This window comes from Vicia villosa, linkage group LG4, assembly GCF_029867415.1.
Source record: "Vicia villosa cultivar HV-30 ecotype Madison, WI linkage group LG4, Vvil1.0, whole genome shotgun sequence".
NCBI lineage: Eukaryota > Viridiplantae > Streptophyta > Magnoliopsida > Fabales > Fabaceae > Vicia > Vicia villosa.
Genome location: NC_081183.1, coordinates 6,030,069 through 6,091,016, shown reverse-complemented (window position 1 = coordinate 6,091,016; position 60,948 = coordinate 6,030,069). Strand labels below are relative to the sequence as shown.

The following is a 60,948-nucleotide window of genomic DNA, read 5'->3' as shown; positions in this document are numbered from 1 at the left end:
TTTAAACAGAAGACTAACCTCAGGGACTAAATGGAACATAAACCCGAGATATAAGGACTAAGATGGGAGAATGTTAGAAATATTTTTGTGGGCTACAATCAACGATAAGATTTGATTTTATAAAACAAATTCATGTTTTAAATGTGATTGATTCGAAAATGCTTAATTTTGACAATAATAATGAACTTTGAACACTAATTCTGATTTAAAATAAAGTGTAGCCCCAACATCTATGATATATAATGGGTGGTACTAAGGTTATTATCTTATAAATACATAAATTAAATCTTTTTTGTCGTCACTCTGAAATAAGTTAAAGGAAGATTCAGTCTAATATTTCAATCATTCTGAAAAAAATTAATTATCATAGCTTCAATAAATAAGTGTGTTCTAATATCATATAATATCAATTCTAGCTTTATCATGAATTGAAAAATAGTAGTCTTCAAATTTATAAGTTATTTAGATTTGATTTATATAATCAAATGTTTCATCTAATAGTTGGTTTTGATTAAACTTGTGAGATATTTGATCGAACTCTAGTATGGTTGAAGGGTAGTTTCTTGGTTCGACAAGATTAAGCATGAAGTCGAAGGTTGTTCACATGCTTGTGTCGAAGATGCTAGGGTTGTTAGCATGTTAAATTAGGTTTAGTGTTTAAACCCTAATTTGTTAAGTTAGCTTGTTTATTAAGTTGGCTTGTGTAATGGGCCTTGTGGAAAAAGCCCATTAGTTAGTATGTTAGGTTTTATTATAAATAGCATACTAGTCTCTCATCATTGCCAAACTGCAAATCCTAATTTAGGGTGAGAGAGGTTATTTGTTATTCTTGCAAACTTGTAATCTTGTTTTAAAGAGAAAGTAAAAGAATAGCAGTTATAACCAATCTTGTGTTCCTCTTCTTCCTTGTCCTTTATTCATCCCTTATTTTATACTTTGTTTGTGGCATTGAATTCACAACAAAACTAATATCCTACAAAGAATCTATTAAATAAAGTTGAATAAGCTATCAACTAACTTGTCAATGAATCACTATTTTTACTAAATATAACTATAATATACGTTGAGAACAAAGCGAAAAATTAGCAAACTTGTTTTTTTAGGGTCCAAGTGTCGAAAAAGAAAATTTCAATTGGATTAGGCGGGGATATTGCTTCCCCGCTAAATCATTATCAAATAAAACCTTCGTAAAGGGGTGGCCATCATTAAATCTACACAATTTATCATGTTGGTGAATTTCATTTTTCGGAAGAGTGTCAGCACATGTATTCGCTTCGCGGTAAATATGCCTGGTCGAGATATCAATGCCTTGTTGGAAAAAGGCTCTAATTTTGTTTAAAAGATACCTTGTTCCTTTTTTAATGGTTGGTGAAAGTAGACTTGTTCCTTTATCTCTTAACTAAGTATTTAGTTGACGCGTAAGTAATTAGTTTGGACAGCAATTGTCTATGTATCGCCAATTGACTCGTTCAAAACTATGACTAGTATATTTTTCCACTTTTCCCATTCTATTTTATGACTTTAAGATATACTTAATTGAGGAGAATTGTAAAAGCAATTAGACCCACTCCATTTTGTGTACGAGTACCTCTTAAAAGTCAACACAAATTTTATAAAAATAATTGTGCAAACAAATCATGGGCCATTTGGTATGTATTTTACACAAAATGTCATGACATCAAATCTTCGCAGCTGATACTACAGATTTAATAAAACAATATTTTCTTCATCACTACATAAGACATTTTTTCAGCTCTCAAGTTGAGTATACTTTTTTAGTTTTCATCATCACCTCCACACATGACTCCACATTTTCTTCCATCTCATTTTTCCTTCATCGTCAACTTACTTCTCTTTCTCCAATTCTTCTTCTTAATCCCACTGCATGTCACTAGTGATAGTGAAAGCTACAAATCATGTGCACCTTTTACATGTGGAAGTTTCACCAACATCACATATCCATTCTGGAATATCAACAATCAACCAAGTTATTGTGGCCATCCAAACTTCACGCTTGATTGTCAGAAAAACAATTTGACTATTGACATCAGCTCACAAAAGTTTCATATCATTGGCATAAATCAAACATCACAACTTTTGAAGATTGCAAGGTTGGATTTATGGAGTTATGATGCTGCAAATGTTCCTTCTTGTCCTGATACCAATGTAAACTTGAACTTGGATTTCTTCAAGTACACTTCCAATGATGAGAACTATACTCTATTGTCAGAGTGCGATCCTCTTCCTAATGATTCATTCGGATCATCTTCTTTGAGTTCAGAAGTTTCTCAACAGATTTCATGCCTTATAGATAGTAAACCTCAAGATGCATATTTAGTACTAAGTACTAAAATGAAAGATTTTGCGGTCCTAGATTGTAAGAACGATATCCAAGTTTATGGACCAAGAAGCTCTATCATAGAAGAGTTCTCCGATACAGTGGTGAATGTTATAAAGGAAGGATTTGAGGTTAAGTGGAGTGGTGTGGACGACGATATATGTAATTATTGCAAGAAATTTGGCGGGAGGTGTGGATACAATACAACCAAAAGTGCATTTATGTGTATTTGTCCTAATCAACAATCTTATGGTGATTGCGGCTTTTGTCGCCAGAATTCAACAACTGAGAGTTGGCCGGATGAGTCGGGTTGCATAGGATCTAAATTGTATAATTCTGCAGCACCATCACCTTTACCAGCATCATCTTATGGAGATACACCAGTGCAAGCATTAGTACCATTACCATCTTCTAATTCAGATTCCAAAAACTCTCGTGGCACTTCGAGTATGTTTTCTTCCTTTTTCGCGATATTTTATTAGATTGTTTTGTTGAGTAATCTTGATCTTAAAATGCATTTAGAGAACTTATTTACCAACAGTTTATTCACAGCATTATCAATTTGATTATAAATATTTTATAGGTTAACATTTATATAAACACTAAGATAATGAACATTCTCATACTTTGGCTGTTGAAATTGAATTTTAGTTTAGATAGTGTTCGTAAATCTCTGCTCAACCGATAAAAACTAATTTATGTTAGGTTGTGACATGAGTTCAAACTCTGCGTCAAATGATTGTATGTGTGAGTTTTTAATTACTACTTACTAATGTATTGTCTATCAATAAAAATAACTTTTGGAATAGTAGAGCTTTAGAAAATATAAGTCGTATGACAACTAAATTGTTAGGATTAGTAGAAGACTGTATGTAAATTCTATAGTAAATAAATCTATTGAAGTTTGAAAATAATGCCTTTCTGAATCTAAATTTTAATTAAATAGAAAAAAAAATAAATGGCATGGAAAGAGAGTGGAAATTTAATGGATGACTTTTCAGTTGACTCTCTAGCAGCCTCCTGAGAGCATAACTAAACTCAAACATAATGAAGTGAATTGCCTTAAAACATAACCTCCTCCTCCTCCTCCTCCTCCTCCTCCTCTTGTTGATTTCTTCTTAGTTCTCAATATAATGGAAAATCATATCAATATTCTTATGATCAACTATTTCTTCTTCTTCTTCTTGTTATTAATAATCACTTTTTTTACACAACTATCCCACTCTCTACCACAACCACAACTACCTCAAACCTTAAACAGTTATTCAACATGTAAGGAACAATCTTACAACTGCGGAGATATCACCAACGTCTTTTATCCATTTTGGGGACAAAATACTTCTACTTATTGTGGTGCCGGAAGCCTATTTTACCTAAACAGTAACAAAAACGTTACTACCATTCTATTATTCTCACAAAATTTCACAGTACTTGACATCAACACTGAGAAATATACAATCAAACTCAAGAGAACAGACCTGTCTCAAAATCTCTGTTCTCCTCAATTTGATGATATTGGTTTTTCTTCTTCACCTCTGTTTCACTATCTCCCACAAGTCAAAATCATCTACATATACTTCAATTGTCCTTCCACTTTCTCTCAACTTTTACCTATAGATTCTATATGTGGATATCAGAATCAAGCATTTGATTCTACTCATTATGATGATAATCTGTCAAGGGATTGCGAAAGACATATACAAGTGCCTGCAGGAGAAGATTTTTCCACGGAGAAAAATTATTTTCAGCGTGATGAACTTCTAAGTGGCTTGGATAAGGGGTTTGAGGTGAATTATAATGTTAGCGGGGAATGTTTAGCGTGTTTGGGAAATCAAGAAGGTGATTGTAGATTCAAAAACATCAATGATTTTGAGTCCTCTTGCTATTATTGCCCAGATGGATCCCATGCTTCTTCAACACACTGTTCTTTTCATCACACTAGTATGTTTTCTATCCCTTTATCTCACAAATAAAAAAACGTGACATACTTCATATCTTGTCATTATTATATAATATATCTACTTGGCATCTTAATCACTTGCCAAGAATAAGTTCACGAAATATGCCGATCGTCTCCACTAAGAAATAATGCAGTAATTGCTTAAAGTTTTGAAATTCAAATTCTGCAATACTCTCACTACATTTTTCCTTCAAATTTTTCACTATGTAACCTACAGTATTCATGAGAGGGTCTCCTTCTACATACAAGGCCTTTCTTGAAAGTGCCACTTCAAGCATTTCTTGATTGTAACCTAAATCAACAATCTTCCTGATTGCATTTCTGAAAATCAAATCCAAATTGTTCATCAGTAACTCCTCAAGCCTAGTCGCTGTAGGATCCTTCTAATCCTCAACCTTCGAGCACATGTAATTGTGGCTCCCCTGTATAACAATCTAAATCCAATCCCGACAGAGCAAATTCATTTAAGTCAGACAGATTTGTAAATCCATAAAGAAAAAAATCACCATCGACATTCGACGAACGGTCATCTGAAACCATAGAGAACTCATGATTTAACTTTCTGTTATTACTACTAGGGGTGGCAAAATGGATGGATTGGATGGATATGGATTGGATCCTTAATGGATGGATCAAACCAATCCATTAATCCATTATAATCCATTAAACTCTCTAAATAAAAATCCAATCCAATCCATCCATTAAGGAATAAAATCCATCCAATCCATCCATTAACAAATTTCTAATGGATGGATATCCATCCATCCAAAAGATAATTAAAAATATTTTATTTTTTTTAAATTTCATAAAAATAATAATTTACGTATTTTAAAATAGTTTTTTCGTTTTTCTAAAAAATAATTGATTTTTCGTTCTTCCGAAAAAATTTGAATTTTCGTTTTTTAAAAAAAAACTCGATTTCTCGTTTTTCCGAAAAAAAACTCGATTTTTTGTTTGTTTTCGCAAAAACTCAATTTTTTCATTTTTTCGAAAAAACTCAATTTTTTCTTTTTTCTAAAAAAAACTCGATTTTTCGTTTTTCTGAAAAAGACTCGATTTTTTCGTTTTCCAAAAAAAAACTCGACTTTTTTCGTTTTTTCCGAAAAAAAACTCAATTTTTTCGTTTTTTTGAGAAAAAACTCGATTTTTTCATTTTCACACAAAAACTCGATTTTTTTCGTTTTTCGAAAAAAACTCGAATTTTTCGTTTTTCTGGAAAAAAACTCGATTTTTTCGTGTTGCCCAAAAAAACTCGACTTTTTTCGTTTTTCGAAAAAAATATCGATTTTTTCGTTTTCCCCAAAAAAACTCGTCTTTTTTCATTTTTCCAAAAAACTCAATTTTTTTCGTTTTTCTGAAAAAAAAACTCGATTTTTTTGTTTTTCCAAAAAAAAAAACTTGATTTTTTCGTTTTCCCCAAAAAAAACTCGACTTTTTTCGTTTTTCCAAAATAACTCGACTTTTTTCGTTTTTCTGGAAAAAAAACTCGATTTTTTTCGTTTCCCCCAAAATATCTCGACTTTTTTCATTTTTTCGAAAAAAACTCGATTTTTTTCGTTTTCCCCATAAAATCTCAGCTTTTTCCCTTTTTTCGAAAAAACTCGATTTTTCTCTTCTTTCGAAAAAAACTCGATTTTTTTCGTTTTCCCCAAAAAATCTCGACTTTTTTCATTTTTCCGAAAAAAACTCCATTTTTCCGTTTTCTGAAAAAAAAACTCAACTTTTTTCGTTTTTCGGGAAAAACTCGATTTTTTCGTTTTCCCCAAAAAAGCCCGACTTTTTCGTTTTTCCGAAAAAAAACTCAATTTTTTCGTTTTTCTGAAAAAAACTCGACTTTATTGTTTTTTCTGAAATACCTGATTTTTTTCGTTTTTAGGAAAAACACGATTTTTTCGTTTTTCGGGAAAAACTCGGTTTTTTTAGTTTTTTTGAAAAAACTCGATTTTTTCGTTTTTCTGAAAAAACACGTTTTTTTGTCTTTTCGAAAAAACACGATTTTTCGTTAATTCGAAAAAACTCGATTTTTTTGTTTTCCCGAAAAAATTGGATTTTTTTCGTTTTTCGTAAAAAAACTCGATTTTTCAATTGGATTTAAATCAAGTCATTGTTTTCCTTCTCTTGGGTTCAACACGTCTTTCACAGTCATACACTTCATTTTCTCCTTTCTCCTTTTTTATTTCCATCACAAATTAAAGTCATCTTTTCCACTCATTTTCTCCTTGGAAAAGACTAATAATAAGTTAAATTCAACATGTTGGTTTTACTATTCAAATACCTTCGAGTCAAACTTCTATTGTAAGATAAAAGAAAATTAAAAACTTTTATCTTATTTCGCGACAAACTAATTCAACTAGATTAATTTCATCGTATACTTGTGAAAATCTTAATTAAAAACCGAAAAAAAATTTGTATGAATTTGATCAACACAAAACTTATTAACACCTAATAAAATTTGAACCTAAACTTTGAGAGGAACATAATGTCAGAACCCAAACCTTCACCGACAGTTCAACCTTGCCGAAGGTTATTGTAAGGTATTAGATCTACTTTCTATTGTGGATGTGACAACTATTATGGATACACCACCTATGAATTAAAACAACCTTAACAATGTCAAAAAAAAGTCAATTTCAAAATATGAACCACCAATTGAAATTTCTACATTTCTCCCTCCATTATAACAAAATCCAAACTAAACATTTTCACAATTATCTTGTTCTTGATTACAACAGTTCAATCTATTAATCTAAAATTTGAGGCATGCACACCTCAAACCTGTGGAACAGGCCCATCCCTTAAGTATCCTTTATGGATTCCTTATCAACAAGTTTCATTTTGTGGCCATTCACAATTTGAGATCAATTGCAAAAACAACAATCCAATTCTCAAAACTTCAAATTATGACCTATTAGTAAAACACATCTCTTACTCAAACTCTTCATTCACCACAACCATCATAAATGTTTATGAAGATAAGTATCCTGCTCCTATGTTTAATTTTAGTCTTTCCCTTGATCAAAATCCATTTACATTTAGTTATGAAAATTATATCTCTTTCTTCTACAACTGTACAACCGAACCTATAGATTACCCTATATATAAAGTAAAATGTGCGAAAAATGCTACACGTTATTTTTGTGTTGTTTTCCTTAAATGAGTGCGAGTTTATAGTTAAGGGTTAAATACGTTTTTAGTCCTTATAAATACGCGATCCTGCATTTTTAGTACCTATAAAATTTTTCTTCAATGAATGGTCCTTCTAAAATTTTTATGCATGTAATTTCAGTCCATGCTGTCAAACCAATGTGTATTTTAAAATGATTATTTTACAGACATGTTCATAAAGTTTTAAAAAGTTCATGAAAAAAATATAACTCAAAATTTAATTTCTAAGTTGATATTTTCATTACTTTTATAATTATTTTTTGAAATTTAAAAAAATTCATATTTATCTCTTTTCGTTTTAAAAATTTCTAAAACTTGGTAGATAAATATTTTACAGTATTCTAAATATATATATATATATATATATATATATATATATATATATATATATATATATATATATATATATATATATATATATATATATAAAATTATTCAAAAATTTAAAAATTAAAGGGTAATTAATCAGTTTTTAAAATTTTAGAAAATAGCAGAGACTGAAATTGTATGCATTGATATTTTAATGTTAGGAGGGTTGGCAAATGTTAGGGCAGATGTATTGGTCTTGTGATAAATCTTCTTCTAGCTAATTAGGATAATCAATTTTTATGCACATAAATTATAATGACTTATTGTTAGTGCAGTATATAGTGTTATTTTCTCTGGATGTCATGTAAATTGGGGAATATTAAACCATATGTTATATCTGCTAGTGTTCACTTTCTTTACCCAAACTTATGGTGAAAGAGTATAAATTTAACATGTTTTTGTATGTTACTCTAGTAGAATATTATCCTCGAGTTAGAAGAATGCTAACTAATCTTTTCTTTCACAACTAATTGTTGCAGGCTCATTGAATTTGAAGAGGAAACTCATTGTTGGTAATAAATTCAACTTTCCTTGTTTTTTTTATTGGATTCCTCTATATTAAATTCAATTTTTGGTGAGGAATTAATTGATTTGTTGTTATTGTAGCTAATAGTATATCCATGAGGGAATCCATGTTTAAAATAGTAATGCTTAATTTCATGTCAATATATATTGATAAAAAATACATTGTCTTTAAGATCCACCTCTCTTCCTCGACCTGTCCCCATACGAATATGTGTTTGATTATAGAGAAATTGAATTGTATCACTTTTATTACAATGAATTAATACTTTGTCATTAACACCCCAAACAACATCATATGAAAAGACACAATACAATAATTTTAAATTTTTTGTTTTGCTTCTTCAGTGAAACACATAATAAGATGATTTTCTTTCTAACAACAGGCATTGCTGGAAGTGCAGTAATGGTAGCATTGTTGATGTGCATCATAATTTGTTATATTAAAGGTAAGTCATCAATACAACAACTAAAATTCCAGTTTAAGACAAAGAATGATAAAAACATCGAAGCATTTTTTAAAGAACATGGAGCTTTGACGCAAAAGAAATATAAATTTTCTGAAATAAAGAAAATGACAAATTCTTTCAAAATTAAACTTGGTCAAGGGGGTTTTGGTGTTGTGTACAAAGGAAAATTATTCAATGGTTGTCCTGTGGCGGTGAAGATATTGAATGCATCAAAAAGAAATGGTGAAGAATTTATTAATGAGGTTGCAAGTATTACTAGAACCTCACATGTTAATGTTGTCAGTCTGATTGGATTTTGTTTTGAAGGGCGTAAAAAAGCACTTGTATATGAATTTATGTCTAACGGTTCACTTGACAAATTTATTTACAATAAGGGACCTGAAACAATTGAATCTTTAAGTTGGGATAATTTGCATCAAATTGCGAAAGGAATAGCTCGTGGGCTAGAGTACTTGCACAGAGGATGCACCACTCGAATTTTACATTTTGACATAAAACCACATAACATTCTTTTGGATGAAAACTTTAATCCAAAGATTTCTGATTTCGGACTTGCAAAGCTTTGCCCTAGAAAAGAGAGCATAATATCAATGTCAGATCAAAGAGGAACGATGGGATATGTAGCTCCAGAAGTGTGGAATAGACATTTTGGAGGAGTTTCGTATAAGTCGGATGTTTATAGTTTTGGAATGATGTTGTTAGAAATGGTGGGTGGAAGAAAAAATATTAATGCTGATGCAAGTCACACAAGTGAGATATACTTTCCTCACTGGGTATACAGTAGGCTTGAGTTTGAAAGTGATTTGAGACCTGATGGAGTAATGGATACAGAAGAAGATGAGATTGCAAGGAGAATGACCATTGTGGGTTTGTGGTGTATTCAAACATTACCTAATGATAGGCCTACGATGAGTAAAGTGGTTGAAATGTTAGAAGTTAGCATGAATTCATTGAAAGTACCACCGAAACCATTACTTTCTTCTCCTACTAGATCATTATCTGAGTCTTAAATATCTTCAAATTTGAGGCATGTATAATTATTTCATACTTTTTAATTAGAATAGATATTATCTCAACCTTTTTAATCATCATGTAAAATAAGGGGATCTTAATGTCTCCAATTGTTTTTATATTAAATGTAAAATTATGAATCAGTGGCCATGCAATGTTATAGTTTTATAATTTTTTATAATTTAGAAGTTAGTGAAAAACAAGTTATACTAAAAATGTATTTTATCTTTTATGGAAGTGTGCTGCTAGTATGTGGTGATTAAGGCATGTCCTTAACACTTAATATAAAAAATTAAGTATATTAGTTTTTTCTTTAATAAATTTATAAGATTCTTGGTGTTCCTCCTTTATGTTTGATGTGTTTTTCGTTGTTTTGCATGTTAAGCCAAAAGCAAAAGTGATGACATTTTTTCCACATTCACTGAAGAACGATATTGATGGCATACAAAAATATTATTTAATGAGTTAAGTTGCGTGTGTGTTTTGTTTCATTAATTGAGATAAAAATATGGTTTCTCAACCCTGAATGTGTTAAGGTTCAAATAATTTCGTCAGGGATGAAAAAAAGACAACTGAATAGGTATGACAAGTTAAATCGTGCTTTAAACAATTATGGTGATATCTAATTTATTTAACAATTTTATAAAAAAGTGTTAGTTTTTATCCATTTAAAAAATTAATAATAAAAGGGAGAATATATCACCACGATTGGTTTAGACAACCCACAGTGACATCTGAAATTTTTTCATGTTATAAATAAACAGTGGCGGATCCAGAAACTTTACGTAGTGGGGGCATAAAATATTCACTAATATTTTTTTAAATAAATTGTTTTTTATTTTTCTAAAATATTTATTTATTTGAGCTCAATTATTCAAAATAGTATATAATTATTAACAGATGTAGAAATTTTACATAGTAGATGCATAAAAAATAATTAAAGATATTTTTTTATAAAATGTTTTAACTTTTACGAAATATCCATTTATACAAAAACAATTATTCAAAATTATATATAATTATTGTCAAATCCATAAATTTTATGTAGTGTGCATAAATATAATTAATAATATTCTATTAATAAAATATTTTAATTAGAAAAATATTTATTTATATAAACATAATTATTCAAAATAGTATATGATATGTATGATGATATTTACTTTTCAAAATATATTGTAGTGTAATTTATTTAAATATTAGTGTTAAAGAAGAAATAAAAGTTAAAAGTAACTGATTCAAAACGATACTACTTTTTAACTTTTTTTATTTCTTTAAAATATTTAGTTTAGGTGGCAATAATTGTTTTTATAAAAAAGATTAAAAATTATTAAGGTATTTTAAATCTTTTTTGTTTGCTTTGTGGGGGCAAGAGCCCCCAGACCACTTTACCTGCATCCGCCATTGTAAATAAATAAAAAAGAATGACATCACTTTAAAAATAAAAATAAAAGAGGTAAATGATATCACTACGCTTGAAATAATCAACCCTAATAAATTCATGTTTATATTTAATTTAAAACAAATCAAAAAGCAAGGTGTCACTATAATGTTAAAGAAATCACAAATTTTATTGGCGCGGTTGAGATTCAAATTTATGAACTTTAAGAACTTTCACCCTAGTTCCTCTATCCAATTGTGGTAATATGTAAACTATTTTTAAATTAAAAATAAATAAAAATGATGACACTTGATTTTAGAGATGTCACCACGATCCTTCAAGAACTGAATGAACGTCGTTGTATAAAAGTTTTTTATATAATGCATGGTTAAAATCGTCTCCGTCCAACCTAACGTGTGTTACAGAAAATTACCCGATCAAAATTAGGGACAATCGATGCTTAGATGAATGAAATCAGATACTTGATTTATTCATTGAGACTCCGCCTATTTACCTACATCTGGTGACACTTTAGATTGGGCCTATAAGACTGGTCTTATGATACGTCTGAAATATTAATATATTTAATTATGTTGTTTTTTATATGTTCTCCTTAACATGTGAACTTACTTGACATGCTTGGGTGTTAGCTGCATTTTTTTATGAGAAATGTTAACCAGTGCTCTTAGGACATTTTTTAAGTGATTAAAGTGATAAATTTTTTTTAAATGAAATTCGTGTATTCAATCCATTGAAAATTAAAATATTAACTTTTATAAAAATGTTTTTTTATTTAGTATGTTTAAAGAGTGCCTTAAGAACACTCGTTAACAAGATTTTTTTTATTTATTAAAAATATTAAAGATAATATTTAACAAGTGACTCAATATTTTGATTACTGGTTTGATATTCTAATCGAATCGGTCACTAAATAATTGTTTTTTGAAATAGAGGATTTAATAATTAGCAATGGCAATGATGATTCATGTTACTCGTCCATAGAATGCTTCATTTATTAAATTCAATACACCAATCACAATATTTATTTCATTACTGTGTACTTGTTGTTGTTTCTGCTTTTCCTAACAAGTGACAGCATCGTAATGCATTTTACTTCCTTCATGACCAAAAGGAGTGAACAAGTACAATGATATATGTAAGAGGCTTAATAAAATATTCAAAGGACCGTGGTGGGCACGCGTTCATGAATTTTATATTCATCAAATATGATTTTAATAATCACAGGTCCTAGATATTTTCCTAAAATCCAAATAGATATTCAAATAAATAAATAAAGTTTAATCCATTGAAATGTGCAAACCTTGTCTACAGTCATCATTCATCAAAATTTTAAGATTTTATAATTTTTAGTTTGACTTCTTGTGAAACTTTGGCATCAAGTCTTTGAATCTGGTAATTCATGATCAAGCACACAGAAACTCCCTCATAAAGCTTTGCTTTATAAATTATAAATAATTCAATATCATGCACATAGAAACTTCCCCCTCAAGCTTGTTAAGAATTCTAGTATTATGTTTGTTTTTATTTTTATAACTTTGTAATAATAAATTTGTTAAATTTATATATAATTTTCATTTAATTATTCTTATAATTAAATTATTTCCTAGCTCTTTTAATAATTAGGATATGTTTTGATTGATGTGTTTGAATTTATTTACTTATATAAATTTTATGACAATGTTTGAGAGAGTTAATTAAACCAATATAATATTTTTTATTAATATTTTTAGCCTATTTTATAAATTCTCAAATAATTTATGAAAATAAATTATAATATATAAAAAAAATTAATTTTTTGTCATAAAAATATCTTATGACAACTTACTCAAACACTTGTTTTTGATAAGCAATTGTGTTATAAGCAGGAACTAAGCTATTTATTCAAATCGACCTTTAGTCTAGTTAGATATGCATGTCATATACGAGGCATAAAGGAAAATACTGTTCAATAATAGGACATATATATTTAAGACATCGAAGATAAATTTGCTTAAGAAAATATACTTTAATTATATAAAAGACCTAAAAAAAAATTTTGCCTCAGACTTCTATTGACTTGAGATTTGTTGATGTTGAAGAGCAAATGTGATATTACATGTCATTCAATAATATTTATGATTTTAAGAAAAATGTTTGTTGATAGAACTAAGTTAAAATGACTGTAAATAAAAGTAAGGTTAACATATGAGATGAGATTACTGGGGTTAGATTTTATTATCCTATTATGATGTATCATTATGATTAATTATACATATTCTAGTTAAAATTTAATATTATTACCTATCACTCTGAATATGTTTTTATGTCTAAACAATAACGTGATATTAATCGTATTGTTTAACTAACAATCTATTAGCTCGGTTAATTAAGAAGATATCATTAAGTGTAGATAGAGTGTGTAAATGTTAAATCTAAATACATTTATAGAGTTTAGTATTTAACAAATGGAAATTCTATTATCTAGTTATGAAAAATAATTCTTAACAAAAATTCACAATGACATATCAAGTTAGAATTTGTTCGATCATAACAAGCATTAAGAATGAGAATAATCAACAATATAAATGAATAACTCAGTGGCGGAGCCAGAAATTTTAGGTAGCCTGGGCAAAAACTTTACACCATTGATTATTCATCCGTTTTAATTTTCACACCCTATTTTTACTAACTTTGCCCCTAATTTTGTCTAAAAATCGACTATTAAATTGGAGGAAGTACAAAGAAAATAGGGGTTGAGCCCGGGCGCCTGCCCGGGCTAGCTGGGCCTTGGCTCCGCCCCTGGAATAACTAGAACATATAATATCATGATCAAATGCAATACGTAAGTATTTGGAAAATTACATCTAACCCCACAAAAGATAATTTAACTACTCTTACTCATAGTGGCTTTACACTAATGAATAAGAAAAAGGTGAAAAAACAACAGCGGCCGATTTCTCTAGCCGAATGAAGCATTATCTTCAATCTTAATTCTTTCTCATGAGAAATCTTTCTAATACCTCTCTATTTCTATCTGTTCGGATCTCTAAAACACAAAAATGAATGAATATGACCAAGCTGTGACCTCTATTTATAGGGATCTATCAGGAATTTTTGTCCAACAAAGTCATTAGCTCGTCCAATAAGCATGTATTTCTTCATTAGAAAGTTATGTCCATATGATACAGGTGGATTTTGACCACCTTCTTTCTACTAATGACATTGTTTATTTGTCTAGCGAGAAAACCCTTACTTCACCATGAAGTAACTTAGATAAATGGATTTAAATCACCCGGTTTCGCTTGACAAGATTGTCACTTCGCCCAGCGAGACCACCTTGCTTTTCCATGAAGTAACTTAGTCCTGAGGTATTATAAATCACCTTTGTTCGTCCACTGAGTATGTAGTTTCTCCCAGTGAGATTGTCTTAGAATGGATGGTTTTTTTCATTATCTTGACTTCACTAGTCGAGCCCATGCTTTCCCAACGAATCTCTACTACTCAATATCTTTGTTATGTGGTTTTCTCTGACATTTTCATCGATAATTGTGAAATGCATAGTTGTAATGTTCACACAAATGTTTAATCCATTTTTATGACAATTTGGGAGATTTTGATATGATTTTTTATTATATAAGTTAATAAGTGTTTTTGCAAAACAAGTAATTTTTTCACTTATCAGTTGATAAATATGGTTTTATAGAAGAGAGATTTTTTTCTTGCATGTGTTAATGAAACAACACCTTTAACTCTTAAGCAAAATGTATGTGATATACTTTTTCTACATAACCTTTATGTCTCTAACATTTGTAGCCAATAGTATGATGATGCTAGCAATATTAGAGGAGAATTGAATAGTTTACATACACTATTTATGAAGTATTGTCCTTATGCATTTTATGTTCATTGTTTTGCTCATCTGTTGTGATTTGCCTTGGCTACTGCATCAAGAGAAGTTAACCAATTTATAAATAAAAAATTGAGAAAATGTCTTACGGGTAATGTTGTTTGTTCTTCTACAAAGTGCCATGATAAGTAACAAACTTCCCAATTAAATGAATTTAAATATTTGTTAGAGATTGGTGAGAATGCTTTTGATAAAGGTGGAAATCAAATTGGTAATCTACAATATAAGAAAGTTTTATGATCTGGAAAGTACATATTTGCCCCTTTGCTTTCTGCTTCAGCCACATGGATGCCTTGGTTGTATTTCTATGTTCTCACATCACGTTTCCTTTGGTACACATTAAAATCTTAATTAATTCTTCAACCTTTTTCTTTTATTTCATTTCACCAAACCCAAGACTTTTCCATTTTCCATATATTTTAATATCTTCTTTCTTAGATGTCCCTTCATATATTACATTAAATATTCTGCAGAGTATTTATTATTATTATATTAACCTATTTTCACATCAACAGTCTAAAAGTAGTCTAAAGATAGACATTGCTTCTATTTTGGTTTTGATCATTTCAAAACTACTTTTGCTTCTTCCTGCAGCTTCCATCTTCTACCCCCCCCCCCCCCCTCTCTCTCTCTATCTATTTTCCCTCAATTACTCTTTTTTCTCCCAACCACTTTTCTTCCTTTCTTCTTTCTATATGCTTGCTAAATCCCTCAAATTCGTCTCTCTTTATTTCTTCTTCATTTTCTCACAATCTTTCATTCATTTATATGCAATCTCTCATATTTTTTTTTGTTTTTGTTTTTCCAGGTTGTAGATCTATATGAAGATGCAAACTAACATTAAATGCTTTCGTAGGTTGTAGATCTACGCGTGTATGTAACCATTTGTGCATTCTCAAGATAATATAGATCTTTTGTTGTCATTTTTGAAGTTCATAATAAAAGTTATATCTTTCTCATCTTTTTAATATCTTTTCACTTCTTTTGTTTTTTTTTTCTTCAGATCGTAGATCTACAAAAATGAAGGTGTATAAGGTTAAACAACATCGATAAAATAAAAATTGTAAGTTTTAATGTTTTTTATTTTTTTAGGTTGTAAATCTATATTTTTCTAGGTATGGATTTATGTTCTTGAAATTTAATATTTCTTCAACATAAGGTGAGATTTAAGTGTTATGACTTTATCTGTTTCTCTTTCAAAATTTTAAATTGGTTGATGTTGCACATATTGAAGCTCATTTTTTTTTCTTCTTTAGATCTAAAAAATATACAAAATATAGTGGATGGCATTTTAGATTGAAAAATGTTGTTGTTGTTTAGAACAAAGAGATGGTGAGAAACCGTGAAGAGAGAGTGAGAGTTTAGCAAATGTTGATTTTTTTCTGAGGTATCCCATATCTTCTCTTTCTATAATTTATTTGTTTTTTCTTTAATTAATTAAAATGTCAAATCTCTATCATTTATTGGTCTGTCAAATAGTCATTTTTTTCTACCACAATTTTTTACTTTTCCATTTTTTTATTGTTATTATTATTATTATTATTATTATTATTTCATTAAATAATGTTGTAAATTTTAACTGGTTTCTTTTTAAATTAATTTAAAGATAATAAATTGAAAAAATCATTTAGAGAATTTTTAGGGAAGGGAACGATTTTACTTCTCATTTTCTCTCCCTTTTCTAATTTATTATTAATTGTTTTCTACTTTATTTTTTAAAATAAAAAAACAACCAATTTTAAGAAAATTAGGGAGAGGTGATTCACGTTTCATGTTTTTTCCTTTTCCCAATTTTGAAATAATTAGGGAGAGGTGGATAAAAAACAACCAATTTTGAATGTTTATGTACTAAGTTTTTGTTCTCTCTTATACTTTTTTTTATCATATATCCTCTTTGATTTTTATTTTTTGTGTGTTTGATTTGATTTGATTTTTTCTATTTTTATGTTTCCTGTGTATTCTCATATTTAATTGCCTATTGTTTTGCTTAAAGATTATTTTTACTTTGATTTCATACTATTTATCAAATAAAACTTGATTTGATACTGAAAATAAACTTCATAAAATATATTTTAAGCATTTTCATTCTATTTTCTTCAAAAGGTCTATCAAAATAAATATATCTGAGTTTAATATTGTTGTTTTGTTTATGAGAGAATGATTTTGACCTAGAAAGAAATGGTATGTGTTTTTCATTAAAATGAGAATTAAAATTTATTTAGCTTTTTCACCTATCTCAGTTTATCTTTTTATATCTTTCAGGAGGAAGGAAGTGGTTCTAAAGAGATGTTGGCTTGCTCTCTACTGGATTTGAGGAAACTTGCTTCTTGAAGATTCTTAATGAATAAATGTGTTATGGACAGATAATAGTTTGTTTTGGCTTGCTCTCTACTGAATTATACTTTTTTTAATCTTTGATTTTATTTTAATTTTATGATTATTAAAAGATCTCTTAATGACTCACACTATTCTTACTAAAAATATTTTCCTTCCACTTTTGGTGATAAATAAGAAACATGATTCTCTTTCATATTTCTTAAAAAATAAACATGATTTTCTATAAAGAAAAAATGGCCTCTCCATTTTAAACAAAATTTACTAAATTATTATTTAGTTAAAATAAAATAATAGTTTATTCACTTAAACTACAATATCAGTATTATAGATTTTTATAGATTACAAAATCATAATAAGTTTTTAAAATGTGTCAGCTTCTTTGCTGTTTGTTCAATTTTGGTATGTTTAATCTGGTTTTTTTATTTGTACCGTTAGCACTTGTGTTTTTTTTGTTTCAATCTATTTTGGCTTTATTCCAAAAAATATCTATGGCACACACAATACTTCAACATTTGGTTTAAAAGGGATTTTATTAATCAAAATTTATTTCAAAATCAAAAGTAATTATAGTCCCTATAGTAGTCCAGCTATTATTAATAGGTTGTCCTATTTTTCTTGGAAGTTGTCTCTTACCTCTCTATTAATTCTTAGTCTCTGCAAAATTAAAGTGATCTGTCAATGTCATTCTGCAACAATCACTCTCACCAATCTCTCCACAAAAAGAAATTAAAAGATCTTAAAAAGAGAGGTAAAATATAAGTTACAATTAAATAATTTTGGTTACAGATTATTAAACATTGAATATTTATTATATGTATTATATGTATTATATATTTAATATAATCGATTATACGTATTATATGTATTAAATTCAGATTGGAAGATTACAAAACTAATATGTTATATGTATTATATATTTAACATTGAATAAAATTATTTATTAATTTTCTTCTTAAAATATAACTTACTCAAATTATTTAAAATGATTTTAGATTAAATTCTTTAATTGTTAATTATGTATTATATATTTAATATTGTTATTAAATGATTTATATATTAAAATAAAATGTGGTATTCTCACTTTTTTTTTTAAATTCATGTTTCTTAAATTTTAATTTTTTTTATCAAAATATGTTTTGTTTTATATATTTTATTATGTGTTTAATTTTCATGATGATAATGTGAATACTAACGGGAACCTGAAATTACTGATTAAAATACTAAATATTAACGGGAACATGTCATGAAATAAACATTAATGATTAGATTTTAAAATCCTTTAATTCAATTAACTATTTTGAAGTGAATTTAAAATAATAAAATATATTTTTCCTCTAGCCTGCAATAAATAATATTAATAATAAAGTGATATTATTATTATTTTTAAACTTATTGAATGAGATTAATAGCACTCAATTACGTTTCACGAAATAAACAATATGATTGAATTTTAAAATCTTTAATTCATATCATTAAAATAATGCCTTGTGATTACTAAGAATTTATATCATTAATTTATACCATTAAAATATACCATACGATCACTTTGTCAAATATATTTTTATTCTTTTCTTAGAAAGACAAATATAATCTAAAATATTAAAAATCTTCAATCTTAGAAAGACAAATATTTAGTTTCTATTTGCTTCTAATATTTGTTTTCTTCTATTTTTTAATACATTTTTTTAGCTTCTATTATTCACATATATTATACTAAAATTGTATTTCGTATTAAAAAATCTTATTGATCTAAATGTTTTTAAGGGTACCAAACATTTTTCTATACATTTAATTATTATTTTTTCACGGGTACCAGACATTTTTCTATATATTTAAATTATTATTTTTTTCACGGGTACCAGACATTTTTCTAAACATTTAATTATTATTTTTTCACGGGTAACAGACATTTTTCTATATATTTAAATTATTATTTTTTTCACGGGTACCAGACATTTTTCTAAACATTTAATTATTATTTTTTCACGGGTACCAGACATTTTTCTATATATTCAATTATTCACGGGTACCAGACATTTTTCTAAACATTCAATTATTATTTTTTTCACTGGTACTGAACATTTTTCTATACATTCAATTATTATTTTTTTCACGGGTACCAGACATTTTTTTAAACATTCAATTATTATTTTTCACGGGTACCAAACATTTTTCTATTAAAAAATATACATTTAAAACAAATGCGCGTCCCATACCAGAACCCGTGCGAACGCACGGGTTTGTTACTAGTTTGAAACGAGTTAGGGATACTCGTTGTGAACCACACCTCTCTTTTATTTGTAGTTTGATAAATATGTGCGAATTAACTTGTATAGTTTTTGTAAAAGTTATGTTTCAAGTGGAGATGTTAATAGTGCTTACAATTACTTGAAGGCATTTGATTTTATGTTAATATTGTTCTGATTAAAAAAAATTATGGGAATCATAAGTAAAAATGAAGGCATCTACTCTACTATCTATTCATTAATAATAGATTGACCAAATTGTCTAAATTACCCTTTCACCAAAATTTATTTGCACTAATAAAAGGTCATTTTTGTAACTAACAAATTAAGTATTCACTCTTTCAACTTTATTGAATGGATGCACCAAGTGTTAGCTTTTCATTGGTCCGAATTAAATAACATTTTCCCTACAACTTTATTGCATGAATGATGACATCACATGTAAGCCATGGATGATGGAAGTCATATTTAAATTTCTTTTACATTTTATTTTGCCACACTTTCTTACTTTCATTTTAATTTTTCTTAATTTATTTATTATCACAAAAAATATTAATAATTTATTTTTAAATTTTAATCTTACTAAAAATTTCAAATTTCTTTCGCATTTCATTTTTCCATACTTTCAATTTAATTTTTCAATATTTATCTATTTTCGCAAAAAATATTAATAACCGATCATTCAATTATTATTCCCAAAAATATTTAATTATTTCTTGGGCCACTATCAACTCAATATTTAATTTTTTTAATCGATCATTACACATTTTCTCTATCTTAATTAAAATTTCAAATTTCTCTCACATTTTTTCACACTTTCTTACTTTCATTTTAATTTTTTCTCTATTTATTTATTTATTTATTATCTCACGGGTCACTATCAACATAATGTCTATTTTATTTTAATCAATCATTGTCTTTATTTGAGAGATAATATCTTTATTTTTATTTTTTTCTCCATCTCACGATTTTTTATCATTATTTAATACAATTAAATTTCCATGATTATTGTTTATTTTACATTTGTTTTTAAATATATTTTATATCGCATCAAATTATGTTTTTATTTCACGGGTCATTATCAACATAGTAGCTATTTTATTTTAATCAACAATTACTATTAATTGAGAGATAATTTTTATTTTTAAATGTTAATATTTCATTTTTATTATCTCCATCTTATTGTATTTTTTATATGATTATTTAATATAATTGAATTTATATAATCATTTTTCATTTATAATTAAACCATAGTGATCTATATCATTTTCTTTTAATTGTTGTTGGACCGTCAATTATTAAATTATCTGACCCAATTTTGCTATTGTATTCTTAACCTATCTTAAACATTTTTTTGTGGATCATTGTTTTCTATATAATTATTGTTAAATTTAAAATTAAGTAAATTATTTTATATTTTTCATTTATATTTAAAATTTTACATTTGCATTTGTTAAAATATTATTTTTTTTCTCCAACTCACATGTTCTTTTTTATATGGTTCTTTATTACACACAAAATTAGCACATGAATACGATAATAATGTTTAATCTTAAGGGCCACTTTCAATACAATGCCTATTTTATTTTAAACAATAATGACTTTTATTTGAAAACTAAAGTATTTATTTTCCAATTTCAAAACGATTCCTATGGATATTCGGTTTTCAAAGAATTAGGAGTATAACAGAGCAATCAATAAAACTCAAACTCTATTCAAGTAAAACAATTCCTTTTAATTATGCATATTGCTTATAATTCCTTTTATTTATATTATTCATATCATTACAAAAATACTACACCAGAAAAAAAATCACCCGTGCTTCGCACGGGTCTCTGACTAGTTTGATAAGTAAAAATGAAAATTAATATTTTTAACCGAAAATGAGACAATACACTTAAGTTACAAAACATAAAATATTTTTGGATAATTTAAACATAAATATTTATTTGGTTAAGTTGTTTATTGAAATACTCAGTTTCTATAAGTTTGTTAATTGTCACTTGACAATAGATTCCTTTCACACTTACAAATTATCAGTCTAACTTTTTCTCAAATTAACTAATTAATTACAAAAACTTGTTTGACCGGTTCATCATATAAATGAAAAATTAATGGCTATAAATATGCAACTATCATTTCATTCAAATTCATTATTTCACCCAAACTATACAGTTCTCATCTTTTCTCCATACTCACAAAACCATGTCAAAACCCTCTCAAACCTTGTTTGCATCATCCATCATTCTCATCATAACATCATGTTATGCTGATAACTCCAACACAACATCATCACCATCATCATCACTATGTCCTATTGCTCTATGTGGCAATATTTCCATTCACTACCCTTTTTGGATTAAGTCTCAAACAATCAACACTCTAGATCAATTTTGTGGCTATCCTGATTTTGGCCTTGAATGCTCAAAAAACAACAAAACCATAATCAATCTTCCAAGTGACACATATTATGTTACCGACATAAACTATGATAATAGTTCAATAGCCCTAGTTGACATAGATATATTGGATCAAAAATGTCCTAGGGTAAGAAAAAATGTTACACTTTCTAACCTTCCTTTGTCTTTTAGCAAACTAGATTTGAATCTTAGTTTCTACTTCAATTGTAGCTCTTACCCTTCAAATTTAGACCCTATAGGGTGCTTTAAGGTTAGTGATAATGAAAAGTTGAAGTCTTTTGTTTTTGTGGATGGTGATGAAGTTGGAATTGGTTATGGTAATTGGACATGTGAGGATCATGTTGTGGTGAGTGTTAAGGTTGATGAGGTGAGTGATTTTGTTGGTAGTGTTGGTGGTTTGATTAATGGGTTTGGTGCAGCTGTGAAGAAAGGGTTTGTGCTTGATTGGAGAAAAGGGTTTAAGGATTGTGTTGAGTGTGAGAACTCTGGTGGATATTGTGGATATGATGAAAAGACTAAGAACTCTACATGCATATGTGGAAATGGTAGTGTTGTTGCTAAAAGTTGCAAAAAAGGTACATTTCTTTGCTTTTAACTTGTTTAGTTGTTCAACTTATAATATAATTGTAGTTTTATTGTCAATATTTTATATTATAACATTCTCTAGTTTGTAAGAATCAAGCTAAACTGTGAACACAGTTTAAAATTAATTTATTATTATGCTGCCATAAAAATTTGTTGAACAATAATATATTTAAATATTCTAAGACTTGGTTGGGTCATGAACATCTGGATTACAAATCAGGAACTGATTTGGGTCTTGGGCTGCCTAAGTAATATAAGGAGCCCAAAGTTGAATAGACCAAAAATATAAACTTATTAGCCCCATTAGGAATTTATGTAAATGTTAAAATTTATTTTTTGAGTTGTTGACTGATTGTTATTTGTTTATTGAATGATATATGTTGAATAAATTATTTTGTCACTTTGCATCGATACTTTTTAATGAGAAATATTAACGTACTAATACTTTCTATAATCTAATTTTTTTTATCAACCGAATAAAAATATATTTATGAATTACATATTTGTTTTGTGCCGTTCGCAATGCCCACAAACAAAGGCCCGATTATGAGGCCCAACACAGTAGACATAATCAACAAGTGGGAAACATATGCGAATTCAGTAAAGCACAAAGCATGCGATTCTTAGGGCCAGTTTGTTTCAGTTTTTAAAAAATGGATTTTTTCTTTGTATTTTTGAAAATAGATTTTCTAAAACCGTTTTTCAAAATATTACATATTTTTTATATTCGTTTTTTCTAAAATGAAACACTTAATTTGTCATCCTATAACATAAACATACATAATTGAAGACCAAAACTTAGTCAAAATCATAACTTTTTCAAAAATGATTTTTATGAAAATCTATTTGAAATAGCTTCAAAATTAAGTGATTATTTGAAATTTTGATATCCAAATTTTTTCCCCATAAATAAATGAAATACCTAAAATCACAATTTAAGAATAACTATTCAAACAAAATTTTCTTTTGAAGCTTTTATAAAAAGTTTCTTTGTAAAAAAATTTTTCACAAAATTTGGTAACACTATAAAAATCATTTTAAAAAAAAGCCAAAACAAACGGGCCCTTAATTTCACCATAAAATAGTAGCGTTGTCGGTGGGATTCGACATCTAATTTCTTTGAATCTCCACGAGAAACCATTGTATCTATATCGCATGTTTGTAATAATTGTTCTTCATATTCAAATGATTCACCAATATTGTGAAAGCCATCCCAACATCGAAATCTACACTACTAGTCGTCCAGTGCATCATCGTTACCACCCAGGTCGCGGCAGGAATGACTTTATATATAGAGAGGGACGTTTCACTCCCGTTGACAGTCAAAGACAATCCAGTTTTGGTGACTTCTCATTCTGCTCCTTCTTATAATCCAGTAAGTTATAAGTCCTATCGAGTTTTCAGCCTTCTTTGAAATTACTCGCCAAACCTCAAAACAACCTCCAACACAGTAATAGATCCCCAAATAAGAGATACTTCAATGCCTCAAACAATTGCGACGGGTGAGTGATTTACTCAACAATGTTTACAACTTGGTACAACATCATAACTCATGCTCTTAGCTGAAAGACTACTCCGAATCGAAGAGAATCTATATTATGTCCATAAGAGAGACGCCTTTGTACGTGTAGAAACTTCTTGGGGAAACCAGAGAGTTACGCCAGAACTAATCCTTGTCGACATCGTCCCTTCATGCAGAGCGACTCCTAGATCACCATATGGTACGCATCATCGAGGATATTAGAATCGTCCACATTATTTTGAAGGAAGAGGCGGTAGTCACACTCCACCAGAGGTTTGTTATCCTCATCAATCACCATCACACCATTCTCGAATAGAGGACTAGCGTGACATTGAAGAACATGTTTCTGGTCGGAAGAGAACCCCTCCCTTTAGATGCATCCTCGATAGTACAATCCCAAAGTCTCTAGAGAAATCTATAAAGTTGGATAACTATAATGGCACGAGAGATTCGAACGAGCACATTAATCATGTAGACAACATGCTTGACTACAACGATTGTTGTGAAGCTATGAAATGCTAGCTATTTGTGCTTACTCTTAAAGGAGCTTCCATGACGTAGTTCAAGACCTTGGTTGACGGTTGCATACATTCTTGGAAGAAACTCTAAGACTCATTTACTTCCTAGTTCACTACCTGAGAGCGAAGACCCACTAAAATAGGCATACTTAGCAGGAACTAACAAAAAAAGAAAGAAAATCTGCGAGAATACATAGGCTGGTTCACCAAGGTGGCGCTAGAAGTCGGAAGGGCGATTTATAGGTTAAAATGTTGGATATTCAAAAAGGGACTAGGGGTGGATTGCATGTTTCATGAGAAGCTATAGTTGGAGGAGGTCAGAACCCTATACGATCTCTTAACTAGGAAGTTGAGATAAGAAACCCTTACCCGATGAAAGGATCGACTAGGATAAATAAAACAAAGTTCCTCCGCTTGCAAGGTAATCTGAGCCACACAAGCTCCGTTTAAAGACAACTGTTTCAGATCATTCGCAAGATCCACATTCAAAAGTCCAATCATGAGGTCCAACATGGAAGACACAGTCAACAAGTGGGGAATAGATGAGACCTCATCCAATTACGGAGAATGGAATCCCAATCTCTGACCTCTCTTCAACTGTGTGGTCCAATTAAACGACAATCTACACAATTAAACGTTAACATAAAATTTATTAAATACTTCCATAATGAATAATGAACCAATAGATAGTCGAATATTGAGTTAAGTTTTATTTATTTTATTATTTTCTAAAACTAAAAAACTATTTTATTTTTATTATATAGTATTATATTTTAATTTTTTTTTATAGAAAGTATTACATTTTAACTAAATATACATAGTTCGATCTGATCTATATCAACCTATTTTAATTGAAAAGATTAATTATTGTCGTTATTTGGATATCGACAGTTTGGATAATTTAGTTGATGAGGAATGCCGTCATTTTTAAGAGAGAGCGCTTTAGTTTTGTTGAGTGTTTATTGGCAATTATTTATAAATCGTGGAAGTGGTTATGTTTAAGTTTTAAATTTATAAATTATCTAGATTTGATTGTTCAATAATTTTTTTCTAAGTGGTTGGATTTGGTTAAACTAATAGTCTAGAAGGAACGATTGAAGAAAGTTGAATTTACACTATGTGTATGGAGCCTAAACTCATAGGAACATAAAATGTATGTCAGAACAAAAATGTAAAAAATAAAAGACTCGTTCCTTTATTTTAGAGTAGACTTGTTCATTTATTTCTTAATAAAGTATTAAAACAAAATAAAATGGTAGGTGAAAATATTCGATAGTATATCATCAAATCAATTAGTTTTGGACAGCAATTTTACAACGCATCCCATGAGTTGTTTATGTAATTGCCAATAGACTCTTTCCAACCTTTGCTTCTACGATTTTCTATGACTAGATTATTTTTCCAATTCTATTTTATGACATTAAGATAAACTTAATTAAGAGAAAATTGACTAATTATACAAACTTTGATCAGCTCTATTTTGGAAATTTAGAATATTTTGCTAAACTGATTTTCTAGGTTATTTAGAAGCTAGAAAGAAAAGGATAAAAATGAATTATATGACAAAAACAACCTCTCGTATGAATATAATATGGTTGCAAAACCAAAATTTAATTCTATTAGAACCACTCCTCTTTTTGTCTCTCTTAAAAGTCAACACCATTTTTACAAAGATACTATCAAACAATTCATAAGCCATTTAGTTTGACTTTTACATCTACAATGTGGAAGCCACTTTGATCATTGCCTCTCCATTAAGACTAAGACATAACACCTTTTCCTATGCTAGTTAGGCCATCTCAAAATTCTATCACCCATATTCTTCCTTCCTTTTCCCTTCATCTCATCAACACCTTTCTCTTCCTCCATAATCTTATTCTTCTTAGTTCAAACATATGATATTAGTAATACCGAAAGTATGAATTAGACCTAGTATGTAACTGCAGAGGTTAATCTTCTGGTATACTTTTGAATTTTCATCATCTATACACATGGCTTCATCTTTTCTTCAACCTCATTGTTCCTTCCTCTTCAACATCTTTCTCTTCCTACTCTTCTTCTTATTCCCAATACATGTCAATAGTGATGCTAAAAGCTTCAAATTATGTGCACCTTTTACCTGTGGAAGTTTCACCAAAATCACTTATCCATTTTGGAATGTTAACAATCAACCAAATTATTGTGGCCATCCAAACTTCACGCTCGATTGTCAGCAAAACAACTTGACTATTGACATCAACTCACAACAATTTCATATCATTGACATAAACCAAGCATCACAACTTTTGAAGATTGCAAGGTTGGATTTATGGAGTTATGATGCTGCAAATGTTCCTTCTTGTCCTGATACCAATGTAAACTTGAATTCGGATTTCTTCAAGTACACTTCCAACGATGAGAACTATACTCTATTGTCCGAGTGTGATCCTTTTCCTAATGATTCATACGGATCATCTCCTTTGAGATCAGAAGTTTCTCAACAGATTTCTTGCCTCGTAGATAGTAAACCTCAAGATGCATATTTAGTACTAAATACTAAAATGCCGGATTTCGCAGTCCTAGATTGTAAGAACGATATCAAAGTTTATGGACCAAGAATAGAAGAGTCCTCCGATACAGTGGTGAATGTTTTAAAGGAAGGATTTGAGGTTACGTGGAGTGGCGTGGACGACGATATATGTAATTATTGCAAGAAATATGGTGGGAGATGTGGATACAATACAACCAAAAGTGCATTTATGTGTATTTGTCCTAATCAACAATCTTATGGTGATTGCGGATTTTGTCGCGAGAATTCCACAACTGAGATTTGGCCCGATGAGTCGGGTTGCATAGGATCCAAGTTGTTTAAATCAGTGGCACCATCACCTTTGCCAGCATCATCATATGGAGATACACCATTTCCAGAATTAGTACCACCTCCTAATTCAGATTCCATAAACTCTCGTGGAACTCCGAGTATGTTTTCTTCCTTTTCGCGATATTTTCTTAGATTCTTCTGTTGAATAATCTTGATCTTAAAATGCATTTAGAGAACTTATTTACCAACAGTTTATTAACAGCATTATGAATTTGATTATAAATATTTTATAGGTTAACACTTATATAAACACTAAGACATGAACACACTTTTGATGGTGAATTTAGATTTTAGTTTAGAATCCAATTTTTTTTTGTTAGGAGTTAGAACTTGAATTGTTCAGTTTCGTGTTCAAGAATGCATTTTGGTTAGAATGATTCCCTTTATATTTTTATTCATCATGTGTAGAAGTTTGTATAGTAAAATACTAGTTTATAGTTGGCTGACATTGACTTTTAAAAATAATTAATATAATAATGAACATAACAATTTAAAAAGTCATAGTAGTGGTTGGATTTTAATATATAAAATTTAATGGAAGATGATAGCAACTCTTACCAAACGAATATAAAAGGGAAACATGCTTTCATATGGTGTTGAAGTTTTCAAACAGGGAAAACCCAAATTTGTTTCTCAAAGTTTAATCTCAAGATGTATTTTAGTCATTGAGAAATTTAAAATATTCTTATTTATTTCTTAAGAAGTTATTCATGAGAATTATGAGTAGAGTCTAGTAGTATTTTTCAAGAGAAAAAGATATAGTAATCTATGACATGTAACTTGGGGTTTAAGGAACCACTTATGGAATTTTGATTTCAAAAACTAGAGATTTGTGCTTTGCCTCTTATATTACTTGTTCCTATTTCTGATTCTGTCTTCCAAGCTCCAACCTAGTAGTAATTTTCCTAATTTGAAATGAAACTAACCTCTTGGCTCTTGCATCATCATAGATTGTATATTTTGACACCTAATCAATCAAATATGCTAAATAATGTTAAAATTGCCTTAAAAAAAATAAATTTATAATAATATTTTTAATTTGACTCTATAGCTTTTGGTAAAGAGTAGATTTTTTTTACCGCTATCATATATTATGCTTATACTAAAATTGTTTAGATAGTGTTCGTAAATCTCTGCTCAACCGATAAAAACTAATTTATGTTAGGTTGTGACATGAGTTCAAACTCTCCGTCAAATAATTGTATGAGTGAGTTTCTAATAGTTATTTACTAATGTTTTGTCTATCACTAAAAAAAACTTTTGGAATAGTATAACTTTAGAAAATATAATTCTTATTGCAACTAAATTGTTAGGATTACTAGTAGACTGTATGTAAATTCTATAATAAATAAATATATTGAAGTTTGAAAATAATGCCTTAAATAGAAAAAAATAAACGGCATGGAAAGAGAGTGGAAATTTCGTGGATGGACTTTTCAGTTGACTCTCTAGCAGCCTCCTGATAGCATAACTTAACTCAAACATAATGAACTGAATTGCCTCAAAACATAACCTCTTCCCCCTCTTGTTATTTTCTTCTTAGTTCTCAACATAATGGAAAATCATATCAATATTCCTATGATCATCTCTTTCTTCTTCTTCTTGTTGTTATTAATAATCACTTTTTTCCCACAACTATCCCACTCTCTACCACAACCACAACTACCTCAAACCTTAAACAGTTATTCAATTTGTAAGGAACAATCTTACAACTGCGGAAATATCAACAATATCTTTTATCCATTTTGGGGACAAAATAGTTCTACTTTCTGTGGTGCCGGAAGCCCGTTTTACTTAAACTGCTACAAAAACGTTACTACCATTCTATTATTCTCACAAAATTTCACAGTACTTGACATCAACACTGAGAAATATACAATCAAACTCAAGAGAACAGACCTGTCTCAAAATCTATGTTCTCCTCTATTTGATGATATTGGTTTTTCTTCTTCACCTCTGTTTCACTATCTCCCACAAGTCAAAATCATCTACATATACTTCAATTGTCCTTCCACTTTCTCTCAACTTTTACCTATAGATTCTATATGTGGATCTCAGAATCAAGCATTTGATTCTATTCATTATGATGATAATCTGTCAAAGGATTGCGAGGCACATATTCAAGTGCCAGCAGGAGAAGATTTTTCCATGGAGAAAAATTATATTGAGCGTGATGAACTTGTTAGTGGCTTGGATAAGGGGTTTGAGGTGATCTATAGTGTTAGTGGGGAATGTTTAGCGTGTTTGGGAAATCAAGAAGGTGATTGTAGATTGAAAAACATCAATGATTTTGAGTCCTCTTGCTATTATTGCCCAGATGGATCCCATGCTTCTTCAACACAGTGTCCTTTTCATCACAGTAGTATGTTTTCTATCCCTTTGTCTCACAAATAAATAAAAATAAACAAATGTGACATCCGTAACACCCGACAATTCTAAAAAAAGTGTGTGTCTGCGTCCGTGTCAATATCAGTGTAGTATTTCTAGTGTCATAGTATGCTCATACAATATGATTGTTTTGGTATATATATTTAGGAAATTGATCAATCAGGTATCTTATTAGAAAAAGAATTTAATTAGTGTACGGTTTATTGAAAATTGGCCATATGTTTTGTGGAACACAGCAATGAACTGGTTGAAGCTTATCTACATAAACATTTAATTGGGAGCATAATTTTTATCATACGATAGGACTCATAGGCAAAGATTTTTTTACTGACTCGGTCAAGGAAATAATAAATGAAGGAATTAGGAAATGTGACTTAGTCCTTCAATTTACTTGACTTAATCAGCCAATATGGAAACAACTACTACTTCTTAAGGGTATATTGGCGATTTCATTTGTCAAACAAGTTATTGAATTGTATTTACTATATTTTGTATGCATGTGCTATCAAGTCCTTGTTTTCCTTCTTTTGGGTCCAACACGTCTTTCACAATCATACACTTCATTTTCTCCTTTCTCCTTTTTTTCCATCACAAATTAAAGTCATCTCATCCACTCATTTTCTCCTTGGAAAAGACTAATAATAAGTTTAAATTCAACACGTTGGTTTTACTATTCAAATAGCTTCTAGTCAATATTGTGTAAAATTTATATTCAAAGTGGAACCTACAAACTTCTATTGTAAGGTAACAAAAAAAATTTAAAAAATTTGATATCTGTTTTGCGACCGACTAATTCAACGAGATCAATTTCACCGTTTATTAAGGGGTCTCATTTAAAGCTAGAGCACATGTTTATGCAAGGATAAGTCTTACCTCAAAATTTATGGTGATGATGGTAACACTTTTGGAAATATTTTTATCATTTGGTGTGAAGTTTCTGTTAATTTCTTTTTCTCTTTTGTGTTCAAATATAGTTCCTCAAAATGTACCTATTTATGTTTGTTATACACAAGTAAAATATTCTCTTTGAATTAGAACAATGTTAACTCATCTTTGCTTTCACAACTTACTCTTGCAGGTAAACAGAAATTGACGAGGAATCTCGTCATTGGTAATAAATCGAACTTTCCATATTTATTTTATCACTTTTTCTTGTAAGTACTTTGTTATCATAATTTACTAACTTAAATTTAAATTTCCTATATGCTTTTTTGCTAGGTGTTGGCTCTGCTGTTTTAGTCGCATTTGCAGCGTTCATAGCCATATATTTCTATAAGCGCCGGAAGAATAAGAATAAAACTTACGCAAAGTCATATGTACAATCTCGCAGCCTCTCTTCCGAGCTCACTTCAAAGGATCTTGAAAGTGGAAGTCAATTCTTTGAAAGAAGCCAAAACTTTGGAGTGCAGCATTTTACTTATAGTGAACTTGAAGAAGCCACAAACTTCTTTGATCCGTCCAAAGAACTCGGAGAAGGAGGCTTTGGAACGGTGTATTATGGTAAATGCTAACATCTTTTCGTATCAGAAATGGATTCCTTGCAGTTAATAGTCCTGTCTTGTTTATTGTATCTTGAATTTTTATACTTTATATGATCCTAACGAAGATATCTGTCGAATTTTAGGAAAACTGTATGATGGGCGTAGTGTTGCGGTGAAGAGGTTATTTGAGAACAATTACAAAAGAGTTGAGCAATTCAAGAATGAAGTTGAAATCTTGGCATCATTAGTCCATCCAAATCTCGTGTCTCTATATGGATGCACTTCACGTCACAGTCGCGAGCTTCTACTTGTCTACGAGTATGTTTCTAATGGAACCGTCGCTGATCATCTCCGTGGTAAAGAAGCGAAACATGGAAAACTTACTTGGCCTATTAGAATGAATATTGCCGTGGAGACAGCAAGTGCGTTGAAGTATCTTCATATTTCGGAAATCATTCACCGAGATATAAAAACAAATAATATTCTTCTCGACGCTCATTTTCATGTCAAGGTAGCGGATTTTGGACTCTCGCGCCTTTTTCCATACGATCAAACTCATGTTTCAACGGCTCCACAAGGGACACCGGGCTATGTGGATCCTGAATACCATCAGTGCTATCAACTTACGGATAAAAGTGATGTCTATAGCTTTGGAGTTGTGATGATTGAGTTGATATCGTCTTTGCCTGCCGTTGATATAACAAGACATAGGCATGAAATCAATTTGGCTAGCATGGCTCTCAACAGAATTCAAAACCAAGCATTGCATGAAATTGTGGATCCTACGCTCGGTTTTGAATCGGATTCTAAGGTAAAGAAAATGATCGTTGCCATGGGCGAGTTAGCGTTTCAATGTCTGCAAAGTTCGAAAGATATGAGACCTACCATGGACGAAGTGTTGGATAGTTTAAAGGATATTCAAAGTGATGGTAAGCATAAAAGCAAACCCGAGGTAATGGACATTTCAAATTTATCTGATGACGCTGTGCTGCTGAATAATGTTCCACCTCCACTATCGCCTGATTCAAATGTTAGGAGCAATTATACAACGCCGAATACTAGTGGATAAATCGGGTTCGGTTTGAGATGTTCTTCATAGTTTTCAACTCTTCATCCATCCATACAAGGTTTATATGTTTGAAATTTTGCAATCACTGAAATGTTAATCCAGGCATAAAATTTATCAAACCGGTAGCATCCTTAAGTTGCAGCCAGAAAACTTTTGAAATGATGTATATATAGATGATATAAAGTTGCATTGGTTATGGAACTTCATGTTTTGATGATTTTATTTAGATGTTTAATAATATGTATTTTTTGTAATACTTACAAGTTTATATACAATGAATTTCTTTTCAAGTTTATATACAAGGAATTTCTTTTCTTTCTTCTTTTTAATAGTCTTTTTTGTGATAATCATGTGATTATCAAAAATCGAATGGTGATTTACCAACCACCCCAGACCTCAAATCTCAACCACTATATATATATATATATATATATATATATATATATATATATATATATATATATATATATATATATATATATATATATATATATATATATATATATATATATATATATATATATATATATATATATATATATCCAAATTGGTTTATAAAAATTAGTTTTAATACCTTTTTTGTGTTTACCGATCAATTTTTGTGTTTTTTCATTACTAATTAGACGAAAAGACTAACATGATAAGTTTTGAAGAGTTACAAAACCAATATATGGAATCTTTTTTAAATTACCAAATCAAAATGAATCTCAAAGTTAACACATGAGATCAAAAATGATATTCAACCTAAAAATTATATCAATCAAGTCCTGAATATCCGACATTTGTGGTTTTTAATAATATTTTCAATTGATGTTTGACATCATTAACGAAAAATAAAATATAACTACTAGAAATATTCATCTAAAAATTAAAGGTGTTCATGGATATGAGTCGACCCGTGAACTCGTCGACCTAAGTTGAACTAACCAATAAATCATCTGAATTCGTTCAGTTATGGATAAATCCAACCCAAACAGCAACAACCCGACAATTTTGATTCAAGTATCGGGTTTGACTTTTACAATCCATGGAACGGATGACCCAACCCATTTATGTAGCATTAGTGATTTCTTTTTTTTATTCTAAACAATGACTGAATTCTTATTCTATACTTTTTCCCTAAAATTGTGGCTCCATCTAAGATAGTTTCAAAGAAAACAATACTTACTACAAAATCAACCAAGTCGTTTGTCGAAGTAGTGAACGATGTGTGTGATATTCCCTTAAGTAAACTCATAACCCTATTATAAAGGGCGGCATGCTAGCTATCTCCATCCCTGAAGATGAATACCAACTTGGTTTTGGGGGTTGTAAGCACAATCTCCATGGGAGAACCATCGGGCCAAATGTTTCTTCACCCATTAATTGTAGTTAGCTTGTGAGCCAATCTTTCTATTCTTTGGAACTTTATTGGTAAGTGGGGAATCACATCCTTGAAATTTTTTTTTTTAATTTTCTTTCTCTTCTTTAGAAAATGTTCGCAAGGTTAGGTCAGTGAGTTCTTGGAATGCTAATCTTGGCCTTCTTAAACTTTTCCCTTGGTCTAGAGATTTTGTTTTAACTATCATTAATTAAACCCCAGCACACTTGTGAGCTTGAATTCATGGCCTTTCCCATGAATATTGGAGAACAAAGACCATTTTTGTCATTGCAAATAGCATAGGTACTCAAATATGTATTAACTCTGCATCCAACAAATCTTCATTTAATAAAGCTTTTGGACATTATGTGAGGGTTCTTGTTGATCTGGATTTGCATAGATATTTGAGGTACAAAATCCTAGTTGAAAGGGTTGACTTTTCTTTTTTGGGGGAGATGGAATGTGAAAGGCTCCTTGAATTTTGCATCTTTTTCAACTATATTGGGCACACATTTGGAAATTACAAAATAAGAAGCTTACAAAACATCGAGAAGATAAAGAATAAGTCTAAGGAAGTAATGAAGAAAATCTATGTTGTGAAGAGAAAGGATATTAATAAGCCCCTAATTGACTTAACTACTAAGGAACATTTGAAAGTCTCTGTTATACCTATGATGGGATAAACAAGTGGAGTAGTCAAACTTGTGCACAAAACTCCAACCACTTATTCCCCTATTTAACATAATGAGAATTTGGATTCCAAAACTAGCTCAGACTCTGAGTTTGTAGATGCCACACTGTTGAGGGAAAGATTTTTTGAGACACAAGTTGGATTGGATCCTACCACCATTCGAGACTTCCTAAAGAACTCCTAGGGTAACATGGCTGATCAAGAAGAAAAAAATGAGAATGGTTATTATGCCTTACCTAATTATGGTTTTAGATTGGTCACAACTAAGAAAAAATGGGAAGAAGAAATCATCTAGAACTAAGGTCTTAACTAGGGCTTCTCCTAATGCTGCAAAAACTTTTCCATGAAGTTTATTTTTTGGAACACTAGAGGTATTTCCAATGCCTCTTCTAGATTAGCCCTAAAAAGACTCATTCTTGTCAATAAACCCTAGTCATCCTAGTTGAACTCTGGATGAATTCAAATACTTTCCCTAGAAATTGGCTCATAAACATAGACCTCGAAATGTTTTCTATGAATGAAATACATGCTCACTTTCATAATCTTTGGTGCCTTTGTAAATCTAGTCTTGACCCTTGTGTCACCTATTTTTATGATTAACATGTTTCCTTTACCATCTATAGTCATAATAAAACCTTTGGCTTTTCTGTTGTGTATGCTTCCACTAGTTACATTCAAAGAAGAAAGCTTTTGCAAAACCTATCCCATTCCATTTATAATGTCCCTTGGCATTTCATTGGTGACTTTAATGCCATCATTGGAACTCAAGAATACAAAGGTGCTCACATGTTATCCAAGACCCCCATGGATGATTTCCACTATTGGTCTTGCTCTAAACTTTACATTCACTTACCTATAGCTAGAAATAAATTTACATGGAACAATGGCGGAAAAGGTGGAGCTCCGACTAAGAAGATATTGGATAGATTTATTTGCAATTTTGATTGGATTGACATGTACACTAATGTTTCTTGTAAACTCTCATCAAAATCAAGTATGATTACTACCCTATCATTTTGACCTTTGAGTCGGATGTCTTTAAGTTTCTGTCCCATTTTAAGTTTATACAAATTTGGTATTTGCATGTTAATTGTCACTGAGTCATTGCTCAGGTTTGGGACACTATGATTATGGGTTGTCTTATGTACATTCCTGACAAGAAACTAAAGCATCTTAAAACAAAATGTATGGAATTGAACAAAAGTTGCTTTGGCAATGTGAACTTGAATGTGAGGAATGCTGAGGAGGATTTGAAAACCATTCAGGCTAGCATTGAGTCTCACGGTCAAACAGACTTGTTTTAGGTGCAATAAAGGCTAGCTCATTGCAATCTTGACAATGTTGTAAATTTGGAAGAGATATTCTGGAAGGAAAAGCTAGAATAAACTAGAGCACTCATGGAGATATGAATACCAAGTTCTTCCATAGATATGCCAAGATTTAAAATGCCATTAGATGATCAAGTCTATGAAAATTGACAATATTGTTACCGTTGATGTCAATCAAATAGAGTCTCATATCACCAATTGTTACAAAAATCTATTTAACAAGTCTTCTATTCTGCATGATAATGGCCTTGTTGAAGAAAATACCACTCATTTTGTAATTGATCAAGATAGTGTACTTCTCACTCTTATTCCTTCTTTTCAAGAGATTGTTAAAAGGGTAAGTATTTCCTTTATCGTTTCCATAGAGATTAGTGCGATATTACCGCCGTTCTACAGTGATATATGTTTTGAGAGAGAGATTATGGAAGAGTTTGGTGACATAAAGTTTAGATTTCATGAAAAGTAAACAAAGATGGTAAAATAGGGTTTTAAAAGATTTGAGAAAAACTTGTCAAGATCAGGTTTCGTTAACTTGCTTCATAAATATTCGATTAATCATGTGTATGAACTTATTAATAATCAATATAACCACGTATCCTCTCAATACCATTTATCTCAAAAGCAATATTGTGAATATTATCATATTAACTATTAGATAACCTCTCATGCCAACAATCAACATGATAATCTTTAAAGCTTGATACAAGTGGTTATCAACACATAAATCTATCTCTAGATTTTGCTTATTGATAGATGAGTATCTTTAGATCAAGATTTGAAACATATCTCTCAATAGTGATTCAAAACAACAAATAGAACATGAATAACAAGATATTCACCATATATTAATCATCAACCAAGTTCATACACAAAAGATCAAAAGAAATACATATTATACAAGTTAACTACCTCTAATCTTGACACAAAAGGAGTTTATCTCTCCATAGCCATGGAAGCTTCAACAACAAGTAACAACAAAAGATTCACTATCATCAAAAGATGATGAAGAAAGATGCTTGGAAATCTTGAATATTTTTCTTGAACTTGTTTTTCTCTCCCCCTTTCTCTTGCCCTAGAATGTGTATTATGAAAGATGATGGTCCAAAGATAAGATTAACACCACAAAATATCTCAAGTGCCTCTTTTCACAAGTGCCCAAAAAGTGATCTCGCTTAGCCAGCTTGGCTCACTAAGCGAGCTAGCCAAAATAAATGAAGTCAAGTTGACCTCGCTTAGCGAGGTTAAGCGAGCTACAAAATTTGGTTCGCAACTGGATTTAGGCCATGGAAGTGCGCTGGGAGCTGGCTAAGCGAGCTTGCTGAATTTTTGATTTTTGATTTTGATTCCAAGCTTCTTCCGAGCTCTTTGCTTCCACAATTTGCATTCCAATCTTACCAAAATCATAAGTACCTATAAAATGCAAATAAAAGTCAAGAAACATAATATTTACAATCAAAACTCGATTTTATTTATTTACATGAGCATAATGAACAATCAAGTAAAAACTAGGATAAGAGTTGTAAAATACCACAAAAGTTATGAACAATTATATGTACAATTTCGCTTCTAACATAGATCAAGGACTGCTGCTACAAAATAGAACTTTCGTAACACAATATTACAATGGCCTTTATGTTAGCCGTGGATATAACTTATTAAAATACATTTAATTAGGGTCTTATAACACAACCATTGTGGTGTATTAAAGTTTACTTATTCCCAGAACCAACAATTTTTCTTCTTTTAGTTACAAAAAGGATTGTCATTATACTATTATAAATATATTTAAAAAATAATTATCATCACGGTTAATACTAGAAACCGTTGTGAATAGTTCTTCGCTTAATATCACGATTTTTGTTAACAGTCGTGGTGATAAGTGTAACATCCCATTTTCTAGAAATTATTTTACTTGATTTAATTATATTTTGAGGTTTTTATTAAATTACTCATTATAGTTAATTAGATAAGTTAGAGAGTAGGGGTGTGTGATCACATGGTGAGGTGTAGAGAATAAATAGAAATTATTTAGAATTTTTAAATATTAGTTTATATGGTTTATTAATAAAATAATGAGAGAAATAAAATTAATAGAATGTGTAGAGATTTTAAGGGCATGATGATAATTAGAAGAGGTTAATTTGAGGATAAATTAGGCAAACCATAGTTGAGGGATAAGTATAAGGGGAAAATTGAGAAAAGTGAGGTCATTCTGCACTATACGTGAAATTTGGAAGAAAAAAGGTTAGGGCATATAGTAACCAAGAGAGCATCCATCCGTTAGAGCTTGAAGAGATCAATTTCTAGAATAATTCTAAGGTAAGGGTGGGAATTGGGTTCGATGATAGGAGTATAAATTAAAGTGTAGATTAAGGTTTATTCTTTTTTAAATCATGGTGAATTGTTAATCCAATTGTGATGATCATTCTGTTTTCATATGCTATAACATGAATTAAATTGTGTCTGATGAAATCTTGTTCCAGTGTTCTTGAGATGAAGAATATCCATGAACAATGATAGAGTGTTGGATGTATTATGGCATGAACCTAAGTGATTGAATCATGAAAAAATTAGTAGACTAATCTTAATTGCCATAATGTATGTGTTGTTATTGTTAGACAAATTGCAGAGATGATTTATAATCAATTTGGTATTGGTTTAGGGGTTAAAGTAAAGATTTGAGTGAAAACCCCGTAACAATAGAAAACTGGAATTTTTGGAAATATACACAGTGCAAATAGATTATTGTTGGATGAAAATCGATTGCTCCCTGTTACTTTTTGAATTTTTTTGTAAAATAGCAGCAAGCAATCGATTGCTTCAGGATGCAAATTTATTACTTCAGTGTTTTGAACCATCCAATGTTTTGACTATAACTTTTGATCCATATGTCCAATTGACGCCCCATTTGAAGCGTTAGGAAGCTAACGCGCATATCTATAGCTTAAGAATGATAAATAAGGTTTATATATTATTTTCACGTCTAACTTGTTTGTGAATTTGATTGTTAGTATGTTCAGTTGATTGACGTGATGCATTGTCGTGCTACTATTATGTGAAGATGATGTTGCTCTGTTAATGATGGCATGATGATGTTATTAATATGTTGATGATATGGTTGTGATGTTGGTGTAGTACTATTAATTAAAATTATGTATGGTATATGTTCCAATATATGCATGTTATTTAACGATGATTATGTTGTTGCCGACGCACTTAACTAATGTGTGTTGTTGTTGTTAATGTTGCTTGTTGAGAGTGCATGCATTCATGTTGTCGAAACTTCGGTTCTAATTATGTTGTATCCTTGATCCTATGGTGATGCTTTGGGTGCGAGTAGCTAATTCCTATGGTGGGAAATTAGTGAAGTGTTTCCTATGGTGATGGTAGCTATTTGGTGTACTTCGGTTCCAAGAGATAATCGATCCTATGATGGGGATCATGATGAACCTGTGAGTTCATAATTTGGTACCACATGCATGTTGAGTCGGCTATTAGTTGCATTGCATTTAAATTGAATTAAATCCATTTGTCATACCCTAAAATTTGCCTTACATGTTTCAAGATCTCCTCAAGTTCACAAGCTCATTGGTGGCTCAAGACTACACATGAATTGAGCACACTTGCTTTTCTCCTAAAGCAACAAGCCTCTAACTAGGGTTTTGGTTCTCCTCAAGGAAATTGGACTTCTAGGGCTTCAAGTGGACTTCATAGCATCTCATAGGCCTCAAGGTACCTTCATGCCAAGTTTCAAGTCTTTCAATACAAGATTGCTCAGTCAAGTGCACAAATGATCAACAGTCGACTAGTTTAACCTAAAAGTCAATTGCAGTCAACATACAGTCAAAAGTCAAGGTTTTTGGTCAATATCAAGTTTATGAGGTCACATTCATCATTTGATCAAGGGTTGATCATGATGCATCAAGAAAATCTCAAAGATCAACAAAACTCAAGATTTTTAAATTGGTTTTTAAAGTGAAAGTCAGTTGAACTTTGACTGGCCATTACTTTCACATGCTTCATCAGTTTTTTCCCAACCAAAGCCTATTCTCAAGGAATTTCCATACTATATAACTTTATTGTTAGGCCCAAGTTAAAGATATGCTTCATTTAAAAGATAGGAGCCAAAATATTACAGGTCCTTCTAGAAGTCAACAAAAAGCTATCTTTTGTCAAAGCCAATATGACCAAGATAAAATCTCCAAATACAAAAAATGTTCCAAATGGGGTTGTAAAGGACATCTTGAGCTTTCCAGAAAGTACAAGATCATTTTCATATGATAAAAATTAAGTGAGTTATGTTTGGTGCAAGTTGGGCTATTTTTATAAAGGTTTGAAACCCTAATTTGCTAATTTCATATTTGTGAGTATTTGGCCTTAAGACTTGGACTTCCCACGTGATTTTGAGCTTAAAGGAGGCTTATTGGTCAAATATTATCTATTTCATGATTTTATTTCATTTATATTTGGTTTTATTCATTTAAATTCAAAAATAAATCAAATAAAATCATAATTAAATGAAATAAGATTTTATGATTCACTCACCAAATATTTCATCAATTCAAATCATTATCTAAGGGCCAAGAATACATGAAAAAATGCATAAAATAGATTTGGACTTAAGATAGAAAGTTTGGACACAAAATCAAATCAAATTTCTTTTCAATCAAAACCTTTGATTTCTTCCAAACATAAAACCCTATTTTCTCCCTCTGTATAAACTCAAGTCACTCAGCACAAGGGTTGTAATGGTAATTAGGTATTTAATTTCCGCACTTTTATTTTTCTGCACCTTCTATAATTATGTAATTGCTAAGGGTTATAATATCTTTAACAAGGACTTTTACTTTCTGCACTCCCCGGTTTATTGTACTCCTCTCCCCAAAGCCATGTAATAGTTTAGGGTTTTACTTTCCGCTTTTACTTTCTGCACCATTTAACCGCTTAGATGTATGCTAATTAGGATGTGTATGGCAATATAAAGTAACTCAATCGTTAGCTCACTAACTTCAAGACTAAATATCTGAACACAACACACTCCTTTTATACTATTCACACACTCACCTTTAGGGTAACCCTCTCTTGTTGCCTTCGATTATATGGTCATGTCCCTCGAACATGGGGACACCTTTAGCAATGTTGCCTTCTATTCAAAAATCATCATAGTCCCTCCAATTTAAAGATCATGGTCCCTTCGATGTTGCCTACGATTTAAATGATCTCATCCCTCAATTAAATGATGATAGTCTCTTCAATTGCTAAGATATCCCTACGAGTTGCCTTCAATGACCATATGACGACTCTTCGATGACCCTTTAAATCCAATAAAAGAAATACCTACCCAACAATTGGTATGGATAGCCTTGATCCGCTGTCGCGCGCGGATCAAAAACGAGTTGTTTTTCAAAACCGTAGTACAGCGACAATTGACTCGAATATCGTCTCAAGGATTCTTGTTATTACTAACTGAAATCAAATTGGGGGGGTTTGGTTTGATGGTCAAATTATAAAAAGTTCTTAAAATAAGTGATTCTGGAATAAGCTGTTATGAAATAAGTGATTTTAACAGGTTAATCTACCGGTTCTACTTCCAACTTATCATTGGTTATTTCAATTTCAATTCTCCTAAGCGGTACCAATTCCTATTCGATTGTAATACTGAGGAAACAAGCGTCGACAGTATTACACGACTTATGATCCTAATCACCGAATTAAGCAAACGGTTCACCGAATTAAGCAAACGGTTATCGATAGCGCGAAGAAACGAAGAAGCTAAGTTTAAACGCGATTAAAGTAAGGAACACACATCAATCGAATTAAATCCAATACATTCTATAAGAACGAATTAAGCAAACGAAATCATAGAACAAATTGGAAAGGAACTAAATTAAATTGAAAGTAATAATAACCTCAAAGTTTTGTGGAATTCGAATTCGGTAGATTGCCCCTTGGATTAGTTCTCCATTGCAAAATCGTACAAAAACTCAAAATTATTTCGTGAATAGTGATGATCATCCTACAGTACCGCGGCTGCTACCCTAAGGAGAAAGAGTACAACCCGTTTTACAATCCAACTGGGTCAAACATACGACCTAGGCCCAAAACTAATTGACCCGAAACTTAACTAAAACTAGTGCTGCAACTTCAACGAATTTTCTGGCCCTTCTACATTCCGATTCTGACTTCGACTACAACATAAGAATTGTAGCTCTTTCTCTTAGCTTTCCGTCGATTATTGGAACGCCTCAATCGGACTTCTGGAACTCCAGTTATGATCGTTTCCGTGCAGACTGTTAAAGCTGAAAATTAAATACGAAAATCAAATAACAATAAAAATAAATTAAAATATAAAAATATTATAAAATACAAAAATAAGACAAACAAACCATGGAAATGTATAAGTACAACCATAGAGGAATGTGCATCAAAATGCGCTGATCAAGCCTCTTTCCCTCAATGAAAGGAAAAGAACAAGAAAGACCAAACAATTAAGGTAGACTGCTTTTAATTGCTTGCTCAAATAAAAATGATTTTCACACCACAAGTTTAATAAAAAATTTCAAAACGCTTCGTAAATATTCTTGAGGACTGACACAAGAATTATTACTAAGTTTTTACCTACCATTGACACCTGTTTTTCTAAACACACACTACACTTTCAAACATTTCAAAACAAATAAGTGAGCTAAGCAATTAAGAGCCCATGGATAACCATGGATACAAAGGATGCTTACACCTTACCTTTGTATAACCTACCTCCCGAACTCAATCTTTAAAAAGGTCTTTCCTGTTCTTTTTGCCTTTCCTAATTGGATAAAATAAAAGTCGGTGGCGACTCTTGCTTACCGCAACATTGTTTTGCGAAATAACAAAACAAAAAGTCAGTTCTCCCACCGTATTACACCATTCTCTTGCCTAATCCTGATAATGGAGACGACAAGGATATGTATAATGAGCTTTTGGACATTGACGAGCAGGTGGAGAATGCAGACTGGGAGCATAATTGGTCCTTGAAGGTTCCAAAAAGAATCTGTATGTTCACGTGGTTGTTAAGGCATGATAAGCTTATGACAGACTACAACAAAAGCAAAAGAGGATTAGGTAGTGCTGCTTGTAGTTTGTGTGGGCACGTTAATGAATCAATGTTGCATGTGATCTGAGACTACCCTAGGACCATGTAAGTCTCGAGTCGCTTGACGTCAACTGGCTTAACATATATATTTTTCTTTGAGCTAGAGCTGGATGAGTGGTTTATGGGGAACATTACCAATTCCAATTGTTCCATGTTGTCTTGGCATTTGATTTGGGCTACGGGTTGCTATTATTATATTTGGTCGTGGATGAATAGAGAGGAGCATGGGGAAGAGGCGGACCGTTCTTATGATCCAGGGGAATTCGTTTTTGATAAAGTTAAGGAGTATGAAGAAGTCACGAGATCAATTCTAATTGGCATGGATAAGACTAAAGTTATCAAGACTTTTACTTTGTGTCCTCCAAGCAGTAACTGGTTACTGGGTGAAGTTGAACTCGGATGGGGCTTGTAAAACAATTTGGTACTGGTTGCGGGGGAGTGATAAGAGATGAGAGTGGTAGGTGATTAGGTGATTTCTCGAATTTTTAGGTCAGTGTAATGTCTGTACGGCTGAAATTTGGGATTTGTTTGAGGGTCTCAAACTCACTCTATCTCTTGGATATTGAAAGGTAGAAGTTAACATGGATTCTCTCATGGTGGTTCAGGTTATTGACAAAGGTTGCTCAAGAACTAGAGAGAGCTTGGTGATTATTTTCCAAATAAAGAAGCTCATGGAGAAGCATGAGGAAATTCGTGTGCCTTATTCCTTTAAAGAAGTGAATAAGTGTGTTGTTGCGCTTGTGAGTATTGGTTGTAATAGTGGTCCTGATATTGTGTTTTACAATTCAACGCCTGATTGTCTTCTTAATCTGTTAGACGAGAATACTCGTGGTGTTTCCTTTTTTAGATTGATGTCTGTTTAGTTCGTTTTCGAACCTCTGACCCTCATTGTAATAAAAAAATATCAATTCCTACTCTGATTAATAATATAACTTTTTAATAAAAAAATTCAAATTTTATTCTAAATAAATATATATCAAAATAGTAATCATAATTCCATTTATAATAATATTGCTTTACCCTTTTTTTTCTTTTCTTTTCTTTCAAACATTTTCTTTAAAAGCCAACACCCTTTTCTCAATTTGTTTTTTTACCATGTTATAGATAAAAAGTTTCATGGCAGATTCACTGCACACTCAAGAGTGATTTATTTTATTGAATAAAATTTATATATACAAGAGTCAAAGACTAAACTCTGACCATTAGTCTCAATCAATTATCATTTTTTCCAATCAATTGTTTATTTTTTTTCTAGAAATCCTTGACTCAATTTATGTTTTTCTATTTAAAGGGAGATATTTTTTTGGTCCGAGGAAGTTCCAATGGCCATATATATATATATATATATATATATATATATATATATATATATATATATATATATATATATATATATATATATATATATATATATATATATATATATGTACACTTTTAAATGATTGAAACACAAAAAACTGTACCTTTTTTCTTTCAGTGTTTGTAAGTGAGTGAGAGCAACAACAATGGTCTTTTTCATGGGAATTGGTGGTGTATTCTTGGTTCTCTATTTTTGCTATGGTCTCTTGAGATGGAATGAAATAAGGTATATGAAGAAAGGTTTGCCACCAGGCACAATGGGATGGCCAGTTTTTGGAGAGACAAGTAAGTTTCTTGGACAAGGTCCAGATTTCATGAAAAAACAAGCAGCAAGGTAAAATCTTCATGAGTTTATCTTATATTTATATTTTATATGTTCTATTAAATCTTCCATTGTTCACTTGCATAAGTTGAAAAAAAATAAGTAATCATTTTGATACTTTTTATTAGGTTATGCTTTTGTACATTAGAAATTGTTTGTCTTGTTACAAAATCACACTGCATGTGTTTGGAACAGCGATTGCAACCTATTTCTAAATCCCTAAGACATTTTTATCTTGAAAATATAATCTATTAGTGTGTTTGGTTTAGCTTTTCAACATACAAACGCGCGTTTCAACATGACCCTACCGTGATTTTTGAGAAGCTATAAAAGGCAGCTTCTGCGAAAACGTGGAAATCCACCGTGATTTCATATAGAAGCCACCGCTAATCCAAACAGGCTATATAACAAAGTTTTCACGTGGACGTGATTTCTTGACGTGGTTTTCTAAAACGTGTCATTTATTTAATCATGCAAATTATTTTGCTAAAATTTTAGAAAAAATTATATATTTTTTAAAATTTTTACAAAATTAATATGATATTATGATTTTTAAAGTCATCTGAAATTTGAGCTTAGTTGAATTCACTGTTTCATTGTCACTCTTAATGTAATTATGTTGTTGGGTTGTATGGTAGATAGGACTTAAAATAGAGGTATTTCTTAAATTTTATTTGTTTGGAGATAAAAATTGTGATTATTAGGTATAAAATCAAAAAAGAAAAAACTTTTATGAGATTAAATTTTTTCAGTTTTGATAAAAATGATAATAGAAAAAAAAATGACATTCATGTATCTAGACGTTCAATTAGTGGGATCAAATTATTTTACTATAAATATTTATTGAAATTTTATTTTCTACTATTTTTAAAAAAACTTTAAAAAATTATGAATATTAAAAAATATTTATATCAAGGAACAAACAAAAAGTAAAAAGAATTTTATAATTAGAGATAGATAGTGTACATAAATAATAAGATAATAACATCAAAGAAAAAATTACAGATTACTTTGTCCAAAAAAATTTAGAGCCTAAATTAAGTATATCACTATATATAAATCCACAAGTTGAAGGCACATTAATATTTGAGAATTATATCCAAAATTCATAGAAGGGACACTCCAAATCACAACTAAAAATTATGTTTAAAAATAAATAAACATTATATACACATTATCGATTTGATTGAATTAGTTTTTTTTTTATATATATTTTTTGTAATATATTTTATAAAGTTGTTTTTAAAGAGTGTTTTTAAAAAAATATAAAATTTAATTGATGTGAATTGACTGTATAAAGTAATTTTACATTATCATCTAATAAAAAATCAATAATTTACGATATGATCAAAATAATGTTAAAATTAAAATGTGATTTGACTGAATGTATATCGATAATTGGTAGACACTATAAAATTATTTTACGCAGTGTATATGATATGTTTTCAAAAATATATAAATAAGTTTTTTTGGTAATTTATGTATTTTTTTTAAACTGTTTCAAAAAATGTATTTGGTAAATTACCTTTTTCAAAATTTTTTTAGAAATAAAATAAATAAATAATTTATTTGGTAAATTAATTAATTTTCTAAACCAATTTTAAAGATGATAAAATAAAAAATATATTCAGTAACACAATTTCTAAAAAAATGTTTCATTAACTAATATACAGTAAAAAAAGAATTTCATTATAAGTGACTGCTCAATATCATGCTAATCTATTGAATAATCATTTGATAAAAATATTTTTTTGGAAAAATTACTAAGAGGAATGTATTATTATAATTAAAAAGGTTATATATTATCTCTCCAAAACCATAAATCCTAAATATCAATTAGAATAATAATTTATATTGGTTAGTTAAAAAATTTAGGTATAAAATTTCCAACAAATACTTCTAAAAATTTATCTATTTTAATATATGCGTTGCATGTAGGGAGTGGGGATGTTAGTATATTTATAGTGGGGTCAGCTGTCCCCATTCTAAACCATGTAAGACATATTTCTTATTAATGTTTCTTAAATGACTCAAACTTGGTACCAGGTAAGCACTTTCAATGCATGTACATTTACTTCAATAATAATCATTATTAAATTTATTTTTAAACTTTATGTGAATGGCAGGTATGGAAGTTTTTTCAAATCACACATATTTGGTTGTCCTACGGTTATTTGTATGGATGCTGAGCTTAATAGATACATATTGATGAATGAATCAAAAGGTCTTGTTGCTGGATATCCTCAATCTATGTTGGATATCTTAGGAAATTCTAATATTGCTGCTGTTCATGGCCCTGCTCATAAGTTCTTGAGAGGTGCACTTTTATCACTTGTTAGCCCACAAATGTTGAGAGATATTGTTTTGCCAAGAATTGATAGGTTTATGAGTTCTCAATTAAGTGATTGGGATGGCAAAATCATCAACCTTCAAGTCCATACTAAAGAGGTTTGCACCATTATATTAAAGTTTAGGGTTAATATAACTTTATCCCCTGTAGTGTAGGTGATTTTCGCTTTACTCCTGCAATATATATTTTTTGGATTATCCCTGTAATTTATTTTTTTTGAATTCCCTCTAAGCGTGGAAATTAAACTCTGAATCTGAGGAGTAAATAAAAAATATATATTACAGGAATAACTTGTGTACTTAGGGGTCAAAAGTTGAATTAAAACCGATCTTATTAATCAAGAGCTGATACTATTTACCATTCAGTTGTTTAAATGTTTAATTGTGTTTTTGTTATGGTTAAAATGATTTAATGTATTTGAATCATAATTTGATGTTTTGTCGATTTTATGTTTGGTTCGGATTTTTTTTTTTAAGTTGTTAGGGTTTTATGACTAATTGATGAAAATTCTTGAACATTTGAACAGGTGATATTTCTTTCAATTATGGATCAAATTGCAAGTATAGACCCAAAATCAAAAAGGGCTGATTATTTCAAGACACATTTTTTTAAGCTTGTTTTAGGAACACTTTCACTACCTATTAATCTTCCTGGAACAAATTACCGCAATGGAGTTCAGGTTTAATCATTGATCTTTTTCACATTTTAGTGCTAATTGATATGCCAACATTACAAACATTAAATATAAATTTAATGCTGCTATTAATATGAAAAGTGAAAGAAATTGAATGTAACTATTGTAGTAGACTGTATTAGTGTCAGATGTGTAAGACATCAAACATGCATTCAATATGAATATTTTATGCTTTTTTTTTAATACTTCAAATTTTACAATGTCTTGCAGGCAAGGAAGGATTTACTTAGCATGTTGAGAAAAATACTAGAGGAAAGAAAAGCATCGAATGAAAGTTACAAAGACATGCTTAGTTGTTTAATGAAAACAGATGAAAATAAGTACAAACTAAATGAGGATGAAATCCTTGACCTAGAACTTACACTTATGTATTCTGGTTATGAAACTGTTTCAACCACATCTATGATGGTTCTCAAGTTTCTCCATGACAATCCCAAAGCTCTTGAAGAAATTAGAGTGAGTACAAAATTCAATTATTTGCTTAATTATAATATAATCATTTTCAGTTAAAATTAGGGTTAGTAATAATATATTTAAAATATTGGTTAGAATTTTTTTTATAACTTTATATGGATTATGTTGCAGAAAGAGCATTTGGCCATAAGAGAGAAGAAAAAGCCAAATGAACCAATTAATTTTGATGAACTCAAATCAATGAAGTTTACACGTGCGGTAAGATTGTATGAATTTTAATTAATTAATTAAGCTTAATTATTTTAAATAATTGCTATTAATAATTTTTTTTCCAATTTTCTATTTAAAATTTTCAGGTGATTATGGAGACATCTAGATTGGCCACGGTAGTTAATGGAGTTCTAAGGAAAACCACTCATGATGTGGAACTAAATGGTATGCTTGATTTTTATTATTATTATTATTATTATTATTATTATTATTATTATTATTATTATTATTATTATTATTATTATTATTATTATTATTATTATTATTATTATTATTATTATTATTACTATTATTATTATTATTATTATTATTATTACTATTATTATTATTATTATTATTATTATTATTATTATTATTATGAGTCTTAATTAATATAGAATATTATTATTAATAGTATTGGGAAGAAATAATAAAAGATTTTTTTTAATTTAATTAAAAATTCTAAGTTCAGTGTTAGACATTGTTTATTGTAGTTCTTCTCAACTCGAGAGATTAAGTTCTGCACATGTGCGCAGAGATATTGGTTTCTAACCAAAAAAAAAAATTTGTTACTAATCTATGTTTTCATTTTTTAGGCTATTTAATTCCTAAAGGATGGAGAATATATGTGTTTACAAGGGAGATAAATTATGACAATTCTCTATATCCTGATCCATTAACATTCAATCCATGGAGATGGATGGTTAGTAAAAGGACCATTTTTTTTCTAATGCATACAATTTTTTTATATATATCATTGGATAAAGTATATTGATATCATTAAAATTCAATATGCAGGAGAAGAATTTGGAGTCACACAATTACTTCTTGCTATTTGGAGGTGGCACTAGACTCTGTCCAGCAAAAGAGTTGGGAATCACTGAAATTTCAACTTTTTTGCACTACATTCTAACTAGATACAGGTGATTCATTTTTAATATAAAATCTAAACCATAAATTTTTTTAATGATTTTAATATTTTATTAATGTGTGTTTAATGTTGATTGTAGGTGGGAAGAAGTGGGAGAAACTAAACTAGAGAAATTTCCCAGAGTTCAAGCACCAAATGGAATGCACATGAGATTTTCATCTTACTAGCTGGACTGAGATACGATGAACTCAGATTAATAAAGTATCATAGAGTGTACGAAAAAATGTTTTTTCTACGCTTCTACTTTTACAACTACATTTTCATTTATTATTATGTTCGGATTATGTCCTTATGAATTGAAATAATATCTTGTTAATGTCCCTAGAAAATTGACTTGTGATACGAAAAATTCTTAAGTAAATGGTTAAAAATTGTATGTGCTGTTCAAAAACTATATTCCAATAAGTTATTCGTCCTACTAAATTATGTAAATAAAGATAAGAAAAAAACCAGTTGGTTATCAACAACTAACTTACTCTAATATATTAAAAGTTAGTTATTATGGTTGAAAGTTAGTTACTTGAGTACTAAGGAAATTTATCATAGTAATTTATCATTGTACGAGTGATACATAGTAATTTATCATAGAAGTAACTCATCAAGTATATAAGTTCAAGACTTATGAGAAACTTCAATTTACATGTTCATTTTGAACATTTCAATATTGTATAAGTAGATTCAATGAACACCATCATCATCTCATTCAATCTTCTTCTTTATTGATCATGTTTTGCATCCATTTTTTTATTCATCTTTGTTTCGGATTATTCCATTTCTTCATCGATCCAAACATACCTCTGTGCGTTGCACCATCATACCAAGTTGATCTTGATTCAATATACTATGATCATTCGAGTCAAGAACCCAATTCAGTTAATGTTACTCAAAAACTTGATGGTTCAAACTATCTTGCTTAGCACAAGTCATTGAAGCGTGCTCTTGGCGCCAAGAAAAATCTGAAGTTCGTCGATGGCTAGATTCAGATTCCTCCTGCAGATGATCTCAATTTCATTCAATGGAAAAGATGCAACTATCTTATTCATTATTTGATCATAAACTCGGTTAGTGATCAAATTGTTTCCACTATTGTTTTTTATGAAAATGTGATGGATGTTTGAGATGATTATTTACGTGAAAATGTTTCCAATGTTGATCATGTTAGAATAACTACACTTAGATGTTCCATTAACAATTTGAAACGAAACTCAAAATTTGTATTAAAATATTTTCTTGAGCTGAAAGGATTATGGGAAGAACTTAATTCTCATAGTCCCTTACCGACGTGTACATGCTATCATAGATATCATTGTGATGCCATTCAAAATGCTCAAGAATACAGATTAGAAGATCAGGCTATTCAATTTCTTATAGAATTGAATGATACATTCTCAGGGGTCAGGTTGATATGCATAAGGTATATCCTTATGCACGGTGCATAAGTCTCGTACGAGTAATATTTAAATTGTTCCGAGTAACATTTTAGTTATAAACGAGTAATAATATCATAATCCATGAATAATATATGCATTATTTGGACACATCTATTAATTATGAGTAATTATTAATTATGAGTAATGTGTACACTATTCTGAGTAATATTTGCACCATTCTGAGTAATATCAAATTTTAACTATTTTGAATAATATATTCATTGTTCTGAGTAATATTTATACTATTTTGTGTAATCTGTATATTATTGAGTAATAAATATAATACTTTGAGTAATATAAACAATATTTGAGTATTTATGCACCGTGCATAAGGATATACCTTATGCACATCAACACATCCCCATTCTCAGTTTTAAAAACTTAGGTTTTGCTCATGGACCCTTTACCATCCATCAATCGAATTTTTTCCCTTGTGGTTCAAGAAGAAAACATAGATCGAAATTGCATCAAATCTATTGAATCATACTTAATACCATTGTGATAAAAAAAACATATTTATGTTAAGATTTTAAATTACTTGGATCAAGCAAATTAAATTATCCTATTTAATTTATGTCCTTGTATCCTTCTATTCACAATATCCTGCTCTAAGCTACATTTCTGCAACATTCTTTTTTTGAGTGTGACTCAAATTTGTTTGAGCAATTGCCATTAGCCTCGAATAAAATTTATTAAATTTATCATAAAAATAAAATTAAATATCAACATTATATATATTCATACACAAATAAATATTTTATATGATAATCATATACTATAATTAAATATTTTAATATATTAAAAATAATTAGGAGAAGATAAATAATTAGATAAAAAAGATAAAATAATAAAATGAAAAGAGAAATAAGAACGAGATGGTGCGTGAAAAAGACAAAAAAGTTAAACTTAAAAAATATCAAATAGGAATTTGACACTTGGTAACATTTAGTTGAAATAAGGTGAATTAATTGAAAGATTATAATTTTAATATTTTATCTTTTTACAAATGTTAAAAATTTAAAATAAAGAATATTATTAATAGTTTTATTAAATGTTCTTTTAATAGATAGATAGTTGATTATGTTTAAAGTCGGTCACTACATATTTTTTATCGAACGCTTTGGATCAAAGCTATCGAAGATTTGTTTTGGAGGAAAACATACATTAGATGGAAGAAACTGTGTACCATGACAGTTTGGTTTTCCCCCATGACCCCTTAGATCAAACAAGTTTTCCTTCTTCTTCGGGTTCCTTTATGCAAATGAAGCTCAAGTTTTCACACGCCATTTTGAGTTGTTTAGTTTGTAATGCTACCTCTAGGAAGATGTTGTAAATCATGATGATAAAGTTGCTTTCCTTTAGTTTTTTTTTATTGGTTTCATTTCAACGTAGACTTGTTTAAACCAAGTTCATGATTGGTTAATCCATTATTATGCATATTTAGGATGTTAAACTAATTACCCTGATATTTAGTATCTTTCAAACCCTTATACTATTTCCTTCAAAGCCCAAGCGTAACGCTAGACAAGTTTGAATAAAGTTAACCATTGCCTTTCCCTCACTTGGCTTCAAATTTTGCACAGCTAGTTTTGTAACATTCTTTCATTTGTAGGAGCTTCCATATTTGGATATTTCTGTCTGCTTTGCATATGTGACATTTAACATAATGAAGCAAACCATTTGTACATAAGAATTACATATTCATTGCCTTTCTAATTTAATAAAGCTGCCTCCTATCTTTCTTGAGCCAAATCCCTTGTCAATTTGATGAAGAGCTGCAGTGAGAAATTGTCACATGAGATGGTGATGGAAAAGATCACGAGATCACTCGTATCGAAATTTGACTACATCATAGTTGTGATATAGGTATCCATATCAAGTATTCCAAGAAATATTTGCAAAGAATGATAACGATGGAAAGAACTATGGGAAGAAATGGAATGGCAAGAATCACAACGGAAGCTGGTCTTCTAATAAGGATAAGATCGAAAATAACGGTCATCTTGTATCTACTTAACATGTGACCTACCAAAAGATTGAAGCACAAGGTACCTGAGGAGTGTTGGAGTGGCAAGAAACCTTTGATTAATCATCTAAAAAACTTTGGTTCGTTGAGCTACAAACATTTTCTCGATGAAAAGAGACGAAAGCTGCAAGACAAAAGCGAGCGTATGACTCTAGTTGGTTACCGTGTGACTAGAGCAAGACTAACGGGATTGTAATGAAGATTGAAGTTAGTAGAGATAAGGAGGTAAATGGGATTGTAGAACTTGAACAAACAACTTCTGTAACTTATTTCCATCAGTAGTTGAAGATGTCAGGAAGAAATCAAAAGATGTAAATGTTGAACTTCAACCTTACCAATCTAAAGGCCGTAAAGGAATAAACAATTTCCAGTCAGGCTCAATGATTCTTAACCATTCTCTGGTGATGCAGTTCATACTGATACGCGAACTTGTCAAGCTACCTCCCAAGAAGAAGCAAATAGTTGTCAAATGGGTGTTAAAGGTAAAGAAAAATCTTGAAGGAACCATTGCAAAGCACATGCCTAGTCTAGTAGGAAAAAGCTTATTACAAAAGCAAAGTTTGGACTAACTGAATTTTTGAACCTGTAGCTAGATTTGAAACTGATAGACTAATTTTGGCTATAACTAGTGCAAGAAACCGATACTTGTACCCGTAGCTATATTCCTTTCTATCCGATCAAATGACTAGAGACAAATTACAAGTGATTCATTGTCCAACTGAAGCTCAAGTGGCTCACAGTTTTACATTATTGAGAAATTAAGAGTTAAATTGGGAGTAACATTGATGAAGAAACAATTTTTTGAATTAAGAGAAAATGTTAGGAATATACATAAACCACAAAATAGTGTCAAAGTTACATAAACCACAAAATAAAATCCCCATATGTCTGCTACATCAAACCAAAGTAGTTTCCATTTTGACACTTCCGATCCTCCACCCGCTGCACCAGATGATAGATGTCTGCAGAGTGAATTTATCATTCACCAAAAGCTTGGCTACATAATGTTTCGTATACAATAGTTAGATTAGATCAGATAAAATAAAAACTGACATACCGACACATATATAGTAGTACTCTTTATCATATGACAATATTACTGATGTATATCATGTTCTACCCCAATCAAGAACTTAGCTACATTTACAGATTCTTTAAAATAGAACACAATTATACAGAAATAGATGACTTCCCCCCATCTTCACCATAACAAAATCGCTTCCTTTTTCATATTACGTTACACTGGCATGTCAAAAATTGATGGTGGAACCTAGGTTGTCAATAGTGCGCTATAGTGGTGTAGCGTAGCGGTAGAGGACCTCCCCGCGACGCTTTTGCGCTGCTAACCGCTATTTGAAATAGCGGAAATAGCAGTCGCAATTTGTGGAGGCATAGCGGTCGCAATTTGTGGAGGCGTGGCGGTCGAATAGCTGCGCAATAGCGGTTCCGTAGCTCTTTACAGACCGCTATTGTGAAGATGAGGTCAATACTATAATTTTAAATTTTTTTTTAAATGCAAATTTGTATCCTTTTCCTTTTATTTCACTAATATAAAAGCTAAAAGTGAGGCATTAGTTCATTAGCATTCTCTCTCTTCGCTCAAATCAGCAGCCATTCTCCTTCTCCCCTGTTTTCACATCACGCTTCCACTTTTTCTCTTCACGGCAAGTTCTCCTTCTCCTTCTCCTTCTCTTCACAGCAAGTTCAACGTTTTCTCTTCTCTTCACAACAAACATCAATCTTTCTCAACCCTATTTCCACTTTCCTCCTCATCTATTCATCTTTTTCCCATCCATTCACATCTAATTAGGAACCATGGCATCATCATCTTCTGCAAGTTTAAGTTTAATACCTTGCTACATTAGTGTCTAACGGAGATGAGGAGTTGGAAGTGGAAGAAGAAGTGTTTGAAATTGAATCAAGTGATGAGCAACATGATATAATTGCGGTGGAACTTAGAAGTGAAGATGAGACGAATGTGATTTAGTCATTTTGTTTACGTTTAGAATCTGATTTAGTCTTTTTGAGTACATTCCTAATTTGAGTCATTATGTTTGGTTTATGTATGTTGCAACTTTTGGTTTCAAGTCATTATGTATGTTGGTAGAACCTATTTTTAGTATTTATGTATGTTGTTAGAACCTATTTTAACATTTATGCTTTCATATTAGGTATTTACCTTGATTTTTAAAAGCTCACAATAGCAGTCATCATGCTATGCCGCTATAGCATTTGGGAGGTCCGGCGCTACGCGCCGCTATCTGCGATTAACAACCTAGGATGGAACTATATATCACAAAGCATGTCAAAAATTGATGATGGAACTAGATATCACCAAGCACAGAAACCATTTAGAAGAATAGCCGCGCTAAAATGAAACCACTCCTCAAAGCTATCTTTCAACCACTCACTGACAATCCTAACCACTAAAACATAATTAATCACTCTCCTATAAACTCCTTAACTACCAAGACTAATTGAACCATTCGACTGTGTCCTAAACAAGCAGAAATTTAATTAATTTCATAACTATTTCCAAGTGCTCTAATAATAGTCAACAAACATAAAGCATTAAACAGAACAAAATCTCTAAAGCAATTGTCACAAAAAAAATTCAAGAAAGAAAGAGCAAAGTGTACGCTTCCCAATTTACAGGAATAGTTAGTTGGAGAATCAACTCAAATTGTCTTATAGATTTATAAACAAAAGAGGTGGCTGAACCTTCATATGATATAATATGGTCCCATCTTTATAGGAGGCCTAAGAGATCAATCAGTGTATTTGCTGTATGAATGACCAGCTTTCATTTTATCTCGAAAAAACTTAATTATGCTCCTATTCTGTTCTAACACTAAATAAGGTCCTATTCAATCACTCATAATCCCTTCTAGTCTAAACAAAATGTGATTATCCAAACTTAGCCCCTAATAATTTTGCTAATACAAAATTACGTAAGCTCGTGTTCTAAAACAATAGAAAAAAACACACTGGCACATCCGCATAACTTATTAAAAACACTACTTACTTGCATTCTTCAAGGTGTTGGAAATTCTCTCTTGATATTCAATAAATCTTCAATAAATTTTTTATGCTCACTTAAATCTTCCACTGCTTTTCTTAGAGCATCTTGGTACTCTGTAAGTATTCCTTGCATTTCTTCATTTTGCTGCCTCTCATATTTGACTTGACTTTCGTACTCAGCTGTCACCTTCTTGAGTTGTTCTTTCAAATCTTCAAGCTCTCTTTGCATATTCATTTCAGCTATCTTTGAAACCTTTAACAAATTTTTCAATTGTTCATTAGAAGCTTGTAGATTGTGCTGGATTTTGATCTGACATTCTTCCTCCACTTTTGCTCTCTTATTTGCTCTTTCAAGGGAAATCTCATTTTCACTCTGTGCTGCCTCATATGCTTCACGGACCCTTTTTAACTCTTCTTGCAAATTCTTAATTTCTTCCTCCGCCTTTAGAGGTGATACTTCCTCATTAATGTTAACAGATTGAACTGGTGTTTCTTCAACTACTTCAGGCCTTCTAACCCAGGGTAACTTGATCTCTTTAACCCTGTCCTTGACCCATTGAGAATAAGTACCCTTTACACCATAACTTGTGCGTCTAAGCTCTTGCCCTTTTCTGTGGATCTTTTTCCATGCTCGATTTATACTCCGTAACATCTCTGCGTCTTCTTTACCCATGTCATGCAAAACAAAATCCTTCAATAATAGATCTGCAGGTTTATCTACTATTGGATAGCCAAGCTGCCTCAAAGCTAAACTCGGGTTGTAATTAATGCATCCTTTGGTTCCAATAAGAGGCACATTAGGAAACTGCCCGCACCTGTAAATTACTTCTTCCACCCTTTGTTCTTGTGGATACCATAAAACTGAATCTTCATTAAGGTCATCTAGGATTTGAGCCCATGCGGATCTAGTTTTGGCTTCGACAAAACAACTACCCACGTGAGATATAAGCCACGTATACAACACGGGGAGACAACATACAATCATTCCACGTTTCTTTTGTACTCGCACATGATGAGTGTAGTATACATCAGCAAGAACTGCGGGAACTGGATTCGCGTTGTGTTGCTTATAGCCCAGAAAAACACTAATAGCAGCCATATCCACAAAATTTTCCATGTTTGGGAATAACACTATACCATAGATAATGAGAGCCAACACATCTATGAAAGCATCCCATTGGTTTTCACCGACCAGATCTTGAGCCTTTTTTTCTAGGTATTTTCTTGAAAATCCTTGAACTTGAAGCGCCCCTTTTTTCTCTATCTTGCTTATGTCAATATTGAGTACTTTAGCAATTGTTTTGGGTGCAGGGACTTGTCCAATTCCTCGGAATGGATTTCCTTTCTCTAAGGAATAACCCATGATTAGTGCGAACTCTTCCAACGTTGGAGCTAATTGAAAATCTTTAAAAGTGAAGCATCTAAGAGGAGGGTCGTAGTACTAGGCTAATGCAACGAGGGCACTCGTCTTCACATCTACAGTCAAGAGGTCAAGGATGTTCCCATACCTACTAACAAAAACGTCTCGATAACTTTGTGTCATTTGATTGCCAAGGTCTATTAAACTCTTCAAATCAGGCTGCTCAAACTTAAAACTTAAAGTGTGTTTTCGATCTGGTTCCATTTTTTTCAACTTGTTCTAGAAACCCACAACACAAGTAATATCCTTAACAGAACTGAAAATTCTGAAAAGGAAAAATGTTTGCAATGAGCTATAAGCAAACAAATTCTAAATATCAAACTCCGCCCCGAACTTAGCAGATTTCACTACAATTGACTATCATCAGTTCAGCTATGAAAGTAAGAACCAACACAGAAAAACAATTGACAAAAGCAATAATGGTAAACTACACATTACAGAGTGGAAATTGATAATACAAACATGATTATACCATGAAACAAGAAAATGAAAATGAAATAAATCCTTCTTCTTACTTGAGAATCAACGCATTTCTTCTCTTGAGAATCGGATTTGGTTGATTGGAACAATGGCAGGGTTTGGAGAATCGCAATTTTCGGAGGAAATATAGGGTTGGTTGATTGGGATTTTGGGAACAATTTAGGGTTTGGAGAATTGTATCATGGTTTTGTTGTGTAAAACTCACTAACATGTATCTATCTATTCTTGAAAAGGAATGGAATCAAATCATTTTATATTTCATTATTACAATTCATAAAACAAACTTCGGAAAGGAATAAATTTATATTTTATTATTTGAATTCATAAATAAAATGTGAAATAGAATTCATTGGAATATAATGCCATGTATTCCTTGTCTCAAATTTACCAAGAATACCAATTTTGTTTTAATTTATTATAATTTTTTGAATTTAATTGAAATGCACTGACAGTACTTATACTGTCAGTTAATAATAACCGTTGATAAATTGGTAGTGTTTGATTTTTATTTTAATTTCTTAAGTAATACAATTGAAAATGTAAAACTTTTACACTCACGGTATATAACAATTAAACTCTAATTTTTTAAATAATTACATGTAATTTTTATCTTACTCCGTTTATTTTAAAATATTAAAATAAATTTTGAAGGTAGTGTTAGTAATATTTATACCACTACAAAAAATTCTACTTTAAATAAATTTATTTTAAAATAAATTAACAAAAAGTCATTAAATGATAGTTAAGAGACATATATGGTCAAATTTATTAGAGTATCTATGATCCAAAGTAAAAAATTATTATCTGTTGTAATTTCGAATATGCATCTTCGAATTATGTTGGTGTGAATAAGGAGTTGCATCTCCAGAACAATTTGTGTCAAAAGAAGGCGTTTACCGAGGAATGGATGTACATGGAGTTGTTCTGAAAATGCATCTCCGGAATAAATTTTGTAAAAAATATGGGGTGAGACTCAGTTGAAAAGTGTTTGAGTGAGACTCATGATACGTTTGGAGATGCATTTCCGAAATCAAATGGGCAATTTCGATTTTTCATATGGTGCTTCCTACCACATAGAGTAAGGTTATCAATTCTTTTTTTATGTAAATATATCGATACTTTTGAATTATTTTTGGGTGAATTCAATAAATGCAATAATGCAGTGGCTTCAACAACAAGTATATCATCATATTGAGTCAACTATATCATCAATATATTACTTAAAATTATGAGGATGGTTGATCCATACTCCAACATATTTATGCCAATGAGAAGTCAACCATGTCTCTTTCATTTAATCAATAAACTAACGACATTCAATACAATTTTATTCAAGTTGTTGCAACCGTTGGCGATACTTCACCATAGTGTGTATATTTCCTTTTGCATGTCATCCATAACATATTGCTTGCATCTTACTTGAACATTTTTGTTGATGTAAAATTGACAAAGTAAATTAATCCTCTCTGGAAACACAACTTTAATTGTCTTCATCAAAGCAATATCTCTATTAATCAAAATCACTTTTGGACATAACCATTCCTAAATAAAAAATTGTGGCAGCTTATCTAATACCCATAAATTCTCTATCTACTTGAATTTCATATAGGCAAATGCAACAAAAAATGTCAACTCGGTTAACATTGTATCAAAAGGTAAACTGATTGTTCTCACTCGTGAGCTTTTAAGCAAGGAATTGAGTATTGTTCTTGGTTGAAGCTTTTAAGCAAGACCAAGTATTATTTATTGGAAGGATAATCTTCTATTTGGTTCTTTGGTACAATTGATAGGATTGTAACTATTTTAATCATTAAGGTGATAGTAGCAAGTGAGAAGGGATTCTCATATCTAGGAGGTTTCTAGGTAGAAATTTCGTAAAAGTAGTGATTAGATGATAAGTTGTAAACTGAGACTGTTTAGGTTTTGAACTAATACTATTATAATGGATTTCCTTCTTGGCTTGGTAGCCCCCAAAGTAGGTGAGTTGCATCGAACTGAGTTAACAATTGATTATATTGTTTATCTTTCTGCAAGTTACTTTCTGCATAATCTTTTATTTTAGCAAGTGTTTTCTGTCAGCAGGTGGTGTTATAACATTTGTCCTGACATTGTGTTTGTGTTGAGACATCTATCTTGACATCTGTATTGCAAGTGCCAGAATTTCACATAGAATTTTGGAGAATTAGAGAAAGAGACAAAAGAGACAACATAGGGATTGAGGGAGAATGAGAAAAATCCATTGTTGCAGAGCTTGCTTTATTGGAAATTCAGGTAAAAGGGAGGTTGCTCTTCTATGGATGTATTGCATGATGGGGGTAGAGAGGGATCCTCACCATCTTATATATTTTTCCTCCATTGTTCTGTTTTAAGAACTTTGTTTATGATTATGAATAATTGATGATGATGATTCTTGTTGTGAATTGATTATGTGTTGTTGTTACTGAATATATGTTTTGGAATTTATGATTTTTATGTGATTAATTCTGATCATGATGTTGATAGTTGATATGTTGTATCGGTGATGATAAACGTGAAGATGATTCTCATGGTGATTTTTTTGTTGATGAGGATATCGGTGAAATCGTATGTTAATTAAGGTGTATATTATGTGGTAATATTAGGAAGATGGTGTATGATGTTAGATTGTCGAAATAAGTTGTTTAGGTATGTTAGGGCATGTTTGGGTGGGGCTTAAAAGTGGTTAAAATTGCTGAAATGTGATATTTCTAGAAAAGTTACATTGAGCAATCGATTGGTATACGAATGTCGTCGATTGGTTTTTCTTTTAAAAACCAGAATTTTTGGACAGAACTGATAAACTAATCAATTGATATACATAGGTAATCAATTGGTTCCTTTTAAAACTTGGATTTTTGTCCAAAATATATGGACCAATTGATTGATTACGTGGTGTAATAGATTGGTCCTCTTTGAGATGTGAAAACTCAATGAAACAGAATGTTAACAACAATTGATTGGTCCGTTATAGCAATTGATTGGCTCACTTGTTATTTTGACCATAACTAGAGCTACGCGACTCCAAATAAGGCCCAGTTTGAAGTGTTGGAAAGCTAATGCATAGTAATACCTCATGGTGTTGTCTTTGGAAGTTAATTATGTATATATGATTAACTTTAATGAAAGGAAGTTAACTGTTATGGTGATGTTTTAGATATTTGATGAACTTTATGA

General features: G+C 30.5%; 4 protein-coding genes and 1 long non-coding RNA gene across 11 annotated transcripts; 4 read left to right on the top strand and 1 right to left on the bottom strand.

Moving 5' to 3' along the window:
• The first annotated feature begins 1,686 nt into the window (after positions 1-1,686).
• Positions 1,687-10,046, top strand: LOC131594369 (LEAF RUST 10 DISEASE-RESISTANCE LOCUS RECEPTOR-LIKE PROTEIN KINASE-like 2.4). Of its 2 annotated transcripts, none has more exons than XM_058866482.1 (3): positions 1,687-2,785; positions 8,312-8,344; positions 8,741-10,044. In XM_058866482.1, the coding sequence occupies exons 1-3, from the start codon at positions 1,801-1,803 to the stop codon at positions 9,832-9,834; spliced, it is 2,112 nt and encodes a 703-aa protein (XP_058722465.1). In that variant the 5' UTR covers positions 1,687-1,800; the 3' UTR covers positions 9,835-10,044. The 2 variants fall into 2 exon arrangements, with proteins under 2 accessions (XP_058722465.1, XP_058722466.1); XM_058866483.1 differs by having other exon boundaries at positions 2,643-4,279; positions 8,741-10,046.
• Positions 10,047-15,715: 5,669 nt separating this feature from the next.
• On the top strand, positions 15,716-17,534 carry LOC131594370 (uncharacterized). Of its 2 annotated transcripts, XR_009281337.1 has the most exons (4): positions 15,716-15,996; positions 16,127-16,186; positions 16,380-16,510; positions 17,386-17,534. It is a non-coding gene; the product is annotated as an uncharacterized LOC131594370 (long non-coding RNA). The 2 variants fall into 2 exon arrangements; XR_009281338.1 differs by lacking the exon at positions 16,380-16,510 and having other exon boundaries at positions 15,723-15,996.
• Positions 17,535-21,855: 4,321 nt separating this feature from the next.
• LOC131594368 (LEAF RUST 10 DISEASE-RESISTANCE LOCUS RECEPTOR-LIKE PROTEIN KINASE-like 1.2) lies at positions 21,856-32,935 on the top strand. 3 transcript variants are annotated; one of them, XM_058866481.1, is made up of 4 exons: positions 21,856-22,701; positions 31,078-31,110; positions 31,218-31,499; positions 31,624-32,935. In XM_058866481.1, exons 1-4 carry the CDS (start codon positions 21,912-21,914, stop codon positions 32,547-32,549), a joined length of 2,031 nt encoding a protein of 676 aa, XP_058722464.1. In that variant the 5' UTR covers positions 21,856-21,911; the 3' UTR covers positions 32,550-32,935. The 3 variants fall into 3 exon arrangements, with proteins under 3 accessions (XP_058722464.1, XP_058722462.1, XP_058722463.1); XM_058866479.1 differs by lacking the exon at positions 21,856-22,701 and adding an exon at positions 25,528-27,709 and having other exon boundaries at positions 31,624-32,917; XM_058866480.1 differs by lacking the exon at positions 21,856-22,701 and adding an exon at positions 27,770-29,973 and having other exon boundaries at positions 31,624-32,930.
• An 11,630-nt stretch (positions 32,936-44,565) lies between these two features.
• Positions 44,566-49,712, top strand: LOC131598744 (cytochrome P450 85A-like). The gene is made up of 9 exons (XM_058871318.1): positions 44,566-44,753; positions 46,868-47,189; positions 47,618-47,770; positions 47,996-48,241; positions 48,371-48,457; positions 48,556-48,634; positions 49,045-49,151; positions 49,247-49,371; positions 49,459-49,712. Exons 1-9 carry the CDS (start codon positions 44,566-44,568, stop codon positions 49,544-49,546), a joined length of 1,395 nt encoding a protein of 464 aa, XP_058727301.1. The 3' UTR covers positions 49,547-49,712.
• Positions 49,713-53,617: 3,905 nt separating this feature from the next.
• Positions 53,618-58,026, bottom strand: LOC131594367 (uncharacterized). Of its 3 annotated transcripts, none has more exons than XM_058866477.1 (3): positions 57,792-58,026; positions 55,861-57,541; positions 53,618-53,797 (listed from the first exon to the last, which is right to left on the bottom strand). In XM_058866477.1, exon 2 carries the CDS (start codon positions 57,217-57,219, stop codon positions 55,870-55,872), a length of 1,350 nt encoding a protein of 449 aa, XP_058722460.1. In that variant the 5' UTR covers positions 57,220-57,541; positions 57,792-58,026; the 3' UTR covers positions 53,618-53,797; positions 55,861-55,869. The 3 variants fall into 3 exon arrangements, with proteins under 3 accessions (XP_058722460.1, XP_058722459.1, XP_058722458.1); XM_058866476.1 differs by having other exon boundaries at positions 53,618-53,832; positions 55,861-57,623; positions 57,792-58,025; XM_058866475.1 differs by having other exon boundaries at positions 53,618-53,832; positions 57,792-58,025.
• Positions 58,027-60,948: the final 2,922 nt, after the last annotated feature.

What these genes read in the sequence shown, in the direction of transcription:
- LOC131594367 (XM_058866477.1), bottom strand. Translation starts at nt 57,219, where the DNA reads ATGGGTTATTCCTTAGAGAAAGGAAATCCATTCCGAGGAATTGGACAA.
- LOC131594368 (XM_058866479.1), top strand. Translation starts at nt 26,743, where the DNA reads ATGGCTTCATCTTTTCTTCAACCTCATTGTTCCTTCCTCTTCAACATC. An exon ending in GACGAGGAATCTCGTCATTG is followed by an intron (nt 31,111 to 31,217) that starts GTAATAAATCGA and finishes CTTTTTTGCTAG; the next exon opens with GTGTTGGCTCTGCTGTTTTA. An exon ending in CTTTGGAACGGTGTATTATG is followed by an intron (nt 31,500 to 31,623) that starts GTAAATGCTAAC and finishes GTCGAATTTTAG; the next exon opens with GAAAACTGTATGATGGGCGT.
- LOC131594369 (XM_058866482.1), top strand. Translation starts at nt 1,801, where the DNA reads ATGACTCCACATTTTCTTCCATCTCATTTTTCCTTCATCGTCAACTTA. An exon ending in AAACTCTCGTGGCACTTCGA is followed by an intron (nt 2,786 to 8,311) that starts GTATGTTTTCTT and finishes TAATTGTTGCAG; the next exon opens with GCTCATTGAATTTGAAGAGG. An exon ending in GAAGAGGAAACTCATTGTTG is followed by an intron (nt 8,345 to 8,740) that starts GTAATAAATTCA and finishes TTCTAACAACAG; the next exon opens with GCATTGCTGGAAGTGCAGTA.
- LOC131598744 (XM_058871318.1), top strand. Translation starts at nt 44,566, where the DNA reads ATGGTCTTTTTCATGGGAATTGGTGGTGTATTCTTGGTTCTCTATTTT. An exon ending in TCAATCCATGGAGATGGATG is followed by an intron (nt 49,152 to 49,246) that starts GTTAGTAAAAGG and finishes TTCAATATGCAG; the next exon opens with GAGAAGAATTTGGAGTCACA. An exon ending in TACATTCTAACTAGATACAG is followed by an intron (nt 49,372 to 49,458) that starts GTGATTCATTTT and finishes TGTTGATTGTAG; the next exon opens with GTGGGAAGAAGTGGGAGAAA.